This window comes from Ixodes scapularis, unplaced genomic scaffold (assembly GCF_016920785.2).
Source record: "Ixodes scapularis isolate PalLabHiFi unplaced genomic scaffold, ASM1692078v2 PGA_scaffold0__279_contigs__length_252992795, whole genome shotgun sequence".
NCBI classification, from domain to species: Eukaryota; Metazoa; Arthropoda; class Arachnida; order Ixodida; family Ixodidae; genus Ixodes; species Ixodes scapularis.
The window spans coordinates 53,816,937-53,888,798 of record NW_024609835.1 but is presented as its reverse complement, the minus strand read 5'-3'; the positions used below and the strand labels follow the sequence as shown (position 1 = coordinate 53,888,798).

Below are 71,862 nucleotides of genomic sequence, written 5' to 3'. Positions count from 1 at the left end.
GATAAACAAATTTAAAAATCGTGGTATCCACATTAAGTGGTGACTTCGTTATTCGGGGTACAATCAGCATTGTTTAATGCCCTAAGTAGAAAACGATTCCTCAGGCAAGTACGATCGTCGTGCCAAATCACGATAGTTGCAACAGACAAACTTACAATCATTCAGAAACAAAAAGCACGCGTAAGCTAAATATTACACTCTTCCATCCTTCATTCGTCTGGTTTCATCTCTTATTAATCATGCATATCGGCACCGATTCGAAGACACCAATTGAGACGAAGTGATAAATCCAGCGATGTCATGAGGTTAGTGAATTTGAACTGCTTGGAACATGGAGTGATGCGGGGCACGTCAAGAAACGTAGAGTCCCAAGGATATGAACGGGGGGCGCCTCGGACGGCTACTATATTCAAAGCGAATTGCGGTTATAAAAAGACAGTTTGGTTTAGTGCATGCCACCGAATTATTGCACGTGAACCCTGCGCCAGAGGTAAGCAGGAAACTTTGACGTTCGACTTTGAGATCGTGCTCAGTGACTGCGGTCATGGTCCTTTTAGAGTTGCGAGAATTCGCCTTGTCAAACCGAACTTAATTGCTCGATAGATTTTAAATAAATCTGATCCTTTAAAACAATCGTTTCAAATTTGACAAATCTCCTGACTTAACGGCGTTCAACGCCAAAAGGTCACTTAACCAGGTGTCCCACCTACTGCTGGTTCAAAAAGGGCCGCGTTCATCAGGACCTTGACCAGTTATCAGCAAATCAAAGTTTGAGATGTATTTTTTGTTCCTTTCAAACAGCCAAACTTAGGCCTTACCACGGAGGGTAAAGAAACTATACAAATATCTGATGCATAAACATGCAAATTCTGGATATAAAAAGCGCCCTGAACGTCACCATTAGTGCAAAAATAACTTTGCCGCATTGCTGCGTTTTGCTTAAACAAATAATTGAAGAAAAAAATTGTATCACCAAAGTTCTTGTCCGGGATGAGCACATTTCGTCCCAATAACAATACTGATATTAGTTCTGTCGCGCATTTAGCGTTCGATGCGCGACTCTAGATTTGTAATTTGCTGTGGTCCAGTCGAGCTGTTGTATAACTAGTAGTGATTATACAGTCGCGCTTAGTATATCACAGACTACTTCGGTTGACTGCTTTCTTTTTGATGAACAGTTGAAAAGGATGCTGTTCTGAATTTAATGATAAAGATTATATATGTAATTTATGAAATCGAGATTGTAATTTGGGATACCATGTTTGCCAGTTTTCTGGGCCGTTGAGGATTGCAACACTTCTAAGTGAGCAGGACATGAACGTTTCTTCAATGCTTCCTTCTGTGGGACCTGACTTGATTCAAGTTAAAAGGGAAAGTAAGGACCCTCAAGCTCTTTAGTCCCTTCAATAACATTGTTCTTGTATGTTACCAATCACAGATGAAACTCTCACTTGTGGATTTAGGAGTCCGTTACTAGATATTATTATTGCAGGAACATAGGAACGATATCGTAGAATTTTGCCTCATGATTAGCTGCGAAATCTTAACCGAGCGTACGCCTAGCCTAAACAGGCGTACGCTAGGAATGGCACTCAACTCAGGTCTATAACAGAGACCTGAGTTGAGTGCCATTCGGTGTTTCAAATGACAATTGCCATGTATCTAATTTACAATGAAGCATGCCCTGTGCTTAGAGCCACCTGCAAACATCAATTGCAATTGTAATGAAAACCTTTAACTGAGTGAAGCTAAACTAAGACGATGCCCTTGATGGGACCAACTTCAACATACACAGTTCTAAGTGAAATGACACAAAACAGAAATTATAGGCTTTGAACGAAATAGCGACCCTGTAAAATATTTTGGAGACAACACGTCATAAATGCGCGCACATACACAATATATCTTACGCACCGTTAAAATAGAAATCTAGTGAGTAGAGTCCAAGCACCTGCAAATACATTTCCAAAATTCAAGCCTGTAATTTTTTTTTATTTTTTCAAGAGGAATGGCCTGAAAAGTTCGCATCGTCTCTGTGTCCGGCCCTTCGTAAAATTGCCAGGTTGCATATTGATGAACTCCGGGTTCTTGTAGGTATACTTTGGCCAGGGGTCGTCGCTCAGAGGGACTTCCATTTTTCTGTAATATATTATCAACAAAAAACAAAGGAAGACTGTTTAGAATATTATTCATCCTAGCTCTCATCCATAGAACAAGAAATAGGTAAAACGAAACAAGTTTCTTTTAGTGGCAACAAGACAGGCGGTATCAACCACCCATCCCTCCTTTGCGCCCATTTAGTCATTTTATTTATTGAGTAATTTCTTCATTTTAGTTATTTATACGGAAGAAACAAACAAAAACCGTCCCTCCCCTTCTTAGCCTCCCCCCTCTTTTTTTCCCTCACCGACGTGTGACGCCACTGCGTTTGTAATCGCTTATAACCATGTGTAAAACAGAATGCTACTGCACCAACCATGGCAATTTCTCACGAGGAGCTCAGAACGAGATCCATCAGAGTCGCTGAGTTTAGAGTTCTCATTTTATTTTTTAGAGTTGACGAACACATAAATGGAGAACCTCGCTTGGGGGAAAGCGCAACAGGCAATAACTCCAGACCTAATTTTGTTACAAGATGCGCATGTTTTCTTTGGGAAAGTAAAAAGCCAATAGGTCCAAATTATATATATGGTTTGTGAGCTAAACACTCACTTTAGAGGTAAACAAAATAATTCACACAGGAAAAAACGCGGAATATACAATATTAGGTTGATATAAAACACACTCTTTAGACATCTAAAAGTCTGTGTGAAATAATCTCAATAATTTTGAAGTATATTCTGCGCCAGTAAGTAAATAACAAGCATGCGCTGCGTACCTACCCTGTTTTGATGAAGGACGACCAGACCCCTACAATCTGCTCCATGAAGGTTTGTTCGTCTTTCGTGTATCTTAACGCTGAGAGGATTTTGCTTCCAAAGGGTCCCAGAGGAGCCGTGTGTCGAGTTGTGTCCGCAATGAAAGGCAGTGATCCCAAAGCAAAGGGGATTTCGTCAGAGTGTGTCACCCCAAAAGACTCAGGCCACAAGCTGTACGACGGACGATGGTCAAAAACGTATCTGTACGTCGGAATTCCTTGTCGTGTCGTTACTTCTTCAAAAAGATCAACGGGGCAGTTTATTAACACGTCCCCCACAATTTCAGAAAATATCCGAACTATACTGGGAGGATCATGTTCAATCTCATCTGCTCCAAAGTACTCTCTTACTACGGTGTGTCCAGCCTTTAATGGCATTTTAAATATTAGTGAAAGTGCAAAGGCAACCCCAAGTCGATAATCGAATGTGAGTATAGTTTCTAACTGCGGCGCAGCGTAACGTATGTTGTCCACGAAGAGCGTACCTTCATTTGTCGTTGTCCCCGCGAAAATTTCTTTTACGTGAAATTGTTTCCAGGCAGATTCAGATAGAGGGTCTACGGGCAAAAATTCGTCTCCGAACACAGGAGAAAAGAGCTGATTGACAGGATCTTGCTCTTCTAGCTTTTGGAAAATTATTGAAGAGTTAAGTTTCTTCATGCACTCAATAATGTTTGTTACTTCTTTTGTCCAGTCATTTTCTGCGTTGAAGCAGTCCAGTTTTCCCGCAATGTCAAGAAACCTTCCTGCCCCTTTGTAAGTGAGGCCAAGTATTAAACTTAAAGGGGAGGCACTTTGCATAATTATGCGATGAAAGAGACCCTTACTGAAGGGCGAGGCAGCGTGGAGTCCAGCAGAGATGGCGCCTGCGCTGTGGCCGCCAAGGGTGACATCATTTGGATTTCCGCCGAAATTAGCAATGTTCTTCTGGACCCATTTTAGCGCAAGAAGCTGGTCCCAAAATCCGACGTTTCCGGGCAAGTCTGGCGTACCAACGGAAAGGAAGCCTAACAAGCTGAGTCGATGATTGAAGCTCACGAACACAACATCCGACAAAGCCACAAAATTTGCCGCGTCGTACACTAGGAGCGCAGAATCGCCCCACTGGAAGCCGCCTCCGTAGATGAAGACAACAACAGGAAGTTTCCTGTCACACTTGGCTTCCTTACGACAAATGTTCGCTGGCCTCCACACATTCAGGTAAAGACAGTCCTCGGTAGAGCCCGAGTTGTCGAGCGTGACACCTTTGAGAAAACGAAGGTCCAGTTGCTTACAGGCAGTGGGTTTGGTGGTAGCCTTGTAGGTCCCGTTCCACGGCTCGGCCGGTTGCGGCTTCATGAACCGAAGTTCTCCAACGGGTGGTTTTGCGTACGGAACCCCATAAAATGCGTCGACTTTCTTCCCGGAGATTAAAATACGTTGACCGGACACAACACCAGCGCTCGTTGAGACAACGGGTTCCTCAGACAAAACTAGGCTAAAAAACATCGGCGCAAGCACCGATGAGAGAAGAATGGCGGTTGGGACGGAATGCCTACAAGCCATGATATCCACACCCGAGCGAATAAAGTGCATGTTGCTCTTTCGAGACTGCGTGGTATGAACACTCTTCGAGCTCGGTTTTCATGGAGCAAGTCGGGCTCAGACGATGCAAAAGTAGCTTTTTATCGTTTAGAACGTGTATCCGGCAAATTCAAAGGAAAGAACGAAACCAATCTAACTATAGAGGAAAATATCCGACACGTGCCGTGTGCCGCACAAACAGCATACCGACGAGGAAGAGAAGGGTCTGCATCAGATGCGAACAGTCTTTCTTTCTTCCATCGTGTCAAGGACGAGGCTTTTTACTGTTTGTATTTCGTTTGAACGGATTACCTTGGTTCGCTCTTGGTTCGCGGCTTATTGCTTTGTGGTATGTTTTTCCTCGGCAAGCTCACTCACGACTGTGTTTCCTTGTAACTCTGCCGGAGGGAAAACGAATTGATTAAGATCTGGCTACCAAATAAATATCCGGGAAATCCAGATGTATGGAGGACATCACGAAAGAAAACACTGTGCCAATTACATATTAGAAATATTAGCAGAAAATAATAACATATGCGTGTATGATGGGCTTACTTATTAAACATTATATACATTTTTGCATTTCAAGAGAGAGAGAGAGAGAGGCAGAGAGAGAAAAGAATGAGAGAGAGAGAAAATAAAAATAAAAAAGAAAGCAAAAAAAAACAAAAACTTATCTTTATCATTTTGACAAATTCGAGGAACACAGAATATGCCGTGCCTGCATTATGCGCGCGTCATGATTTCTTATGTCTGGTTACGGGGAGCTTTGGGTAGTTTAAGATGCGTTGCACCCGCGACACACTGATGTGCTTTCCTAGTCTTTTTGTGTTTTTTTTCAAAATTATTAAGACAAGTTTAACTTTATTTAGATATAGTGTGTGCGAGGAGCATGATATATTGAGAAGTTTGCATGTGTTCTGCTGCTTCCGACGGTGCCTGTAGCACTTTGGGATCTTAGTGATCTTGAATTGCGAGGAGCCCTTGTGGTAACTGCAGTAATCGCGAATGAAAGGCGGTTTATTTCGCCCGTTAGCTGCTGGCGCCGACGGTCGCCCTCGGTATACCACGTTTCATCTTACGTCCGGCCGCAGCGTAGGCTACGAGCAATCGAAGCCAATCCCAAGGCCATGCGAGTTTCCCGTGACCTTCAAAAATAAGTCCTGCGACGCGCGGAAATTGGAGTCATATGCTACGTTCACAGAGCTGGATCGACGGGGATGAAACGTTTGGTGCTGACGGACGTAAGATGAAACAGAATATACACAAATTCTTGTTTACAAACAAACCGGAGCGCCCCTAGCGGCACACCACCGGCACCTCGCTTGCACGATATGGTGTAGGCAAGAAGCGCCGCGTCCCACAACTATTTATCCATTGGAATGTGATGTCGGCGTCGGTGTGAGTCCCCGTGCGATTCATTCCCCTATAACGCCGCAAAATGAACGCTAAAGCCTGACTCACGTGATGAGGTTCTGTTCGGTATTATTCAGTCGCGATGTCGCTCGGGCTACAAAAGCGTGGACGGTGGCTGCGATGCTCGAAGTCGATACTGAAAATCGCAAGCAGGATCGGACCGAGTGAATTAGGCAATGCAAGTGGGTGATGGCCTCTAGTAACAATGATAAAGCTCTCCTTATATATACTGTTTACGCCCAGCCTACCTACCCCAAACATAAAGCGCATATTTAGTTTTAGAACTTGTATGGCTACAGTTTCGCCAACGTCGAGTGCCTAAAGCAGGGGTCTCAAACATGCGGCCCGCGTGCCGCATGCGGCCCGCGACTCTCTTAGACGTGGCCCGCCAGCAACTGGCTACGAGTCCCGGTTCCCATGCCTCGAGCACTAGAATTGGCATGCGCCATAGTGATCTCATCTCGTCGATTCACTGTCGCTCAAAAAGTCGCTCTGTTCTTCTAACGCATTCGCATAGGTTATTCTTATTTGTGTTCATTTGCCCTTTGTTTCGCTTTAATTCTTGCCTTCCAGCTTTTTGTAATGTACAACAATTCCGCTGCTAGGCTGCTAGAGCGAGCTCTTCATTGAAGGATGCATCTCGGCTGCGCGAACTCTTGCTCAGCAGGAGCAACCGCCAGGGATAAATCCTCGACCTTGGGATTTTCGCCTTTAAAAAAAAAAAAATACTGGAATTCAAAGACAAGTCTGCGTTCAAAGTGTTGTAATAAAAATGTGGCCGATTTGAAGCAATTCGGTTCGCAGCAGAGGCTTATTCATGTACAATGGTAGTTTTTTTGTTTTGTATACTCCAATCCACATTTAAGAAAAGTACTTCAAAATTTGCCTTTTCATTGCAACTGGTACTAATTTGATAAATCTTTGTGAATTCACCTGTAATGAAGTAGTCATTGAATCTGTTCGAGAATGGCGTGTAGCCAAATTAAAAGTTCTACAGGGAATCATGAAGCGAACCGACCGATTGCGCCAAGGCGAGGCAAGAAAGGGGGACGGCATTGTAGACTTGATGTGATATAAACCCGTGAGTTTAAAAGCTCTTTATCCAACAATTTATTTTTAAATTGTGTTTTAAATGCCACCCAAGAACGCCCCACTTCAAAACTGATATTTATAAACTTACTTGAACTGAAAAAAATGTTCACCAGGGCGTTCATTTTTGTGTTTAGTTTTTCTTTCTTTCGGAGGATGGGCGTAATTATTATAAACGTATAAACGTGAGAGAGACAAGTGTTGTTTTTAGTACTCTCATAAATAACGCAGCCTAGCCTAATTTAGTAATTTTCTTTATAAAACAAAACAAATCATTTGATTTGGACTATGTGTGTTTTCACGTGCCAAATATCCTTCCTGCGCGTGAAAATGCACAATTTCTCAAGTAAAGACGAAATATATAAAAACAAAATAACTTGATTTCTTTTTTGGAGAGTCCAGGGCCTAGTATTGAGAAACAAAGGGCAAAGTTGGCTCGTGTGACAAACTCAGCCGCCACTGAAAGCTGACATCGTAATAACCATCCATAAAAGATTACTAGTGTGTGGGTGCTCATTACACAACGCCAAAAGTTGACATATATTTTACCCGTCGCAATGCATAAAAAAGATAAGCTAAAGTATAACAAAAGCAATATGCTTACGATGTAGTAATATAGTGCCTTAGAAGTAGCTGTTGGTCTTGTTACTGGTTAAGCGTGGTTTCTGTGTGCATTATAATGTATATGAAAATCACGAACAATTCAGAACAGAAACATTTTCACGTGTCTAACCCGTAGACGGATGGTATACTTTACAACACGGTTAGCGCGGACGCGAAACCGGCGTTTTGACACAATTTACTCTGACAGCCGATTAAGAAACATTTTTACGGCATAAGTTAATTCCCCAAACAAACCGCTAAAAAAAAGAATTAAAAAAAAAAGAGAGAAGAAATGGCGAAGAAATAACGAAGCAAGGAGACACGGTGCAAAAAAGAAGATTAGGTGTAGATACTTCTCTTAAGCTCCCCAGTGAGCTCGAGACCAGATTCTGTTCTCCTCTGCTCTCTCTCCCATTAGCTTTTTCTCTGGGCGGTGGCAGCGGTGCTGTTGCCGGGGGGCAACAGGAAGCAGACGACGCCCACGTCGCCTGCTTGAGAGAACGTTGTGCGATGCTTTTAAAACCTCGCTGACGTTATGAAAAAAAAAAAAAAAACGCAATCACACACCACCTTGCTGTCATACAACTTTCGGAGGTTGAACAAGCTTGTAGTTTGTCGAATTTAGGTGTAAGATAGACATTGCACGAATGCTTATCGAAGAGTATATTGCCTTCCCCATTGCACCCCGCAAAACTCGGTGTTGTGCAAGGTCTCTCCCCTAAGTACATTTGGGCAGACTTTGCGCATGTGACTGTTTCCTCGCCAATCAGATTTTGGTGGGAAATAGAGAAAGTTTCCGGGTAAACCCGTAAACCGGCAGTTTCGACTTTCTCGCCATTCGCATGCTGCCATGCCAGGATCTCTTGATCTGCATCTGTCGAGCGCCTCGAAATGGTCAAGAAAAGTTCATCATAACTTACAGCGCGACTGAGACAAGGACAGACAGAGGAGAAAACAAAGGACAAGCGCTAAACTAGCAACTGATTCTATTGAAAATAAAATACACATGATGCTGCTGCTGCTGCTCGTGCAGGCATGCCCCTCCGTGGCCCTGGCGCTTATTCTTTCACTCAACACGAAACCTACTGTAAAATAGTTTGTTGTTGGGGGAGTTGGTGAACGTTTGGATGCATGGTTTTGCGCAGAAAAAGACGGACACAAGAAAGAGAAACAAACACGAGCGCACGTGTTTGTTTCTCTCTCTTGTGTCCGTCTTTTTGCGCAAAACCATGTATCCAAACACGAAACCGGCCGAGTTATCCGAGATCCAAAAAGCGGATCTCACTGCTCATCAAAGTCACTGTTGGCTGGCTCACGCACAAGGATCCGTTTTGTGTTATCTGGTAAGTTCCCATACTTTCTCGGGGTAGTTTCTGGTTGTGTCGGAACATCACTGTCGTGTTTATTTTTTTTTTTTTTTTAAAGGGGTTGGTATTCGCGATCCCGCCAATGCATCACGAGACGTGTGGGAGCGGTTCCTTTTATAGAACTGTGGTGTTCTCGTAGTTGTATGTTGATGCAACGCCCAGTCTGTCCTATGTACGCACGCCCGCAGGAAAACGGAATCTTGCAGACCACGCCTTCTACGCAAGCGACAAACTGCATTCCGTGTTTGATGCTGCAGCCGCTGTGAGAGGTCGTCTTTTCTCGCGCGTTTGTTGACTGCGGAGCACAGTGAGCTGAGCTCGCGGCGGGCGGAAAAAACAACATTCCCATTGCATCTCGAGGGGACTTTTTTGTCGCCACGGACTCAAAAAAGTCGTCTCGGGATGCAAATGGGAATGTTGTTTTTTCCGTCCGTTACAAGTTCGGCTCAGTGTGCTCCGCAGTCAACAAACGCGCGAGAAAAGACGACCTCTCACAGCGGCTGCAGCATCAAACACGGAATGCAGTTTGTCGCCTGCGTAGAAGGCGTGGTCTGCAAGATTCTGTTTTTCTGCGGGTGTGCATACATTGGACAGAGTGGGCGTTGCCTCAACATACGACTACGAGAACACTACAAGTTTATGAAAGCAACCGCTCACACACATCTCGCGATACATTGCCGAGATTGCGGATTCCAACCCTTTTTTACCAACACGAAAGTGATGACGAAAATAATCCCTGGAGAAGGGGAACAAGAGGGACAAAGGACACACATAAATCTCCAAACACAGCTAGGTGACTGGTGAGCGACCGAAAAAATCCGCCTGGTCCGGGTATCGAACCCGGGACCTCTCCATTACAAGTGGAGCGCTCTACCAACTGAGCTAACCAGGGGTTAGACGTCAGTAGAGCAAACGGGTTTTATCAGCTGCCACCAGTCTAACACCAACAGGGGTGAAGCTTGCAAATTTTAAGGTTATAATTATAATGCAATTAAATGCAAAGGTGCAAGCGAGCTGGACAAGAATGACGAAAATAATCCCTGGAGAAGGGGAACAAGAGGGACAAAGGACACACATAAATCTCCAAACACAGCTAGGTGAGTGGTGAGCGACCGAAAAAATCCGCCTGGTCCGGGTATCGAACCCGGGACCTCTCCATTACAAGTGGAGCGCTCTACACTGTCCCTCTTGTTCCCCTTCTCCAGGGATTATTTTCGTCATTCTTGTCCAGCTCGCTTGCACCTTTGCATTTAATTGCATTATAATTATAACCTTAAAATTTGCAAGCTTCACCCCTGTTGGTGTTAGACTGGTGGCAGCTGATAAAACCCGTTTGCTCTACTGACGTCTAACCCCTGGTTAGCTCAGTTGGTAGAGCGCTCCACTTGTAATGGAGAGGTCCCGGGTTCGATACCCGGACCAGGCGGATTTTTTCGGTCGCTCACCAGTCACCTAGCTGTGTTTGGAGATTTATGTGTGTCCTTTTTCCCTCTTGTTCCCCTTCTCCAGGGATTATTTTCGTCATTCTTGTCCAGCTCGCTTCCACCTTTGCATTTAATTGCATTATAACGAAAGTGATGTTCCGTCACAACAACAAACCACCCTGAGAAATGATGGAGACGTACCACATAACACAAAACAGATCTTTGTGTGTGAGCCAGCCAACAGTGACTTCGATGAGCAATGAGATCGGCTTTTTGGATCTTGGATAACTCGGCCGGTTTCGTGTTGAGTGAAAGAGGAAGCGCCAGGGCCACGGAGGGGCATGCCTGCACGAGCAGCAGCAGCATCATATGTATTTTCTTTTCAATAGAATCAGTAGCTAGTCCAGCGCTTGTCCTGTGTTTTCTCCTCTGTCTGTCCTTGTCCCAGTCGCGCTGTAAGTTACGATGAACTCTTACCAATTCGCCCAATTGTTCATTTGCTAGGTCCGGAAAGCTTTGTACCGAATTGTAGAGGTGAGTACTGAACGTGTAAGGAGCTCGTCTCCTTATTTAAAGCCTCTGTGGACCCCAATTGCCTCCCATTATGGGATCGCGCAATTCACTGCCTCGACCGCAAGCCTCAGCATGACGATCGTGTCTGCGAAAAACATTTCAGACCACATCTGATTCTCAAAACTTATTACGTGGAGCACGAAGTACAGATACTGCTGAACGCACAAAAAACGTCAGTACTCTCGTCAGAAGCTGTGCCATCGATTTTCTTAAGTGTTCAAAGTACTTGTCCTCGGCGTCGTTCAGGCCACCAAGGTAAGCGCCGAAGAAGCGGCCGCTTGTTTTTTGTGAAACTTTTGCAAAGCGACGCTGCTAGCAAATCAAGTCTGGCGCAACGGCAGTAGTCGGCACCACCCAAGCAGCGGTGCCTCCGGCGACCTGAAACAAGCCGTGCGAAAGAAAGGGGGGGGGGGGAGGAGGAGGAGGAAGCCAAACCGCCAGTGACCCATGTCGCGGAGGAAGAAAACATCGTCGCAGGCACGGTGTTCACGTTAAGCGAGCGTTGCGAGACCCTCTAGAAAGCTGAAGACCTTCCCCTGTATTTTCCGGCGCTTTTTGTGACTGCTGGAGCAACCTCCAACCAACGGCTGGGGGACACACCTCATAGATGCTTTTGGGACACAGAGTGTTTTTGTTTTCCAATTCTTCCACCCAGCCGGGTAGATGGAGCAGAGCCGTTGCAAGCAAAGGCTATGACTGCGTCGTGTGGTGGTTCGGAGAAACTCGATCTGAAGGCGTTCATCTGAAGGAGTTCCTTGGACCCCGACGACAAACTTCATGCCTCGGAAATGGCAACTAGTTCAGATGTCTCCCATACACTTGAAGTATTCGACCAACTCCAAGCTTGGTAGGGCGGCCCAGCAGGGGATTTCTACCCAAATTTTCGTCCTGAATGTGCCTGTATTGATAGATGAGGTGTCTGGCGTCACATTCGGTGCTCCCTAAATGCAGCTGGGAGACGATGCGAGTGCGCTGAGCATCCACGGGACACCACTGCGAATGCACAATTCACGCAAAAAGAAGGGGAAGGAGACACATGCAAGACTCCTCCTCAGTCATAAAAGAGCGAAGGTTGATATCATACGTAAAGCGAGGATATCCTCACAGAGGCCAAATGTGCGACTGATAAAATGGAAGAAGAAGGTGAAAGTTGGAGCTCGCAGCATGTCGCAACCAACTATACCTCACTTGACGAGGAGTTTCATCAAAAGCCAACCTGCCAGATTTACAATATCTCGTTCTGAAGGCATGCATCGCTACAAGTCGACAATCCAAACTACAAAGGTGGTGCACCGATGACTGGATTCTTCTCTGTTTGCTCCTGCACATCCGGACACCATCAGGCTACACATTCCTGAGAGACAACGAAATCCTTCTACTGCAATGTATCAGAACAATAAGGCGGCACATCTCCATGGTGGGGTTCAAATCTGGTTTTGATGCCACGTTTCTTGCTACCCTCAAGAACAAGCTGATGAGGCAAAAAAATGCGAAATGCACGATATGATTCGGAGAACAATCAGCGGAGAGCATGTGACATCCAACACAATCGTGAAGTAGTTCGTCTCGGGACGAGCAAAGCTACGTCGAGGCTGACGTCGAGGGGATGGCCTAGTCGTTCCAGCCACCGAAGCGGCTGCTTTTGTACGAATTTTGAGTGACGGGTTAATCTTGTATAATCTTGTAGGGGGACAATAGCGACTTCTGGTACACACAAAAGGGATTCTCGGGAAGATTGGAGTTCCTCATCCCCTCTTCTCTCGTCGTGGCCGGAGGCGAGACACTCACCGTCACTAGCTGTCAAGGTTCCTAGACGGGCATTACAAACGAGGCGTTAGCGAGATCCACCAGGTGCTTTTTGCTAATAGTTTCATTCGTTTTAAAATTTCTTTTCGTCACTTTTTTAACAAGATATTGGTGTGTTTGATCTGATACTGTTCCTTTAAACACATTTAGACCAAAAAACGAGCGCCGAACTTTCGTTGTAGTATCCCTTTAAGACTATCATGACTTCAATGTGACAAGACTCTCGAAGCGTTTTTAAACAATATTTTGGCTGCATTATTCGGTTTAGGGGTTCACACACGAATGATATCACCTTTCCAAGGTTTATCAAATACCGCTGCTGGTATTATTTCATGTATCGTCGAACACATCACAAGATGCACCTACATTAATATTTTTTTAAAGGTAAAACCGTACATGTGACATAAAAATGGTGAAATCGAGTGAAACCTTGCTTTGTTAGAAATAAACACCATTGGCGCAAAATATACAACACATTTTATTTTTGAAGCAGACGCAATTAAAAAAATCCACTGAGATATTTCGGACCCGTGTAGAGTTGAACAAAATTTACAAAACACCTCCCTTCTGGTATAAATACAAGCAATATAAGAGATGCACACACCTGGCCATAATGGGATCGATGAGTTTCTTTGTAGATAAAAGTTGGGGGAAAACAAAATTAGAATATTATTAGTGCAACAAGTGCACGACAATGTTCATAAGCACGCAGGAGGGCACTGTAAGATAACACGAACGTGACGCTCCGCGTATAATGGACAAATATATTGGTGGGAACTGAGGCATTACCCCTTGCTGTCTTTCAAAAGGAAGGGCTTGAACGATTCGCAGTTTCTTGTGCTTCGAGCCCGGCTGAAGTTATTGGGTCTCATGTTGATGAACTCCGGGTTCGAGGAGCTGAACTTTGGCCATGGGTCGTTGGACGATGGAACTGTTACTTTTCTGCGAAAATGTACATGCAAATATTATACGGTCAATTACAACTGTCTTCATGTCTGAACATAATTTTTTTTGTTCACAGCAGCGGTAAGCGTCAAATCTTTGGAGAAAGTAACAAGACAAAGCCACCGTTCTGCATCTCGTAGTATTTTGGACAAGAGAGAGGATCAAAATACAAGGAGAAAATGTACGTCTTCCTGCTTGTTAAACAAGAAAAAAAAGTTCTGCCTTCCTTGCTTCGCTGTCAGTGAAAAAGGAAGACGGAATCGTCAGAGTCTGCGTAGAGCTGCATCTAGCAAGAAAAAGTGTCGCATTTTATGTACCTTTCTAGCACTTATCACCCGGCCGAAAAATGCTGAGTCACTAGGCTGGGGACGGAAGCGCAGCGTCTGATGTACCGCACAACAGAGCAAAGTCGCATGTTCAGAAGGTGTTGAACAGCCTAGTGTCGCCTAAAGGGACAATGAAGACGATTTTATTTAATTTTTTGAAATGGTGTTTTAATGCTTCTTGGGAACATAGCATGCCGCCCAATTTTTTCTAGACATTTATGACGCGTATTTATGTGCCGACGAAAGAAGTAAAGAAACCGAAACTGAACCATCTCCAGTCTCGTTTCTGGGCCTCCGAAAACGGAGGTGACGTAGGGAGCGACGTCACGTGTGAATAGTCGGTATCGGTAGTATTTAGGAGATCGAGACTCTGGTTACCGCGGTGGGTTATAGCAGCGCGGTGGCGCGGTCGTTGCGCAGACTCTGTCAATATGGTCAACATGGACGAATGCCGCTCTCGCGAGCGAGTTCGAGCTTCCGTTCAGTGACCGAACACCAACGGAACGGGAGTACGTGTGTGGCGGCCACTGCCATCACCCGACGGAGACCGCCCAGCCGGCAACGAGCGGCCCGCATGCCGAAGGACGGACGCGGGGGAGATGCCGAAGGGAAAGCGGCAGCGATCCCGCCGTTCCGGGATCCGGTTCCTCCGCGGACGTCTTCTTTTTGTCGTCAAAGAACACCAACAGCTACCCACACGTGAAAACTAGCGTCGCCCGAACGAATACTGGTCTTCAGTCGACCGTTAGAACAGCCATCTACAGCTACCATTGCAAAATCTTTCGAGTACCGTGTTCTTTTTTAATTTTATTTTGTTGGCCCATAGTTGCTCGTTGCCGGTTTCGCGTTCAGCGTAGCAAAGAAAAAAAACAAACAATGATGCTGCTTTAATTACGGTTTAGTAATCATTTCCGATCCGATTTATACTTTTGATGGTTATTCAAGCGGAAATTAGAACAGTATTTCTAAAAATCGCGAACTAAAACGTGACCGAGAGCACGTCTCTCGTTTCGACCAATCGCTGACGCGTCTCTTGTGACGTCGCGCTCCTTGGCCCCGCATCGGTCACGTGAGCTCCGCTTCTCCTGACCTCTCCCGCAACACTTGGGGCGTCGCCCCAGTCGATCCCGGTACGATTATTACCGCGACTGTTTAATTGATTTGCGCGGCACACAAGCGCCGGTTTCGGCTGAAATTTGGGCAGCGTGGCCTGAGACGTGCCTGGAACCCAGTTCAATCGCCAAAAATATTTCCGAAATTGCCTTCATTGTCCCTTTAACTCCTCAAACACAAAGTTGGAGCCGAAAGTTCGCGGAGCGCCTGACGTCGGCGAAAAAAGCGCGAAGTCATCGTCGTGATACGGAGGCCATGTCCGAGCGAACAAGTGTGTTTCTGGTCGTCGCCGCTGCAAAAGCTGTGCGCTGACTTCCAGATTCCCCGAGAAATGGCTCTTTGGTGCACAGTGCTACCAGATCCTCGCGCTCCAAATCTGCTACCGGGCACTATATGGTTCCGTCGTTAAACTGCCAGGATTTCTGAGTATAAAGGAGGCTATACTGGTACACAGACGCCAGCACGTACAGCGCGTGGAACTACACTCGTAGCATGCTCCTTGGTGCTTGAATAATTTAGCGAAAGTCTAGTGCGATGCAAATCCAAGCACTGTGCGTTTGCGTTAGCGTCGCCCAGAGCCATTGAGAGAGTTTGGCCAATGGGCGGAGCAAAGGCCGCCGCCAGCGCCGAATACTCCCCCCATGCACGGTTTGAGCGTAAACTTAATATGTGACACGGCGTCGACCAATCAACCGACCGCGACGTCACAAGATTGGAAACGACATTTAAAGCGTGAAATAGAAGCGCTTAATCTCCGTGTCTCGGTGACAGTTTGCTCTGGGCCGGCTTTCTAGAACAGTGTCTTAGCTGAGACTGACTGAAAGAAAACAGTGCAAAGACGATTATGACGATGACAGGAAGCTACACCGGGTGACCGCGTTGCTACGTTCTAGTCCTGGACGTCGGTGCATTGGGGGCAGCAGCCGTCTACTTCGACTGGGCCACCACCTAGAGCCGCTGCCTTCAACGAAGCGAACGATCGCGCCATCAACCTCCGGGGCTTTGCCATCCAGAACGAACAGCCTGCCGAACTTTGGCTCGCTGGCCTACTGGCCTGAACCGACGCCGAACCTCCAAACTCATGCGGCGGATCAAAAGAGTACGTCGTCCTCACCACGACCAAACCGCAAGGGCCTTTGCAGCCCTAACGAACGGTGAGGCCTCCGGACACCGCCCTTTGCCAAGACGCTTCTACCAGCTGACAGAAGTGTCTTGGCAAACCCCGAACTTTTGGGCAACGGTGCTTGCGATGCTGAAAAGACAGCGTCGTCCTCCCCTTGTACATATCATCTCGTCATCATCATCACCATCATCACTAGACGTGGCACCGCGGGTCTCCATGGTACGGACTGTCGCCTTTCCGCGGTGCCACGTCTCTCCTGAGCCAATAAATATTATCCTTGTTCTCATCCTAGAAGGGTGGGGTGCGCGAGCGTCTTGAGACGCGGCTTGAGTCCCGCTCGGCTCGTGCGCTGGCATAAGCAGTGCTTTCCTTTCCCCAGTCTCAACTGAGACGGTGTATCTAGCAAGTCGGCCCTGGTTTGGAGCACACGTTCATCTATTCTACATATGAATATGGACGTGACGAAAGCCTCACATCCGCCAAGTTTTCAGTCACCAAGAGTTACACCTTTTTACTCCAGCGACACTAAAACGGCTTAAATTAGTCGAGTCGCATTTTTAGAGCTCATGATCACCACTAGAGGCTGTTTTGCGGCCTGTGGTTGGCCTCGAGATGCTTGCCTATTCAAACCGATATATGACCAAACTTTCCTAATACACGGTTCTGGCGTCGCCTAGAGTTCCTGCATAGCTCCCCCGAAGGAGGTAGCATCTACAGGAACTCTAGCGTCGCCTGCTCCGCACTGCCCCTTGCGCCATACGTACTCAACGAAGCGAGCTATACTTACGTACGCAGCGGCCCTCTGCGTGCTTTTCTCGTTACTCTCGCCGCGAGCGGAACAGCGCGAGATTTACATTGACCTGACTGAATACCGCCCTTATATATATTACTTGGAGCAGTTTGCACAGACACATCTCGATGGCGCTGCAAGTGTTCGCGTACGCGTATTCGTTTGCGTTCCGATCTACTAAAAGCGCTGCTTTGTCGCACTCCGCAGCGTTGCGCTGAGAGCTTTCGTGCGTCGTACGCAGCGCCAGTGCACGGGACTTTGCGCTATTATAACACTGTCTAATATAGCTAGCAAAATGAACATTTCAACCTTAAAGTGAGCTCTACTTAAACTTTTGTAGTAAAATAGCTGGTATAAATAATCGTAAGCCAAACTTCAGAAAACCCTTGTATTAACAACGACGGTCTTTGTTATCGAGTGGAAAATGGGACTCTAAAATACCACGAACAATTATACAACCACTCACCCGGTTTTGATAAATGATGACCAGATGCCGACGATCTGCTTCATGAAGTTGTCCTCTTCTTCTGTGTACTTCAACTTTGAGAGGAGCTTGCTTTCAGAGGGGCCCAGAGGGGCGGTGTGACGACTCGTGTCCGCAATAAAAGGCAGCGATCCAAAGGTAAACAGAAGTTCGTCGGAGTGCGTTGGCCCAAACCATTTCGGCCACAAGCTGTACGATGGACGATGGTCAAAGACGTACCTGTAGGTTGGGATTCCCTGTTTTGCAGAAAGGTCCGCAAAAAGATCTGTCGGGCAGTTCATTAATATATTTCCCACAGCTTCAGAGAAAATCCTAATTACTGTGGCATGGTCATGTTCTGTCCCTTCGTCTCCGAAGTATTCGATCACTATAGCTTTTGCTTGTTTTAAGGGTATCTGAAATATGATAGAAAGTCCGAACGTAGCACCGAGTCTGTAGTCAAGCTTCAGTACTGACTCCAATTCAGGGGCCGCGTAACGTATGTTGTCAACGAATAGGGAGCCTTCGTCAGTGGTCGTTCCGGCCAATATCTCCTTCACGTGAAACTGCTTCCACGTAGATTCAGAAAGGGGGTCGGAGGGAATAAATTCGTCTCCGAAAACGGGGGAGAAGAGTTGATCCATTTTGTCCTGTTTTTCCAACGTTTTAAAAATGGCACCGGCGTCAATGTTTCTCAAACAATGTATAATGGTATCAACTTCCTTGGTCCATTGATTTTCTGGGTTGTAGCAGTTGAGTTTTGCTGCGATGTCAAGAAACCTTTCAGAACCACTGTAAGTGAGGCCCAGTATCAAACTCAGCGGCGACCCACTTTGCATAATTATTCTGTGGAAGAGGCCCTTGCTGTGCGGTGAAGTTGCATGCAATCCAGCAGAAATGGCTCCCGCGCTATGTCCACCGAGAGTGACGTCGTTCGGATCTCCTCCAAACCGGTGGATGTTTTTCTGGACCCAATTCAACGCCAGGTGCTGGTCCCAGAAACCCACGTTTCCCGGGAGCTCGGGCGTGCCCACAGAAAGAAACCCTAGCATGCTAAGCCTGTGGTTGAAGCTTACAAATATTACATCCGATAATGCTACAAAATTGGCCGCATCGTAGAGAAACAACCCAGAGTCACCCCACTGGAAGCCGCCGCCGTAGATGAACACGACCACCGGAAGCTTCTTGTCACAAGAACCGCCACAAACTCCGGATGGTCTCCACACGTTCAGATAAAGACAATCTTCGGTCGAGCTCGAGTAATTTAAGGTAACGTCTTTGAGAAACCGAATGTCAAGTTGTTTACACGCCGTCGGTTTTGTCGTCGCATTGTAGGTGCCGTTCCAATGATCTGGTGGAAGTGGCTTTCGGAATCGGAGTTCTCCTACCGGTGGCTTCGCGTAAGGGATCCCGTAGAAGGCGTCAACGTGTTTGCCGCTGATCTGGAATTGTCGCCCGGCCACAAGACCCGAGTTCGTCTCCACCACCGGTCCAGAACACAACACGAAGTTCAGTGTGCAGACCACGAGCACGATTGAAAATTCCGCTGCTAGGCAACCAGTTTGAATAAAAGACATGCTACTATAGAGAATCTCACGCGTGCAAAAATACACACTATGTACGAAAGACTCGGCCGTCCCCTGGATAACCGCTACTTGCTGAGAGATCTCGAGTCTGATCAGCCCCTTTCGCGCACTTTTAAGTTTTACCTTGGAGATGCGTTGTGGAGAGAGAAAAATAATTGAACGTGAGGGGAATGTGATTTGACATGTCATAATTGGTTTAAAATCCCGGAGGAGGTGGTACCTGGAATTCACGTAAACAACTCACTCGTCAAGTACCCCAAGGACGACTTTTATTTCGCATTAACGTTGTTTCGCCCGCCGTACGGATTTTCGCAAACATTAGATGAGAAAGAAAATAGCTCTGCAGCCTTTCTTTTTACTAATGCCTTTTCGCACGTGCCTAAACTGAAGGGCGTACCTCCGAGACGCTTACTCTAGCACATAACTTACGCTTAAAAAGCATAAGCTAATTTATAAATGTCTAAAACGCAGGAAAAGATATAAAAGACAGAGTTGCCACAAGGCATTGCCCATTTTTATCATTGCTACAACTTGTTTTTCTTTTCTGCAAAAAAAGATTTACGATGAATTTGATACATTTTTCCTTGTGTAATAAGGATATAACGTAACATATTGAATGTGTTATCCACTTGGAATTATCCGCGAATATTTGGTGTTTTTGTATGCATTGTAGCGTATAATTATTGAATTACGAACCGCATATTGCCGCATTTGTTGCTTACAGATTATGCATACGTGTTCGATTTTGCGACGCGAGATTCTTTTTATATTTATTTTCATACGCATCCCAATCCATCTTCTAATTGCTTGGCAATTGCTATGTTTAGCATTATTCTCTACCACGTTACCTTATCTTCTTGACGGCCTTTTTTTCCTTGTAGCAAACGCGGTGCTGTTGACGGAACGTTTTCTGACTTCTTTTTTTTAAATGAGGGCATTCGAAGTAAAGATATTATTCCTTCGGAATAATTAATTGCTCGCCGAAAGCGCCAGTGGAATGTTATGTTGACAGTGTTATGTCAATTGAACAAGTTAAGCGAGTATATTTTAAGCGTTTTGCGGTGTTCACACGAGAGAGAAACCCTTGGAAGGACCTGCGTGAGGTCAGCCGGCTACGCGTGTCTCCTCGCCTCCGACGCAGAGCCAGCGTTGGAGTCGAGGAGTGTTTGTACCGTCTGAGCATTTTCTCCGCGCTTCCGACGCGAAGCCTGACGTCGCCGCGCCGCCTCAGAAAGGCGTGACGTCAGCATCACGTGATGCGCATTCCGCGAGGCGGACTGTCTAATTTTTTTCTCGTGTGAACGGTGTATAAACTACACCCGATATAAAGACCTTAAGCGATACTTATACTTGTCATAAATTCCTGTACCGCGATGGATGTATGAAGCAACCTGTGGTTGTAGAAATTACGTGGTTAGAACAACAGGATCATGCTATGTAAAAAAAAGTCTTCCAATTAGCTCGAAGCGTTGATGAATTGGCTTACGAAAAAAAAAAATCATTTCATATGAGACATAGCCTGCGCATGATATTCTTAGTTTCTAAAATAAGGGGAATAAATATAACGAGAACCGCGGCTTGAGAAAGTTAACGATCATACAACTTGACAAAGTTTCTCGTATTGGGAGCCACTCTGTCAGCAACTTTGTGAACGAAACACAAAGTTAACCGGACACAAGGCATAAACCCATTATGCAAATATAAATTGACGCTGAAAAATGCTTTTGTCAGTGAACAGCCGCTGTTTTTGGTGCATTTGAGTCGGTTAATTGGCGGGCATTATCCCATATTATTAATTGAAATTGAGGCCCGTTCTGGTTCAATTCATTATTCCCGAGGCAATATGGGATCTATTATCATTTCATCATTCCTCTAAGATGTAGGATATTGCAGTGCACTCCATATTGGGCATGCCCCACTTTCCCCGTGTGCCTACCAAAAAATTATGACAATTTTGATACTTAAATAAGTAAGCACGCTTTGATAGATCAATAAAACTGCTGGAGCAAGACACTTAAAAAATTGGAGATTTCAGTTGTACGAAACGAAACACTTAAGTCATCGGGATTAACAGCCAGCTTGAGCCGGTTATTGACACTAATTTTAAGCACAGATACAAAGGAAATTTTATTTACATATTTACATGCTTGGTAGAAGAGCGTGTTGGGTTAAGTCATGGATGAAGAAAGAATAAACAATTAAAACAGGGACAACACAACCACATGAAAGATGTGGTTGTGTTGTCCCTGTTTTAATTGTTTATTCTTTCTTCATCCATGACATATTTACACATTGTATACTGTCGAACGGTGCAAGAGAAACACAGAGGCAACAGAAATGCTGAAGCAAAATGTCATACGCTCTTTGAACAGTTCCTAACCTTGCCCAGTTGTATTGGTTGGAAAGGAAGATGAGTCGGTTTGTTTCTGTGTGGATTAGAGCGAACTCAACGTCACTCAGAAAAAAAGAAAAAAAAGAAACACATTTTCAATGCTTCACACCGATGACGCCATCTTCGGGGAGCAAAATAATAATCTTCGTTGGAACTAAGATCAGGATACTGGGCAGATCCCAATCTCAGACTCAGGCGAACTAAAAACGACGTTCGTGACACCCGACGGCCTATTTAAAGCATAAAATGCTTTTAACGCCACCCCCTAATCATAAAATATTGTCCGTCCTTTCATCCGTCCGTCCAACCGTGCATTTTTTTTTTACTAAATTTAGCCAGAAAGGTGGCGTCACGTGACGTCACATGACGTCACCTGACCTATACACCTCAGGGGAATTGACGGCACGTCACCTACACGTCAACCCAGTTTGTCCGCTATATTTAACGGGCACATTCACATATTGTGGCCAAAAGATCAATTCAGTTTCCCCTCTAAACTTGGCGGGAAATTGACGTCACGTGACCTATACTTCAATTCAGTTACCCACTGAATATAGCGGGTAAATTCATCTCTTGTGACTTAGACACCAATCCAGTTTCCTCGCTAAATTTGACGAGGAAATATGGACGTCACGTTACCTGACTTTACGTGACCTATGCTACCATTCAGTTCCCCTGCTAAATTTAGCGGGAAAATATACGTTACGTGCGGCGTGCCACACCGATTCTCTATAATGCATTCATGCATTATAGGACTTAGAAAATGAAGGTTGCTCCTGGCAATATTAAAGTTTAACATCATACCATTTGGCCTCTGTAACACGCCGGCAACATTTGAAAGGTTGTTCGACTCGATAGAGAATTTTCGTAGATGGTTTTCGCCATCCTGCAACGCTCTCCGCAAACCGCTACTACAGTGGCTTAAAGTGTGTAGTGTATTTACCGCGTACCTTCCACCATGCATCGGGAACGGCCGCTCCTTGGAAGACGGTGTAGGTGGCGCTTCGATCTGCAGCTCCGTTGGGTGCCTCAATCGGCCGGCAGATAGAGGCACCCTAACACGCTTCATAACTAATATAAATACCTCAAAAACAATTATTTTTTTTTCCAGTGAACTCCCAACGACATGATTTTGTGTTTGAAGGTGAATAAAAATGTGAAACTAGCAGACGACAGTGTAGTCGACAGCTGCGAATTGGCCGGAGCTGGCCGGAGCCAAGCTGACCAAGCGGCCAGGTCGGATCCATAGCCGGAACGACGGTGCTGCAAGCGCCAGCGCCACCCGCGGCCGTCTTCCAACGCTGTGCCGCTTTCCGGTTTCGTTCGTTACACTACCCCCATAAGCCACTGTACCGCTACAATACCCGGAACCCTACAATCAAGGCCATCGGCGCGCAGGTGCATTAGCGGCTTCGTTGAGGAGGGCTTAGCAGAGGTGGAAAAACGGTCTACGAAAACTCCCTAATTTTTTGTGGCTTAAAATAGCGTAAATGACGTTGTTATCTTAACAAAAACATTATTAGTTTTTTTTTTTTTAAGAACGCTTTGTCCGTTTGTTAGAACTTTTGCATTGCATAACTGGTGCAAGCTTAGAACTGTATGCAAAATAATCCTCCGCAAGGTTGGGGGCCAATGTAAGGTGGAGGTCAAGATGTTTTCTAGAGGAATGACCTCGGTCCTGCTCCCTGCTTTTTCAGAACTCGCAGTTGTGCCAGTGACAGCTTAGCCCTGGTTTGTTTATAGTACTACTTTCTGCCCTCACTTGATATGGTCAAAAAATATTCAGATAATACCAACCCCACCAGTGTGCTGGTTTTTTTTTTTCTAGAACAAGAGAGCAAGCACAATGCCGTTCTTATTGCTCAGTTCACTCGATAACTAATCGGATTCAACGTGTCTCGAAACAAATAAGTAAGAACTCTTCACACGACTGTTTTTGCTTTCCTATCAATTTTTATATCAGAAGTTTGAAAAAAATATTTGTTTATTAATGATGATATTTTTTGAAGGTAAGAATCCAGAGCTCATATATTTACCTTAGGCAGTTACACCTGCTTAGGGAAAGTTCGTGCAGCCGAGGTGCATCCTTGAGCGAAGAGATCGTGCTTGCAGCCTGGCAGCAGAATTTTCGTACAGGTAATTGATATGTCAAGAAGCTGGGAAGTTAAACTTCAAATGAAGCACAAGGCGAATAAAAGAAATAATATAAACTACGTGAAAATGTTATAAAAACAGAGATACGGTTTTGAGTGGAAATATGCGAGTGACATGAGATCATTTCTAGTGCCATTTCTAGCATTCGCTAGAGAGATATAGGCACAGGCGCTCACTGCCGGTTGCCGGTGGACCGCGCCCTAGCGAGTCACGGACCGGATACTTGAGACCCCCGGCATTCATCACCCTCTCTCCAGAACTGCCCCATATAAATAGACCTCCGATCGTCAATTGTCCTTCGAAGCCTTTAGAATTGCTTTGATTTCTGATCAGACACTACGACACTTACACAAAAAGGCAGCAACTGAGCTTCACACGACGTCAGTGCCAACTTGTTGGGCGCTGTACTGCTGCAAAAACACCCTTCAAACTGTGAACCTCACGTGATCCCTTACGCGAATCCTATTCTGACCAGGCCTGAAGGAAATTGTACCGTAAGAGAACAAGAGTGCTCGGCGATAGTATGTGCTGTCGGCCGATTCAGACCTTATTCGTACGGCCGTCCTTTCGCGATTGTCACCGACCACCACGCCCTATGTTGGTCAGGCTCAGTGAAGAACGTGTCTGCTCGTCTCAACAGATGAATCCTTCACGTCCAAGATTATAATTTTACGGTCGTTAATAAACGTACAAAAAAGCACTTAAATGCTGACGGACTGTCTCCTTGCCCTATTCCACTAAGGTTTGGGACAGACGACATCGACGATGCTTTTGTCTAGCGTCAATTTCTTACCCCAACGACTCTAATTTCCGCTGAAAAATATCCTTCGAGTGCCAAGAGAATTCGTAACCTCACTGGCTCAGTTCAAGACACGATGTTTGTCGATAAATAAGCAACTGTGTAGTATTAAATTGTCTTCTTTACAAACGCAGTTACCTCCCTGAAGGCGAGCGGAATCTACTTGTTATCCCAAAACATTTACGAGGTCCTCGCGATTTTCCGTTAAGTTTGTGATTCAGTCTTAATTCTTTGTGCTGGAATGCATTCAGTGCTTTTCAATCCCCCCCCCTCCCCCCCCCCCCCCCCCACCCTCATGTAACACGCTCGAATTAACGTCTTTGAGGGTGGGTATTAAATTAATTTTGAACTTCAACTTCAACTTGACGCCACAGCGGGTCACCTGGGGACTTACAAGGCCGATGCTCGTCTCCGTTTTCCGCTAATTCTGGCCCGGCATGTATCGGACCTTTGAGACTTTTCGGTACGCATGGATGAATAGCTGATTCCCTTGTCCAGACAGCACGAGCGCATCCAAGAAATATTCCGGGGAAATCTCATTGTGATATCGTAATATCCGAGGGACGTGTACCAATATACGCCAGGACATCATCGACAACTGAACTAAAACAATCATGACGACAACTGAACTAAAACAATAATATTTTCAAAATGTCATGAGCGTTTTATGAAAAGTCTTTGCAGTCTACCGTTTATAGAAACACTGATCGGCAATCACAACGCTTGTTTTTATGACTAAGATTGTTTGCATTCAGCACGTCGATGTAGGCAAATAATCATGCAGAAAAGAGTGATCGAAATAGTTCACTGTCATCTAAACCCACCTTCGTACTGAGATCGAATCTGGCCTAATATAGCGCGAACTCAAATGAACATTTTCGGCATAGCTTTACTGTTTATGTTTGTTCTTGACAAGATGCCAGTAAATTCAATGAGCAAATAAGCATCACACGTTAGCTAATTGGTGATTTTTGGTTAAATGAAACAGACTAGTATTTCATACTCTATTTGACATCGCAGCTACTTAATTGGTAACTTTCTGAAGGTCTGCGTCCGCAATCGTCATAGTTTCACCACTCGACCCTGTGTACTTAGTTTTTGTCCGGCCCACAGACACATCAAAAGGTTGTTCATCACATTAAAAAGGAAAAAAAAAAATACTTCTATATGTTTGAGATAGTAAATAAGTGTCAGAAACAGAGAGGTATTAAAATCAACTTCAAAATCTAACATTCGTTTACGGCTTTCCAAACTTACTTTAGACTTGGCTATCGAGGTTAAAAATGCCGGAAAACATTTGCAGATCATAAGATAATTTAGAGGCGCATTCATTTATGACGTATATCGTTAAGGTGATCGGTCATTTATTTATGTTGTCAAATCTTCAGTAAGTAATAAAATCTATTTTTATTATTGTGGTAACTCGGGCAATGGAGGAAGGGAGTGTGCACCACCTGGTAGAGAGCTCGAGAGAATCAGGAACCGGCTGCCACTAGTGCCACAGCTGCCACCGGCAAAACATCGGCTAGCACAGCCTACCCTGTATAAATATGTAATTAAACCGCAATTTACTACATTTGGCGGCGAGATGTTCCAGTCAAGTCACCATCCGTGGGCATCAACTGCGTAGGGTAACGCCTCTTCAACTCGAACGCTCCATAGCCTCGCGGCCTGGTTGACCCTTCGACTAGACGGACGTTCGGAAGGGACTCCTTCTATGTCAACACAAACCGGGGTGAGGATGACTTACATCGGTTGCGTTTCTGATTTCGATAAGTCAAAACAGTTCGATCTTTACATCGAAAGGTTTGAACGCTGGCTCGCGGCTAAAGAGGTCCCTGAAGGCAAGAAGACAGATATCCTGCCTGCGACAGTGCCTGCATCAACCTATGAGCTGCTTCGAGACCTGGTTTCTCCACGAAAGACAACGGAATGTTCATATGAGGATCTTACAGAAGCGCTTGTCCAGCACTTCAAGCCCAATCCCATCACGATTGCGGAACGATTTCGATTCTACAGACGCATTCAAGAGGAGGGCGTTACTCTTAAATGATATCATAGCCGTGCTGAAGAAGCTCGCTTACACCTTTGATTTCAAAGACTTTTTGAAAGATGCCATGCGAGACCGGTACGTCTGCGGGTTGAAGGACGAATATTACATCAACCGCCTACTCATCAAAAGGACGCTGACCTTCAAGTCCGCGTGCGAGATCGCCTTAAGTATGGAACTCGCCAGGCAAGACACTCGTCAGCTTACCCAGAACACTGCTCCACAAGTTGGAAGCATTCAAAAACTTCAGGTCCAGGCCCGCTCAACGAAGACAAAACCCGCGGCTTCAGCAGCGTCCGGCGCCCCTTCGCCACGTACCTGCTACCGTTGTGGGGAGCAACACCTTCACACGAATTGCCCGTTCAAGAAAGGATTCTGCCACGAATGTGGAAAAAAGGGGCACATTGCTCGAGCTTGCAGAAGCAAGGCACGTGTGCAATACAACAAGCAAATATCGAGCGAAGCAGGTACTAATGATAATCGCGTGGCTCTATATCCTGTTGAGGGGGCATTTGCAGTGTCGGCGACGGCATCGAGGTCCTGCTGAAGCTGGCAGGAAACTCTGTGAAAATGCTGCTCGACACTAGTGCGACTCTGACCATCATCTCGGAGAGGAAATAAACGAGTCGCTGCGCAGTTTGCCACTCAAACCCACGAGTCTGCGCCTCCGCTCGTACAAGGGCGATAACATTCCTGTCATTGGAGAGGCACAAGTTCTGGTAACTTACGAAGACCAAGAGATGACACTACCACTGGTGGTTATCCAGGGAGATCGAGCAGCACTGCTAGGAAGGAATTGGCTGCGGCACATCTGCATCAACTGGTCAAACATTTTCTCAATCACCGAGACTGCAGCTCGGCACGGTCTAGCCAGTCTGCTAGACAAGCATGCTTTTCAGCGAAGAACTGGGAACGGCAAAGGGAATAAAGGTAGTGATTCGCGTTTAGCCGGAATCTGCTCATATCATTTTCAAGCCTCGCCCGCTTCCATTTGGGCTACGAGAGGTTGTGGAGAAAGAGTTTTAAGATGTCGAAAATAGGGGCACTATCACCAAGGTTGACAGAAGCGAGTGGGCGGCACCGATCGTGGTAGTTAACAAGAAGGACAAGTTTATTCGTCTTTGTGGAGAGCACAAGGTCTCCGTGAACCGTTGCATTCGGCCGGAAACCTATCCGCTACCGATTGCAGAAGACTTGTTTACGACCCTTGCTGGTGGTAAATACTTCATTAAGGTGGACTTGACCAGTGCCTACCAACACGTGGAGTTGGAGCACAGCTTGATGGTCTACACCACCATAACTACACACAAAGGTCTTTACCAGTATAATCGACTACCGTTTGGAATCTCCACAACTCCGCCAGTTTTCCAATGGACCATGGAACAAATCCTGAAAGGATTGGAGCACGTAGTATGCTATCTCGACGACATTTTGATTACTTCAGGTACTCCTGAAGACCAACTTCGGTTGTTGGACTAAGTTTTTTCTCGACTAAAAGAAAAGGGAATTCGGGCCAACCTTCAAACATGCGAGTTCCTCTGGAGCAGCTTGGAATAAACTTAAACTATTTGAGCGTGTTGGTGCTTTTTAAACATATAAAAAGTGGAGAGACAAAAGAGACGATACAGACAGGCTACAGAATTGACGCCCAAGGATTACATTCAACGGAGAGTAGGGTTCAAGCCATCCGAACCATTAGAGGGTGGCGCAGCTCCGCCACCCTCGAATGTGATGGAGCTGCGCTCGTGTTAAGGCCTATTGAACTACTATGAGCGATTTTTGTGAGGTCTTTCAACAACCTTAAAACCACTCCACGAGCTACTAGAAAACAAATAGACGCTGGAAGTGGACAGCAGAATGCAAAAACGCTTTCAAAGCGAAAGAAAGCCTGCTGCGGAGAAAATGGCTTACGTATACGACCCAAGCAAGCCGCTCTGCCTTGCCTGCGACGCATCTCCAAGCGGAGTGGGAGCAGTCATCTCAAACATCATGCCAAACGGGTAGGAAACGCCAATCGCCTGCGCCTCTAAAACGCTCTCACCAAGCGAGTGTAACTACGCACAGATTGAGCGGGAAGCTCTTGGTATTGTATTTGGAGTAAAAAACTTCCATAAGTACTTGTACGGCCGGAAATTCACTTATTAAAGACCACAAGCCTCTGACCGTAATCTTCAACGCGCACACAGCAATCCCAAGCTGAGCTGCTCTACGAATGCAGCGTTGGGCACTTACGATCCTCGCCTATAACTATGATATCGTCTATCGGAAGTCCAAGGACGACGGCAATGCTGATGCGCTTTCGCGGTTGCCTTGTAATTCTGGTTCGTATTACCCAGATGAAGAGACCTGCCCACTTCAGGTCTCCAACGTGGAGCTGCTTCCCGTCACAAGAGACCACATCGCAGTGGAAACTCGGAGGAACCCAACGTTATCCAGGGTGCTGGAATTTACCCTGAACGGGTGGCCCAACTCCGGCCAAGCCAAAGTGCTCCGGCATTACTTTGACAAGAGGGACCAGCTATCCACAGGCCAAGGTTGTCTTCAGTGGAGGTACAGAGTCATCATACCACCATGATTCAGAACGCTACTGCTGCATGAGCTCCACGAGGTTCACCCAGGCACATGTCGCATGAAGGCCAGGGCTCGAAACAATCTTTGGTGGTCAGCGTTGGATAAAGATATAGATTTCATCAAAAAGTGCTACTCTTGCGCGTCTATGCAAAACCATCCGGCGGCAGCACCGCTACACCCATGGTCGTGAGCAGGAACCCCGTAGGAGGGAATTCATGTCGAGTATGCTTTACTGAACAAGCAGCACTATCTTGCAGTCATGGACAGCTTCTCGAAGTGGACAGAAGTTATACCCACAAGGACGACAAAGGCAGCTTGTACCATTGAGATGCTGAGGAACCTCTTTGCGTCCTATGGAGTTCCCTCTGAGCTTGCGTCGGATAATGGACCACAGTTCGTTCCAGGGGATTTCAACAACTTCTTGCGAATGAACGGGATGAAGCACATTCGCACACCGCCATATCACCCGGCATCGAATGGAGCTGCTGAGCGAGCCGTTCAAACATTCAAGTGAGCTTGGATGAAGGACTCATCCACAGGAAACACACAAGGAGAAACAGAAAACCAAAGGTTGGCCAGATTTTTCCTGTGCTATTGCAGTACTCCTCATACTACACAGAGAGGACACCGGATGAGCTGTTCCTCAAGCGGCCGCTTTGAGCACATCTTGACTTGATAAATCCAAGTACGGAGCGAACCGTCGTCAAGCATCAACGCAAGCAGCAGTAGGCGCACGACAAATCGCGAAGACCACTTCGTAGCTTTGATGCGGGTGACCGGGTCTTCGTGCGACATGTGAGAGGAAACGCACTCGTGGTCACCAGGCGTTACTGTTTCCGAACGAAGACCACTGTGGTATCTGGTGGACGTTCGAGAACTCACAATCTCCGTTCACTTGGACCAAATTTTACGACTAGATGCACTACCAAGTCGCGAAGTATCAGGCCCACAGTCATGGATGCTCTTGGGTCCAACTGCTAGTCCTGGAGTGTCTACGTTAGCAGATGGAGATTTGCCACGTTCAGCACCAACCGCCCCTCCCCCCCCCCCCCCCCCCCTTAATGGTGCAGACTAGGTCGGCCGGCGACACCTCCTTAACGCCGGCTGAACGTTCAACTCGGTACCCGCAACGCGTTCGGCGTACCCCAGACAGACTTGGAGCGCTGCCTGACCTGCCCTAAAGCCCCTCTACCCTGGGAGAAGTGGCACCATTCATTGTTGTGGAAATGCTCAAGACACGTGCCGCGCGCCAGTTCTGGGAACAACATGGCTTCTGAAATCTAGCTCCGTGCTAGAGTGTACTAGAAGGTACGAGTGGGACGAGCTACAGGCTCCGCTCATGCTTTCAGTTGCACCTCAATATGTGGAAAGCGATCAGGTAGAACCAACCCACTTTGAGCCTTCGCTGCGATCAAGCAACGACGCAGGTCAAGGTCATATTGTATTTTTTTTTATTTTGACGTCAGAGGTAACGTCAAAGCACCACGACATGACGACACCATTGTCGACGACACCATTCTCGATGACGTTACGCGACGCCAAGATTCTGTCGTAAGGCCGTCGTGACATTCCGTCGCGTCGAGGACGACGCCGTTTGGCGACATCCAGTCGCCATTATAACGCGATCATGACGTCGTTCGCCAGATCGAGGACGACGTGGACGTGGTCGTCGAGGCCGACGTTGACGGCGACGCCCTACGCAACGTCAAACATCGCTATGACGTCACGTTAATGTCGTCCTGGCGTCATCGTGAACGTCAACTTAATGACGAAGCCTTGACGGCGTGTAACGTCGTCGCCTTCGCCAGCATCAACGTCGACGCGCAGTCACGACGAAGTCTTGACGTTGTGTAACGTCGTCAAAGATGACGTCGACGTCGTGAAGCTGTCGGGACGTCTTCGTGACGTCGAGTTGCATCATGTCGACAACGACGTCAACGAGCTGACACCAAGCGTCCTTATGACGTTGCATTGACAAGGACGCCGTCATCTTGACGTCCGCTGACGTTGTCGTCGTCGTCATCAACGTCTACGTTGACATCGTCGTCGTTGTCAACGCAGTGTCACGTTAGAACGCAGTCGTGATGTCGTGTAACACACGTTGTCAACGTCGATGACGACGTTGACGTCAAAGCACGTACCGTCCTGATGTCGCATGACGTTGTGACGACAAGTGAGGTCGCGGTGACTTTATGTACGTGACGCCTGACGTCTAGGTTGTATAAAAGATATAGTCCGGCGTTCTATCGTTTCTATGACCTTGACCAGTGTGCCGGTCGAGCTTGTCGTTGGAACGAAACGCGTTTTTCATAAAAAGCGGCTAATCCAACCCACTTCGATAGGAGCGACCCAGAGGGCGCTACTATCGGGGCGATAAACAGACCCGACAAATAAAAAAACGAACGCTCTCCCCCCCCCCCCCCCCCCCCCCCCCCCCCCCCCCCTCCACGGTTATTTCCACCTCCCAGAAATTCCTGGGGAGAACCCTGGTGTTAATGTATCATATTTTATATAGATTTAACAAATGAGAAGAGAGGTGTATTTATAGTGTTCGTTCAACGGCATGACATCAATGTATCTGAGATATTTATCAGAACTTTGAGCCTGAGTGTGGAAAGTCTTTGCTGAGGAATTGCGGTACAGAAAGAAATTAAGTAAAAAGTAAATGACGTGAAAAAGAAAAAAAAAGGCTCTTGCATATGTTTGTTTATGATTTTGACTGGCCTAGTCTATTACAATGAGTTTGACTGTTTTATTAACACCCATAGGGTTATTATAATGTACGCTAGAGGTTCGACTAACGCTAGTGTGCAGTTGCAAATTGACACAGACAGCAACCAGTTTGAAGTTGACTTCCGGTAATGCATTTTTATGTAAAAAAGCGAGTGCATTTCCTCTCTGCACTCGATTATAAGAGCACATATCACGAATAATTCGTACCTACTATACTTCGTTTCAGCTTTGGTCCGAGCGCGGCCGATGTTATGAGCCGAAGGGCCAATCAAACAGCGCAAAAAGTGCACCGTCATGACGTGCTCTCTGCGCTTGATAAGACTAGCCGGCGAAGGAGCGCGCACAGAGAGACGGCGAATACCGGCTAGTCCTATCAACTGCCGAGAGCGCGCCATGACGTTGTGCCTCCTTCGCTGTTTGATTGGCCCTTCGGCTGATAAAATCGGCCGCGCTGGGACCGAAGCTGAAACGAAGTATAGGCACATTGGAACATTTCCAGTAACGCAGATGAAATAATTGGTCCGTTGCGGCGTTTTTATTTTAAAATCGTGGCATGAAAAACGGTGCTAAATCCGCTTCGTACATGTATTTATGTACACTGTCGGACACTGTTAGCGCGAACATGGCGTCGGCGCTTTCTAGCATGGGGGATATACGTGCCAAACGAACGAAGGAAATGTGGAAAACCAAAAAAAGAAGGCAAGAACTACGCAGTAACACTGGTTAAGTAACTTCTTGTGCCTGCAGACGATCAAAGTAAATTAAAAGTTAAGTAATATAGTCCAATTTGCAATAAATAAGTCTTACTTTATTCTTTATGCTCATGAATCTGTGCGAAGACGCTTGTTCTGTGTTCAAATCATCACCCGCACGCTCCAGATCTCTGCAAAAAGGGGGAAATCAGAGAACAGGTGCACGATAAAAACTGCCCAACATAGGAAATAATAAGAAAACACACCTTTCGTAGCCCACGTACATTATTCTTTACGTTTCGAACGTTTTTTTAACCACTCGTAAAGATGTATGATGGGGTCATTTTCATATAGTGAGAGCACAGACATATTAGCAATATATAAGCACCAACGGAATGCTGGCAAACTTTGAGCACACTCTACATACCTTTCGATCGTTATTTTGCTTAGAATCGTCGTTCGTTTCTACATACCTGCCATGGAAAAGAGGTATGGGCCTGAAATATAGCGAAGTTTAACATCGTTAAGTGGTAAAGCAAAGATGCTGTAACTAAAACAATTACACTTTCACAATATTAATAAATGTACATACTATTCAGTACAACTGAAATAACAAAAGTTATTTATGTTATTTTCCGGCGACGAGACAAAATTCACGCGCGTTTTCCCATAGGAATACACAGGAAGACTGGAAAAGTAGACTGCATGCCGTCTGATTCAATTTGCAACCGGAAGTCCCGTAGACACTAGCGCCAGCTGAGCGTCTAGCGTTTATTGTAATAACTCTATGTTAACACCATATGGCTTTATTTGTATGACAATACAATAAACACTCACTAGTTATAAAACATGAAAATGTTTGTTAGATATACCTAACTGCACCATGAAGTTACCAAAAAAAGAAGACACTGAAATAATAAATTACAATCAAACAAGATGAATAATCAGTCATGCACAGGTCGATACATCGTAAATGCTGTCATAAAAATCAATACAAATATTTCACTTACAAAGCCTCAGACTTTAGTAACGACAGAACAATGCAATACTATCTCCTTATAGTTGCTACAAGAATACTAAAAACGTTTATCAGAACTTGAGTTGTCAATTATAATTGGGAGATGCGTTTCCAAAATATTTTTATGATTTACCAACGGTCTTTCCTTCACAGAAACATACACTTTAAAGAAAATGTCAATTTATTGATTTTACCTGTTAACGATGAAAAGTTTAAAACACTTCACTTTAAAGCTTCACAGTAAACCTCGACAGTTCCAAATATTACTAAGAGGGCCGTTACCTCAGTCTTTAATATCTGAGAACAGAAAACAATATAATTGCTCTTCGCCTCAGTGGTATAGAACCTTTACAATAACATTTAAATGTTAATTGATAGTATAATTAAAGTAGCGGCGATGAAAATGAACGATGATGACGTCGATGCAGAAGGTAGAACCCCTGAGCTTCCGCTTGATCCCTTGTTATGGATGGATTCCTCTTTGCGAGTTGGTTTACTTGTCCATTTTGGCGTTGTCGCTGTTGCTTCTGGGGCAACGGGCTTCCTACAAAGTACCAACAGACTCAATTGAATGATAAAAATTATTGGCAATTTGAATTCAAATAAAAAAATTAATGTTTTCGACCCGAGCCCAGAGGCAAACCATGAAACTGAATTAGGTAAAATTTTAAAATGGTGCACTTGTTACCGCGGGCCCCTGTGGTTCCACGTGAAAAGTTAATAACAAATATTAATGAATGAAATGCTTTTTAAGAAAAGCTCCAATCCCCAACTTTTTTTTTCGTCCATATGTCCGTCCATGGATTTCCCGTTAAATCTAGCAGTGAACTTTACGTCACGGGACCTGACGGCACGTTATCTATAATAGACTAATTCAGTCTCCAGACTAAAAAGAGCGGGAAACTGACACCGCGTGAATGCCGTCACGAGGCCCATACACCAATTCCGTTTCCTTTCAAATTGTACTAGAGAAATGGATGTCCACGTAACCTATATATAAATTAATTTTCTTCGCTAAATTTAGCAGGAAAATTCACGTCACGTGACCTTGTTTCTCCGGTAGATTTGACAGGAAAATCGATAAAAATTTCTTGATTTCTTCGCTCGCGGAAATGACTCTTTAAAGTCCTATCAACAAATTTAAACGATCGCTTCTTAAATTCTTCATCATATGCATTATAGGATTTTGACATAAAGACCATTGCCAAGAGACAATTTTCAAAACTTCACCAAAAAACATTGGCAACCGCCACTTTCTTTTTTTTTTTGGGGGAGGGGGGGGGGGGGCGCGAAGCCTGTGATTGGATCCGAGTCCTCACCGAACGCTGAAGGAGCCCTCGTGTCCAAAACATGCTCAGAGCACGCGAGCGAGCGATGGCGGACTCGGATAATTGGCAAGGCAGCTACTAGATGGCGCGCACTTTTGGAAAAGGGTTCCGTTTTAGTGCTTTTAGCACGCCTGGCTGTAAACTCAAGAAGCGCATGACACGAAACCGCGCATCCAGTCAAGAGCGAGCGTCACGGGAGCGCATGGGCGCACTCTTAAAGCTTTCGAGGATGGTATTTGTGACTATCGGCGCCTCCAGCGAAATCGTTGGCACCTAATGACTAGAGCGGACAGCTGGGGCTGCCGGTTCGCTCGCCAGCCTCCTGGAGTGAAAAATGTATTCGCAGCCTTTGGCTGTCTAAAGACGAAGTAATAAAAGTAGCTTCGAGAACACACGGTGAAGATCGTCAATACCTAAGCCGCTGTACCTTTAGCTGTACCTAAGCGGCCACTATTCGGTAAAAAAAGACAACATTCAAGAGGTAGTGTCCTACCGGCTCTACGAAATTGTTGGGATAGTTCTGAACGTGTTTTCTTTTTAGAAAATAAGTATAATGATCTCTTCCATATTAAAAAATCTCGCCTTATATATATATACTATTTAAAATTGATTTAAGGGGAATTTTTATGCCGAATCCGGGCAAGAAATAAAAGTGGCCCAAAAATAACCCCATTGGCCATGGTCATCACCAGAGTTTAATGCCGACTACAAACAAATAGCCCAATTTGACTGTTAAGAAAACGATCTACTAAACTTGTCAAGGGACAGGTAAGAGGAGCAAAAAAGATCCTGGCTGAAATGATACCATTCAAAATGGTCCCGGAGAGAAGTACACACCGAAATGAATCTTAAAGGATACGGTCGAACTAGCCCATCTTCCCAACGCGTCGTACGGATTCGTCGTATATGCCGCTGCTATCACCAGCAAAAAAAAAAAAAAAAAAAAAATATTTATCGCGATGCTATTACAGATTCATCGGCCTTTTAGCGCTGTACAAATAACGAAGTTGATTTGGCCTTCTCTGTAGCTGGATTAGTTTTCGTTGTTGCAATATAAAAAAAGAACTCTAAACCATTTCCAGATTCAAATTTGTACATTATGAGCAGTGGGGACTCAAAAATATTAGCAGAAGTGATGTAAGGTCAGACCCCTTAAATACCCAGACGCGGCACTGCGGACTCGCGAATTGTCCAAGAGCGAGAGTAGCAGAGTTGTTCCCACTTTTGAATTGAGCGGGTGCTTCGCTAGTACTTTAAGGCCTGTTCACACATACATCGCAGCGCTATAAGCACAGCGCTGACTTTTTGCTAAGCGTGTGCTGACAGCGGCCTTCACCAGATTTATATAGCGCCGTCAGAACTGTTGTTCATAGCAGACGATAAGTAGCTGGAAACACGTGAACAGGGCTGTATCAGCGCACTAATGCATGTGGGAACCGGCCTTTAACCAGACAGACAATCGCTCGCTTGAGGCAATGTTTTCTGGAAATGATTATACGTTTTGGAAGAAATAACTAAGATATCATACTTTTTCAACAGGATGGGCCTCCAGAGCTCACAAACATGACGTCGTGGAGCCAATCCTTGAGTATAATTGTGGGGCTGAAGGAAGATGCACTCAGGAGTTTTTGCATTGTACTTTGGCCATTCCACCATAGATGACGGTATTGATGGTTTTCTGTAAAATGAATCGATGGTTGCGTTAGAAATCATGTCGTGGCCAAAGCTGCGAGCCTATAGTCATAAATAACCTGTTCTTACACTCTCATGGGAAGGAATCAACTCACTGTTGAATCGGTCTAAGCGTTGCGCTTCAATATAAATAACAGTTATGAGAAACGTGGTTATTAGTATTTGAAACCGTTATACAAGCAAGAGTTAATCACTGCTAGAAGAAATTTAAACACAAAAAGAATGATCAAACCATATCTTTTTTTTGTTTATAAGCTTACCCAGTTTTCACAAACGTGGTCCAAGTTCCCGTGAGTTCCTTCATAAACAACACCTCTTCTGAAGTGAAGTTTATGGCCTTCAACACACTTCTGGCGCCCTTTCCAATGGGGGGAGTGTATGTGCTAGTGTCGTTCAGAAGTGTAAGGAAACCAAGGGTGAATGGCAAATCGTCCATGTGTGTGATTCCATAAGACTTGGGCCACAAACTGTACGAAGGTCTGTGCGAAAAAATATATCTGTAAACGCTTATTCCTTGTTCGGCGGCAACTTCTGCGAAAAGGTTTGTGGGGCAGTCAACAGTTACGTCACCAAATATTTTCCCCACAATCGCGTTAATCGAGGCCTCGTCATGTTCAACATGATAGTCTCCAAAATATGCCTGGACAATTTCTTTAGCCATGCCCATTGGTACCCCTAACAAAGTGGAAATAACTACAGAGGCCGACAATCGGATATCGAAAGTGACAACGTTCAGCAGCTGAGGCATCTGGAATTTCAATGAATCCAAAAACAATGAGCCTTCATCGGGATTTGAACCTAAAAATATCTCTTTCGTCCTTAGCGACTTCCACGTGTCCGCTAAAAAGATATCATCCGGAAGAAACTCATCGTTATAGAGGGGAGAAAACAATTGATCAATCGGATCTCCATTCTTTAGAGTGCGGTATACATCTTGTGCGTCAACATTTTGTAAACATCGAATGATCCCAGAAAGATTCTTAGACCAGTCCTGTGCACCCTCAAAGCAACTAAGGGACCCAGCGACCTTTAAAAACTTTCCTGTTCCCGTAAGGGTAATGCCTATTATCAATGACAGTGGAGTGGAGCTCTGGAGAATGAGCCTGTGGAACAAATCGCGACTTTGAGGAGAAATAGCGTGCAGGCCGGCGGAGATCGCTCCTGCACTGAACCCCCATAGAGTGACGTCGTCGCGATTTCCACCGAACGAACCGATGTTACTTCGAACCCACTTCAAGGCAAGATTCTGGTCCCACAACCCCATATTACCGGGCAAGTCCTTGGTTCCCGACGATAAGAATCCAAAAATGCCCAGGCGGTAGTTGAAAGTCACGTAGATGACATCGGACAGGGCGACAAAATTTTCTGGATTATTCAGCACCAGTGATGAGTCCCCCCACTGAAACGCGCCGCCGTAGAGGAACACAATCACAGGAAGGCGAGCGTCGCACCGACCACTCTCTGAGCACAAGGATGCTGGCCGCCATACATTCAGATAGAGGCAGTCTTCCGATGATATTGACCGATTGAGATAATCCATGGTGATCTTGCTAGTGTAACGCAAATCAAACTGCCAGCATGGTAGAGGTTTCTTTGTTGCGCTGAAAATGCCTTTCCATGGACTGACGGGCACAGGGTTTTTGAATCGTAGTTCTCGCACTGGGGGTACAGCATACGGAATACCATAGAATGCATCCACATATTTTCCGGAGACAGTCAGTTGTTTGCCGAGGATAGCTCCAAGGTTGGTGTGAACAACAGGGCCGTCGCTTGAGGAGTTCAAACTTGGTAACAGGCAGCACACGCCAATGGACAGAATAAACACGTAAGGTTTAGTTTCAGTGGCCATCTAGGTTGTAGTAAAAGATACGTAGCTGTTATCCAGATCTTTTTCTTTTAAACTAGTCGATCACATTTCAGTCATTCTGCTAGGGTTGCTGGATTAGTATAGAAAGCATCGTTAAAGGGCACTACTATATATACCCTCGGTGACCTTGCAAGTTAATTTCTTCTTTCTACCTCCTTTCCCTTCCTCGAACCGATAGAATATTAATTCCAAACATAAACAAAATTCGTAGTGTTTCTATGACGTAAACGGCGCGAAAAATTAAAAACAAAAACAGATTGGTAAGATAGAAGTGTCGGCCTTCGTAAATATAGCAAGCGAATACCTGAATACTTTTAGTTATCGTTGATAAAAGAAAAGCATGAAAATAAAAATGGTCTTTTAAGATGTCGGTGGATAAAAATACATTCCTGTTTTCGCAAAAGTTGCCACCTGTTTCACATCAAAATAGTGTCTAAAAAAAAGAAGCTTGTCTTGATCACTCTGGTAAGTCCTGAAAGCGCAGAATGTGTCGTGTAGGTAGTATTAGTGTGTAATGATTCGCTATGCTTGGTTACAGTAAGCTTTGGTGGTTTCGAAAGCGTTTTTACGTGGTATAAACTCATATGCTCTAAGGTTTTATCAGAGTGATCAAAACAAGCTTAATTTTATTCAGGATTAGAATGTGCGACGAGTATTCATTAATGAGAAGTTTCCGTGGATCCTGCTTCTTCCGAGGATATATGTGGTGTATTGAATTCTCACACTTGGTACAAGGTACCTAACCACATTTCATAGCTTATTATCTATATTAATTATACAGGGTATTTAATCATTAATGTCCGGAAGCTCCAACGCATCTGAGCAAACATTGGCACAAATATAATTTATGCTGATTTACAGGCGTACGTAGTGGTGTCGAGTTCAATTGGTAACGTGCTTTTAAATGACATACCTTCAACGCAGATAGAACACTTCTAATCTTGTTGTTTAGCGTGAAAATAGTAAGTAGAAAATCAGTTGAACTAAGTACCAACGTCAAAGTACTTTGCTTTCCTTGTTGGGCATGGCAAATAAAGTAAACACGGGAAAAATATTTATCGTAGTCCCAGATCGACACCTACTTAACACCAAGCAAGTTAAAGTTCAAAAGAAGGCAAAGAAAATACGGCAAAAAAGTAAACAAAAGCACTAACTACAATTCCTAACACGTTCATCGTAAAACATGTTTGGATGGAAAGTTATCTAGAAAGGCGAAAGCTGACAGGCGCCGTCCTGAATAAAGCTGGACGTAAGGATTTCCTCCAGCATTAGCTAGATACCGCCGCCATTCTTTGCTTGACAACGCCATTCCTTACTTTTATTTACTGTGGGGTGAGTACGGTATCATTTGTTTAATGCACGCACCACAAAAAAACAATCGGTTCACTGCAAAACACCGAGAGAAGTGAAATTGACTTTCGAAATATTATTATTTTTACGCAAGACCACTCGAAGAAAAATACACCCGTTTGCTGCCAGAGCCATAAGGCAAATGATAATGCCATTCAGGTTTTTGTTATTACATTTTGGCAATGTAAATCGTGTTTGGTTGCTTTTGCGGACGACGCGCCTTTATTTACGACATAAATAAGTTATACGACCTCCACGGCAATTACTGCTTTTCAAGGATTCCATGAAGAAACTTGCCATAAGAGGAAGATTAGTAAGCCGAAAGCCTTATATGTCTCATCGAGCAGTCGACCTTTAAAGTCCTTGAGCGAAAACACATCGACGACAGGAAACCGACAGAAAACCGGCGACACGAAGGTACCAAAACCCATGGTTTGACACTGGACCAAGTGATAGCGTTCCTTGTGCCAGAATCGACGGAGGTGCTATATTCCTCCGAAAATACTTTTTGCTCTTGTCTCTTGGGTGGCGTAGAACCAGGGACTTTTCGTTCAGTAAACCGACGCGGTACCCTTCCGCCACAGGCGGAGGGGTACAGCGTCGAACAGCTGAACGAAAGTTCTTTTTTTTGTTTGTTTTTTTTTCAACGCAGATAGACCACTTCTAATCTTGTTGTTTAGCGTGAAAATAGTAAGTAGAAAATCAGTTGAACTAAGTACCAACGTCAAAGTACTTTGCTTTCCTTGTTGGGCATGGCAAATAAAGTAAACACGGGAAAAATATTTATCGTAGTCCCAGATCGACACAGTTATGTGCTTGGATCTAGAAAAATGAAAGACGTTTACAATCCCCTGCAACGCCGAATTAGAGCGCAGCTCTTGAGGAGGAGGAGGGCAAAGTACGGAAAGGAGGCGATGCCCCTCATCCTCTCCTGTTCGCTTCCCAATTAGGGGAAATTTTCCGCTAAATTTAGCCGGAAACGTTTTCCGCTAAACTTAGCGGGCAATTTTTTTCCGTTCAATTCAGCGGGTGATTTTTCCCGCTAAATTTAGCGGAAAAATGTTTCCGCTAAATTTAGCGGGTAAATTTTTTCGCTAAACGTAGCGGGAAAATGTTCCACCAAATATAGCGGAAGATTTTTTCCGCTAAATTTAGCGGAGAATTTTTTCCGCTGTAGCGTGGAAATTTTCCCGCTATATTTAGCGGAGAATTTTTTCCGCTAAATTTAGCGGTAAAAATTTTTTGTTAAATTTAGCGGGGAAAATTTTCCGTTCAATTTAGCGGTTAATTTTTTCCGCTAAACTTAGCGGGAAAATTTTTCTCCTACGTTTAGCGGAGAATTTTTTCCGCCTAATTTAGCATGAAAAATTTTCCACTAAATATAGTGGGGAAAATGTTCCGCTATATTTAGCGGGGAAATTTACCCATAAAGCACCGCGCGGTTACGCCGACGCCGTCGGTGACGGCGACGCCGCTCATGCCGGAAACGGGCGCCTAAGAGCTGCACTCTAAAAAATGCGTCCATGGATGTTAACAATAAAACTCCCGTTTAAACGGCGCTCCTTCGTTCCGATTGGTCGTGGCAAGTATAAATAAAAAGAGGGGGCGACCCGTGTGAGTCAGCCTTCTTTGACATTATTATATAGTGAGGTCTTGCTCCCTTGTTATCATGTACGGTCACCGACTTAGCTAAGAGTTCGCAGTGACGAGGCTGAGGGAAGAACGCGCTGATCTAACCTTCATTACTTTCGCTTCCACGATGCTGATAAAAAGTCTTGGGCTCAATCGGAAAAAAAAAAAAAAAAAAATGTCCTCGGAGGTGTGCTTTGAAAAGTCGGGTTTAAAACTTGCCCATAATGAACATAAGGCAATGATCACTTTAGTCACTAAGAATTAAATAAAGACAATTAAACAACAAAGTCATGCACGTGTCTTGATTGCATCATATGTAAATCGTATAGATGTAGTATAGTTGTCGTAAAGTTCTAAAGATAACAGCTACGCTGGTCCTCCATCTTCACGTGAAGTGGATGTGTTCTACAATTCTTGTTTACGGATGTGGCGGTACCCCTTTGCCACGGTCGGTGGGGTACCGCCACATCCGTAAATTATGTGTCTGTATTTATTGTATCGGCGTTTGGGCTTTCGCCTTCAAGTCGTCTTAGAAATGACATAAAAGACCGTCTGTTTTTTTTTTTTTTTCTTCACTATCACTTTGATAGGTTCACCGCAGAGCGAGGCCGAGATTGCGAGGCGGCTCAATTCAGGTGTCCGTGAATTTTGTGATCTCCTTTGTGCAGAGGAAAGAGCGATGTCACAAAAAGAGTATACGCGCGATCTGACCGTGCGCATTTCTTCTACTCTGAGCAAAATGAAATTGATTAAAATACGCGCCGCGTTCTTTTAAAGTTTAAACTACCGTCTCGGGTATAAGCTCTGAGTTGAGTCAATGACACGTTTGCCACGGAGCATACCTAAAATTGTACCACTTCCTATTTCCCCCACATCGGAAAAAGGAGAGCTCTGAGGGAGTTATATATTTTTAGTAGAGCATACTGTAACGGGGAGAAGTGTTGAGACTTATTTGATACGAATACTAAGGGCTATAAGGTCGCGTGTTTAAAATTTGTAAGCAGCTTATGTCATGTAATTGATGTGATTGCACATTTTCGGGGGCAAGGGTTTCGAACAAGCAAATATTAAAAGGCAGCTTTGCTTGGTAAGCTGATGTTATCTCGATCAGTGTGGAGAATGCCAAATACAATAAACGGTATCAGGTGTCTTGAGCGAGGCTATGCGCCATTTTTCAGAATAACTGAGTGACCGAACGGCAAGATAAAAATTCATTTATCGGGGTTATAGGGTCTCGCGGGAGAAGCACTTAGCCCGAGCTCAGAGGTGCCGTGTTTTTGCTTCCTGCTTCTTTTATCTTGCTCTCTATTATACTTGGAGGCTCGCTGCATTAGCTTCCCTCCCTCAACAAAAGTTCCACAAGGGGTCGTGTTCATGATGGTCAGGTGTGTGGAAGCAGAAAACGGACTTTGCAACTTGGTTGTTGTGTTGGTGTTCCCTTTGAATGTCGCGGCACTTCTTGCCGGGCGAAGACAGATGCATTTTCGAAATCATAAATATGCTCAGGGCTGATGTGTTTCTTGATTATTGTATTGTTGATAGTCTGCTTTCAAGCGGTCAATAAACACGGTTTGATGCTGGCCTTCGACGCCTAGAGTGAAATCCTTGCTTTCACAATCTCGAGCTATGATTCACTATTGACCGTCGTAGGGCTGTTGAAGTTGATTTCGTACAACGTAACGACGAGGAAACACGTGTGTGCATGTGAGGGGGTGACTTGTGACATAGATGGGTGAGCTTTGCTGTCGGCGCGGATGGAAGGGACGAATGTCGCGCATAACCTGTTTCAATTTCTGTACGTAGATTGTTTGATCCGGTGCTGGCTGTTCTGATCTATCTGCGAAAAATTCACTCGATAGGCCTAGGGTCGTTCTGTAGAGCAGGTCAGTTGGGCTGCAACCAATGTCAGTCTTCAAAGCTGTGCGGATACCGAGAAGAACAATTGGAAGTGCGGAAGTCCAGCCAGCTTTTGTCTCTTGTGTTTGCAGAAAAGTTTTGAGAGAATGGAGGAATCTTGCCACAAGTCCGTCGGATATGGGTTGATGTGCTGCTGTGTGGATTCTTGAAGTCCCTAAACGGGCATACGTTTGCAGAAAAGAAAAGATTCAAACTGTCGACCACGATGTGGTCAGGTATGAAGGCACGGTAAATCTGGTTACCTTCGATGAAAGCTTGGGCGACTGTCTCAGCACGAATGTCGTGGATCGGGATGGCTTCAACCCAACGTTTAAATCGGTCAACGCAGGTGAGCAAATAGGTATAGCTATTTTATGATGGCCATGGTCTAACTATATCTATGTGCATGTGATCCAGTCGGAGGTCAGGGGTGGCAAAGAAGGAAAAGGGCGAAGAAGTGTGCCGAGTGGGGGACTTTGGAGCGTTGGCACTGGAGGCAAGCACGTGTCCCTGCTCTTTCGTCACGATTTATGCTCGGCCAGATAAGTATGCGAATTAAAAGTCGTTGTGTTGCGCGAATTTCTGGATGTGACAAGCCGGGGAAGGACCAAACGTTTGCTTTCACAAACTGGATGGAAGGAAAGGACAGAAGAGCCGCTCGACATCTTCTGCCTCGTCGCCAGTTGTTGGATGTACAGGGTGTCACAAAAGAAAATTTACACGTTCGTTTTACCGCAAAAATAAACTAGGCATCGCCGAACGCTCATTTTCCGCCTAAAGGTAGCGCTAGAGGTCACAACCAAAGTTTCAGCCCAAATAAGAGATTTTCTGAAAATTTCAATGGGAAAATGGAGCCCATTTTTGCCCGTTTTCGGTTTCTGGTGCCATAGAGCGCCATGTATTCGAAAACGCTGTCGGCCGCTATTTTCCAATTGAAATTTTCAGAAAATAACTTATAAATTTTGATTAAGTTGTCAAATCGGGCTGAAACTTGGCATCTGGTTTTGACCTCTAGCGTTATCTTCGGGCGGAGAATGAGCGTTCGGCGATGCCTAGTTTATTTTTCCGGTACAAAGACCGTGTAAATTTTCTTTTCTGACACCCTGTATATCTGCAAAAATAAGATGAGACGAATGTTCACGAAGGTTTCTGAGCTCTTCATCCCCTGCCTGTTCTAGTGCTAGCGCTTGATAGTCAACAGCTGGCGGCAGTAAAAATCGCGAAGCCATGACAACGCTGGAAAGGGCGTCTGCCACGCTGTTGTTTTACGTGACGAATGTCGGCGGTAAATTTTGCCATGAAATCTGTAAGGATGCCGAAAATTTCCTTCTCCTCTAACCGTGAAAGCTCGTCTAGTGTCAAGACTACCTGACTAGAGATTTCAGGAAAGGGCGCCCCGACGGCTCACCCCTTTCTCTTGGAGGCAGACCATGGCCGCGTGGGAAGTGAGCCGAGTAGTCGTACCCAGCAGGGTGTCGAACCGGTCATTATTTCGGTTCGGTTAGGGTTCGGGTTCAGTAGCATTCTATTTTGTTCCGGTTCGGTTCCGGTTTAGGGTAGCGCACATAATATCACTACGGTTACTTGTTTTAATAAGCGAGAACCGGTTCGAACCGGTTCCTAACTCGAACTTCGAATATTGACCGAGCAATTCCTGCAGCCTTTTCCGAGCACGAGATGCTTGCACTAGAACTATCCCAAAACTACACCCTCTTCAGGCAGATCTGAAAACCCTGCACAGTGACCTGCGCAAAAGACACCATTTACGTGGCAAGGCTATTACTTGTATAATACTCTTCTTAAGTGAACTATATATAAGCGATCGGCTTTCCATTTTCATTGTGTCTTTTGCACACGCAGCTGGGCAATATTTCAAAATATGCCAGAAGAGGGCGTCATTTTGGGAAAGAGAGCTTGTGGCCGGTGCCATCTTTAGTATTTGTGCGTATAGCGACTGCTTTGTTCGCTTTCCGAAGCGACGAACGCGCACGTGCTGGGCTGTGAAGATCACACGATGGGATGTGATTTTGTAAACAGTAGAAAGGTCTCTAGCTCGGTTGTTTGCCCTCTATATGTTCTAGTTTGTCTTGCTCTTCACACACTTGCCTCTTTAGACATGGTACCGGTTTTCGACGCCCAGTAAGATGTCGCAGCTATGCCCCAGAGTGGCTGACAGGGGAACGAGAGACGTCGTGTGCGCAGTTGGAGTAGCTTATCGAATCCGGTCGTGTATACATCGGCCAGTCTGACCGATGTGTCAATGACCGGGCACGTGAGCACGCACTGTCACTGCGGTTAACCACGAGAGGCCACCTTCCTTTACACTGCAACACTTGCTTGTGTATGCTGAAATTTGGGAGCATCACGATTTTGGGGAGGCGGGCAGACAAAACTGCACGCGATCTGCTGGAAGCCTACGAGATAGGAAAGGAACGAGAGCAATGCGTCAGCCAAACCTCGATATATTTACATAAAAAAATGAATACCTTTCTTGAGCACGTGTTGATGCAGTGACGGTCTGGTAATTTGGTTGTCTTTCTTGGTGTTTTCTTTATGTTAAACGTTCAGTTGAAGTCCCCAGCGCTAGTCCTGTCCATTTCTTTCCTGCGTCCATGTTTGTTTGCGCGCTGCTACCAGTTTTTTATCTGTTTTCATTGTAACCAATCTCTTATGAAATACGGCCCGGGGTGCTTAAAGTGTTTACACAAATAAAATAAATTAAAAAAGACACAAAAAGCGGGGCGTATTAAGATCATTATATTTATTTGCAATTATTTTTATCCCACAGCGAAAGTAGAATATATTTAATCAAACCCCACTAGAGCATTTACATGTTATGACGTTTCATAGCGTTATACATACTTATGGCACCTTTCTGTTCGCGCGGAGTAACATGATGTTGTCTATCATCGACACTTTCAAGTTGGCTCGAAGCGGTGAAAGCATAAACTTGACACCTGAGAAGGTTCGCTCTTCGCTTACTTGCGTAGCTGGCGATGCCAGAGCAACATTTGGCTAGCTGATGGAGTTCTCGTCGTTCAACCTTGTGGATCTCCCAGTAACGAAGAATGTCTTCGTGATTGTTGAGGCGCGGCTCTTCGAGAAAATATTCCAGCAGGGGACCGATGATCTTGCTCGCTGCAGTGCAATGACGCGGTTCGGCCTTAGTCAACCTTTCTTGGGCTCCTAAGAACATGTCGAGTTCGTCTTTTTCTTGAGCACCGCATTCAGTGACGTTAACGTTGCTTTTGCACGCTTCCTGAGGGCCGTATTTGCTGAACTTGAGGCTTGGGCGAGTTGGTACGACATACTTCGGAATTAATTGTTTCTGTGTTCTCTTTGTGCTGTTTTTTATACCGATGTATATTATGGCCGTGTTTTTTTTTTTTTTTCTTTAAATGACCTTGCGTGTTTTTGTTGTTTTTTTGGCGGGCAGCAGTATATTGTATTTCGGATCTGAGCAAATTCCAGCGCAGAAAACGTCGTTGCCAAGAAGCATTGTTTTTCTTCTCTTTAGGGCTTATACTAGGCTGCGGCGCCGAAAGCAGAGGTTGATTTCGTTGTCTATTTATGGCACCTAAGCCACGCTCCAAAAAAGTCCCCGAGAGTCAACCGCTCTAACTGAAGAAACTTCGTTGTATCTCTCGCGGGCTTCAGGGCTGCGGCCAAGCGGCCAAGCGGTGCTTTGAAATCGCCGCCGCCACTACCGCGCTGCCAGGGTCAATCCAAGAAACAAGGTAAAGTTGAAGCTGTCCAGATGCCAAAGTAGAGGCGGGAACTGAGCAAGCTCGCTGACCACGCGTTTCCTCTGCGTCTCTGCTTTTGATGATAATGCATTTTTTATTTTGTATGCAAAAAAAAACAAAACAAAAAAACGAAAGGTACAAATATCTGACAGTATGTAGGATTAGGCTCGGCAATTTAAGAAAGAAATACGCCCGCAACGTTTCCCAATAAGATGATTTATTGACAAAAGTGGCCCTGAACCGCTTTCGTCGGACCGGTAACCACCAAATCAGATTATGGTTTCGTTCCGGTTCGGGTTCAATATGAAGCGTTCGACTTCGGTTTGGGTCTTGTACCGGTTCGGTCAAAAATAACGGTTTTGATCTGGTTTTCGGTTCGGGTTCGGTTCGACACCCTGCTTCCCAGAGCAGGGTCGGAGGCTTCTTTGCGGAGCGACGGCAAAAAGGGTGATAGGAAGGCCTTTGCACCTTCCCTCATATACGTGGAGAGGGTGCTGGCACTGGAAGGCCAAAAGGACTGTTTAATGTCTCTGATTGGACAAAAAAAGTGTCCGCGCACTGGTTTTGAGGTAGTTTGAACAAGCGTTTGCGCGAAGAGAGCCGTCATTCTCCCGCGGTCCCGAGGACCCCGCGTAACTTTGTCTTGCGGGACAGAACTTGCCGTATACGGCAAGGGACTTGGCGCCTAGGCGCAATTGTGGGCGTTGGGCTGCCGGAAGCGGCAGCAGCAGCGTGCCAGGCCCAGTATTATATTCGCTCTCCAGTGTAAATATTTATCGAAACGTCCATCACATCTGCTCCGGTTTCTGATTGCAGAGAACGGCAAGCACTCGCAACACAACGTTCAACGGTCACCCAGCCCCGATCGAAACCCGAGGGAGACAACACAACCGGGAAAACAACCACCCTCAGGGAGATCAAAACTTTATTAAAGCCATATGACGAATCTCGCGAGGTGTATGATTGTCGTACGAAGATGTTGAAGAAATTATATGTTGTTTGTAATCAGTACGTGGAACTCGCGACCTTCGATGAAAATGACGAAAATGTTTTATGGCGAGGGAGATCGCTAGCAATTCTCTCCCAAATTAATTTTATTTCTTCTAGCATGGTAGGAGATTTTTTGAGAAAAATGACGAGTGTTGCCAGCTTTTATTTACATATTGTTGCAACGCAGCTCGTGTGGCCTTGTTTGATGCATCAACCATGATGTTTACGATGCATCAACCATGGCGTGGATGCAAAAAGGATTACGGCCGAAGAAAGGTATTCTTCGATTTGTCTGAAAGCCTTAGACGTGTGGTCTGTACAAGCCAAAGGTGTAGAGTTTTTCGTGTGGCCAGCAATAAATCAGTCAGTGAACGAAGGGTGTGGGCGCATTTTGGAATAAACCGCCGTTGAAAGTCAACTAGTCCTAAGAATTCTCGAAGTTTCCGAATGCATGCCGGCAGTTGAAAGTTGGCGATAGCTTCTACCTTAGCGGGACTAGGGTGAAATTCTTTGACATGATGTCGCGAAAGTCTGGATCGCGGACGCCGAAGGCACACCTGCTTTTGCTGATGATGTAATGCCGTTGTTGACCATGCAATCAAAACGCGTGCTGTTCATGGTCTTGTTCTTTTGCGCTAAAAAATAAATGTCGTCAAGGTACGCGAAGCAGAAAGGAAGGCTGCAGACGATGGTGTCAATGAAACGCTGGAACGTTTGTGCAGCCTTTCTCAGGCCAAACGGCATACGTTGCTATTCGAGAAGGCCAATGGTGACACTACAGCTGTTTTTGAGATGTCTTCTTGTGCCACTTTAGTATGATGATATACCTTCATTAAATCCACCTTCAAAAAGATCGTTGATGCTTGCAATGAGGCCGTAAAATCCTCAATGCGTAACAGTGGGTACCTGTCAGGCACAGTTCCGTTGTTAAGCGCGCTGTAATCTCCACATAGTCGCCGGTCACCGGGGTCTTTATTACGCACCATATGTAGTGGAGATGCCCGTGGACTGCTAGAGGGTTGAATAATTCCGAATTCTAATATATGGGCGACTTCGTTTTTAGCAATCATAAGCCGTGCTGTAGGCAGGCGTCTAGAACAAGCATACACTGGTGGTCCTACGGTTGCGATATGATGTTCTACATTGTATTTAACAGGCGTGTCGAAGTTGATGAGTGATGTCAGTTGCGTGTATCCATTGAGTAGCGCTTCATATCTGGAGGGTGGAAAGCTATGAATAGCGGTTTCGGTGGGAGGTTGTTGGCAGATGATGACACTCACAGTTAGGTTGGTGGTGGAGTCGAGAAGACGTTGGTGTGCGTATCTACCAGTGTTGGAACTAACGCGTTATAAGTAACGACATTACTGGTAATGCGTTAGTTTTTTACTAACGCACTAACGTACTCGTTAGAGTCTCAAAAAAACTAGCGAGTAAAGTAACGTTATTATTTTACGGTATCCCCTATTAAATTACGATGCCGTTACTCGTTACTTTTAGTTAAAAATGGCCGCACAATTGTTGAAAAAAATATTTATTTTTTATTCTCTACACTACGTAAAAGTGGCAAAGAAACCCCAACAAAGCTATGTATAAGCGGCGTCATTTCAAACTCCTTCGGAAGACACTTTTAACGTTCCCACGACCGGGCCCAAAAGGCGCGAAATTATCGCTGCGCGGAACCTTTAAGCCTCCTTGGTGCAGTCTTTGTATAGAAACTGCTAAGATCACCTTCGCCGCACCCTGAGCAAACGTCTCGCTGGAAAGAGACATCCGTTTAGAACGCAACAGTCTGCCGCCTCTCGAAACATTTCGCCTCAGCGTGCATAGCTTCAGCTGGTCACACCCATCTCCTCAAAACAAATAAATTCTCGTTCTGTCAACAACAGGAAGGATAAACGCTAAGTTTAGAAGCGTCGATATTCCCGCGCTTTGAACCAAAACAAGTGGCAAGGTTATCACAGCTTTGAACGGCCACCGTCACTAGAGAGACGTCATCATCTTTTAGAATCCCTGCCCCCGTGCTACAAAGCTGCGGGCTCTAGGTGGAGAACGGCTCCCGTTCACAAGGTCACCTCCCACTAAATCTTCTGCCCATTTTTTCTTCCATAGCGCCTCAAAGATAAGACGAAAGCCTGCGTCACCACCACGGACAGCACCTTCTTTGTATCGCAGTTCGTCAGACATAAATACCATAGTCTTCTACAAGAAAGCACTCCGCATACTCCCTGGCGTTCAAAGACTGAATTCTCTACTGCTGGACGCTGCGTCCGCGCCTTCTCCTGCTCGCAGTTCCAGGTTGTGTGGGAAGGCTAGCGTACCGTTTTTCTTGCAGACATATTCATAGCAGTGATAGTGATGGCTTTCGTTTACTTCGCACTTACTTTGCTGCTGCCGGCGTGAAAAAAAAAAGGTTTTTGGCCGTGAAAGAAAAACTTAGGCTAAAGAGCTTATAAAAGCTCGCCACCCTTTTTAGTCATATATGCACGTAAAGATACTGCGAGTACGCATGTGATTATAACCAAAGTATCGCCGGCGCTATACTTCGTTTATAATCCCTCATAATCATCTATAGGAATAATTATTGGTTATAATAAGCGATCGGTGTACTCTTTTTGTTGCTTGTGTATCCTAAACCAGACCGTGACCAAAACCGGCCACTAAACACTAAAATTGATTGATTGATGCGTTTACTTTTTTAAAAGGTTGTACAGATCGACACTCAAATATATGTTTTAGTTGCCATCATTCTTTAGAGCATAAGGCAAATATCTATAAACTTTCAAAACACAACACCAGAATTTAAAGCAACACGACGATCCCTCAAATACCAATTGGCATTTATTTGCTGCCTAGTTTACTCGCCTGAACTCTCAGTGCCTCATATTCTTGTAACAAAACACACACAAAAAAACACTCTTTTAATGGCAGACTGTTTTTAATACTACCAATTTCGTGTTCTCTCAGCACAATACAAAACATTAAAAAAAAATCACTCGGAACATGGAAATGCAAAGAAAATGTCAAATACAACAGGTCGTAATGATTGCCAAAAGCACTGGATATATGCAGGACACCTTTGGCATTGCCGACACGTTAATTTGTGTGAAGTGTTTGCTTCTGCAGGGATCTCCAACGCAGTCTGGCATTTTTGTTGGCTGGGATTCTTTCGCAGTTCCAGTGGTTACTTGCTCCATCAAATTCCTGAAATGTAAATAGAAATAAAGGCGAAACAGTATTACGCCCCTAGTTTATCGAAGTTTCAATAAAATTCAAACACACGTACACACGAAAAACCTACATACACATAATACGTACAAACGTATAAGCCGCGACCCGACTCCGTGTGCCATGAATGCCGGTAGGCTGTATACCTTTATCCTGGTACGTTTCTATGCAATTTCCTCATTGCGTATGAATGCAACGCAAGGAGAGAAAATTCGATAAAATTCAATCTGGAGGAAAATGCAATCGCGTGGAACGCGGTGTCACGACTTGTTTTCTCGAGATTCCACGTGGTTTCCTGGCTTGGTGCCCTAGATGATCTTTAAAAAACCATTAACAACTCAAGCATGCGCGCTGAAAGAAAAAGCAGCAAGAGAAAATGAAAGTCGTTTACAATTCTCTGTAATGCCGAATTAGAGCGCAGCTCTCACTGATCTCTATGTCTATTTGCTGGATCGCGTTTGACTAGCTCCGCCTATGGACGGGAATGCGGCCACAGTCGGCCATCTTTTTGGTAGAGTTATATCATATCTAGCCATCATAGGTAATATGGCGGACAGTGCTATTGCGGCAGACTGCCATGAAATAGCCGTAGATCTAGTAGACTGTACCGTGGGTGATATTTCGTGCTTCATTGAAGTTGTTCGGCGAAGCAGATTCTTGAAACCCGGCGTGAACGATAGACTCATCTTTGAAGACCCGGCGAAAGTTCTGCGAAAGCGCAGCACCGGGGGAAAGCAGCGCAGCTCGCATCGAAAACACACTCCGTACCGTCGTCCGCTTTCGATGCTTCTTTGATGCGACTTTCGATGCGTGCTGTGCTGCTTTTCCCCGGTGCTGCGATTTCGTGAACCTTTCACCGGGTCCTAATAGATCGGGCTACCGTTCGCGCCGGGTTTCAAAAATACGTTTCGTCAAACAATTTCAATCAAGCACGAAATATCACCCACGCTATTTCGATGGCAGCCTGCCACCACAACTACCACAACGCTGTCTGCCATGGATGGATGATAGTGGCTGCAGCACCTTACACATAATGACAAATACACAGCGCAAGAGGGCAAAAAGGGAAGAGACACACCGGATAGAACAGAGCGCTGACTCGCAACTAGACATTTTAATAGAAGAAAAAGAGAAAGAAGAACATTTTGGTCACCATAAATATTCTTCTTTCTCTTTTTCTTCTATTAAAATGTCTGTTGCTGTTACGATTGATATAAGTGTGGCCAGGATACCAAATGGTACAAGCCTATTAAAGTATTACGTGCATTAGAATATTGTATGCATGTGTTTTTAAGTGCGCTGGAACTTGAAATTGTTCTTGAAGAGATCGAATGAGCGGTTTAACGGAGATAAGAATAATATTTTTATTATAGTCTCACATTGAGTGAGTCTAAAATATAGACGCTTTGCAGCAGCTGTGCATGGGCACCGCCATAGCTGACCTTCAGTTTTTGTTTCCTCTTATTGCGTTCAATTCACGTCATCATTACCCTAGCAGGGCAGGTCACTGCCATTTTAGATTCTATCGTAACCTTCTCCCCAGCATCGGCCTTTGTGAAGGCTCGTCAAAATTCGCTTCAATGACTCGGCATCTGGATAAGACAAGAGAAGGTCAGCAATGGCTGCCGTAATCTGGCGCGTGTGCAAAGCGTCTATATGTCCAAGGTAAATGCCTTGAAGGTATTTTGATATAATATCACTACAAATGAGATCTTATTAATAATATTTATAGTGAGGTCAACTAAATTGTTTTGAATGTGGCAAAATAACATCCATATGGCGAAGCTGTTTTTTATGCGATGTTAAATGCGAAAGGCCTGCCGCACCGCGTCCTATGACAATTCGATAACATTTGAAAACTCAAGATTTGGTCCGGTGAACTTATATCGAATCAAATTGGGTTCGGTGAGCTTGCCACGAGAATGCGATTTTTATGTATTGTTTTCGACTTCTTTATAGTAATAATTGTCTTTGTTTCTTCGCAAAATATTGTCAGAATTCAATACTATCGGTCTCCGTAACCCGATAATTAGAAAATACACAATTATCCGGCGTTCTTAAATTTCTCTTTAAATATTACTGATTCATAGTCCTTAAAGACCCTTAAATTGACATCTTGGGGCTAACACATTTTCTGTTTATTGTGTAGTTTATTGTTTAGAAGATTGCTCCAATACTATTTTTGCTTTTATGGACGCGTGAATTGGTGCTATGAGCTGGAAGTTTTATTGAGCACGGCTGGTTCTCAACCCAATAATTTAAACAGAGTGAGCAGCAAGGACCAAGAAACTTTTAGCCTTTCAAGGTTGTTACGCTGTCTATGGATTCCTTTCGAAACAAAGAGTTCAGCACGTGAATGCTCGTTCTGTCCTGAATAAACTTTTAAGGCATTAATAACTGACTCAATGCCTTGCGCAATATAGCTGCGCGACACATTTTGCGGTGCAGTTTAGAATTGACAGATGTGTTTTATTACAGAAAATTATAATAACAAAAGTACAACTTACCCTTTTAGCAAGATGGGCCTCCAAAGTTCGCACTCCTGAAGCCTTGGTAGTCGCCCTCTTGTGTAATTCTGTGGCTGAAGGTAGATGCCCTCACGTTTGCTTGTGCTGTACTCTGGCCATTCTTCGTTCGATAATGGGATTGATGGCTTTCTGTCAATTAAAACAGATACGTTCTAATAATAGCGGGTGGGTCAATGTTTAAGTGCGTAAGATATTCGACCTATTTTTATCCTTAACATCGAACAAAAAGATTAAGAACCTGGCAAGAGTTCATCCAAAATTTCGTGCGTTTCCAGAGCCCACTGCTATAAGGAAATTCAGCGACAGATTATGTTCACCCCAAAAATCAAGACATGACTTTTACTCATTCTCATCAAACTTACCCATTCCTGATGAACGAAGTCCAAGTTGCCACGACCTCCTTCATAAACGACAGCTCGGCTGAAGTGTACATAGCAGCCTTTAATCTCTTCTGGGCATTACTATCAAAAGGTGATGTAAATCGAGTGCTATCATTTATAAATGGCAGGGAACCAAGTGTGAATGCTAAATCATCCATGTGAGTGACTCCATAATTCTCAGGCCAACCACTGAACGATGGGCGGTGCGCGAAAACGTATCTATACAGTTTAATACCCTGATTGGACGCGACTTCAGTGAAAACGTTCGTAGGACAGTCAATAGTCATATCACCAAACATGTGCATAGCTCTATTGAAAAGAGATGTCTTGTTATGTTCAACTGAGCTGTCACCAAAATAAGTTGTAGCAATAGTCTTGGCAGTCGTGAGCGGAATCTCCAAGAGTGTTGACAGGAAGAAAGATACTGCAAGCCTGATATCTATCTTTGTAAGTTGCGTCAGTTGCGGTGCGAAATATTTAATAAAATATATAAAATACGATCCTTCATTTGAAGTTGTACCTAAAAGGATGCGCTTGCTCGTCAATGAGTGCCATGCGTCAGCTAAAAACAAACTGTGAGGAAGAAACTCGTCGCCGTAGACTGGAGAAAATACCTTATTCACTCCGCCTGCTTTTCTGAGAGTATTGTAAATATAATCCACGTTTGACTTTTCTAAACACTTCATAATTTTCTGAATGTTTTCAGACCAGTCTGGATCACCATCGAAACATCCCAAGTTTCCTGCGACGCCCAAAAACTTTCCAACGCCGGCGAGACTGATTCCTAATATCATTGAGAGGGGTGTAGAGCTTTGAAGAATAAGCTTGTGAAAAAGGCCGCGACTATGGGGCGATATAGCTTGAAGTCCCGCGGAGATCGCTCCAGCGCTGAACCCATTGAGAGTGACGTCGTTGGGGTTTCCACCAAAGCGGCCGACGTTCCTCTTCACCCACTTCAAGGCAAGGTTCTGATCCCATAAACCGTAATTTCCGGGAAGCGTTTCTGTTCCAGACGACAAGAATCCAAGGATGCCAAGACGATAATTTAAGGTCACATAGACGACGTTCGAAAGAGCCACAAAGTTGGCTGGGTCGTAAAGGAACAACGCTGAGTCTCCCCACTGGAACGCGCCACCGTAAAAAAACACAACCACTGGGAGGTTCGCAATGCATGTACCAGTTGACGGGCACGCGGATGACGGCCTCCAGATGTTCAGATAAAGGCAGTCTTCGGAGGCTATAGAGGTGTTCTCATAATGCAAAGTAATATTTACGCCGAAGGGAAAGTCAAATTGCCAGCAGGGTTTGGGTTTCTTGGTTGCGCTGAGGACCTCTTTCCAGGGCTTTGCAGGCAACGATTTTTGAAACCGCAAATTTCCCACCGGCGGTTCTGCATAAGGAATGCCATAGAAGGCGTCAACTTGTTCTCCAGAGACGGTTAACTTCCGGCCAGCGACGGCCCCGAGGTCGGTGTGAACAACAGGGACGTCGGTCAAGGTACTCCCACTGGGAAACGTCAAGTACGCACAAATGTGAAGAAGAACTGAACTGAGGGTAATCTCTGTAGCCATTTGGATGGCGACAGAAGGGCAGAATTGCGAAGGTGTTCGAGCTGTCGTGTCCCAAGATGCCACAGCCGAGTCTCTATCCTGTACTCACGAATAACAATCCAATTCTGAAACCCCAGCATTCGGTTTCGTCTTGCAACATCCTTGTGTAAGCTCATCTATGCATAATTTGGCTTGACCTTGGCATATTATCCTCATCGATGTGACCGCGTGGGTGTAGCCAACAAACACACCCCTTGTTTTTTCTGGGTATGTTCAAGGTCTATGTGCACGCGCGTTTATACCAGGCTATAACAGTTATGCACTCAGACTTTCTCACCATCATTTCTTCTTCTCGTTTGCACAAACACATTCAGTTTTGACGTTTTATGCACTTAGGTGCCTTACCTTCGATGTTAAACGTGAGAAATTAGGAAAACGAGGGCAAGGAGTTTAGCTTCGATCCACACTACAAATACCGGTGCCCCAATATTAGTTCTAAATTAAGTCAGCAAAGAGAAATACGATGCATAAACCACTATTACAGATAGAGTACTATTCGTCACGCGCAACTGTAAAACAGGGACCAACCCAAAAGTCATCACGAAAAACAATGGCTGATAGGCGCCGTCTTGTGTAAGTAAGGTAAGGATTCAGTATGTCACCCACTATAAACCAGGTGGCGCCGCCTTTCTTTAGCCGATTGTAGCAACTCTCACTTTAAGGGGTATTCACACGAGGGAGAAATCCCGGGGATTTTTCCCCGGCACGCGCGCATCACGAGACGAAACCGCGAGGCTTTTGCACATCGCAAAGCCTGAAGTCTTCGTCGCGGGATTCGCGTGCCGGGGAGAAATCCCCGGGATTTCTCCCTCGTGTGAATACCCCTTTAAGGGGGATCCACACGAAGGAGAAATCCGCCACGTTCCTTAAAGGGATGACATACGTCATCCCTTTTTGACGTCTCGCGGCGCGTTTCCTCCGTGGCGGAGGCGCGGAGGTTTTGTGCTGACAGCACGAAAGCTCCGCAAGTGCACGCGGCGGAGCCGGGGACGGAGTTTGCCGGGATGTTGACGTCACGACATCCGTCCGCGGAGTTGGGCTAGCCATGTCCGTATGTCCGTTCGCCGTCGGGTGCACGTGCTCCTGCTCGTGAGCTCACGCGCTCATGTGTTCACGAGCACGTGAGCACGTGCTCCCGTGCTCGTGTAGGGCAAAAAAAAAAAAAACCGCATCTCCACGTGGTGAATGATGTTGATTGGGGCGAAGCTCTGGTGGTGCTTGTCTGCGTAGACGGTGAGCCGCACCATGCTGAGCCTTTCGTTCGTTTTCATCCATGTCAGAAAGAGAATGTGTGGTATGGAACGTGGTTATATAGACGATTGCAAGCTGGGCGACTGACCGCCGCCATGTCTCTGCTCGAGCAGGCACGGCCGTGCGATTACGAGCTTGCCAAAGCTACGTTCACCCGCGCGTTGCATGCGCTTGCACGCATAGGGCACCACTTGTGGCGCCATGCTTGCAATTGTCTATACGCATTTGAGCATTTGACCGCAGCGTGACATGGATGAAAACGAACGAAAGCGTCTACGCAGACAAGCACCACCAGAGCTTCGCCCCAATCAACGTCATTCACCACGTGGAGATACGTTTTGTTTTTTTCTACGTTGGGGTAGTTACGTTATTATTGCTCTCGTGCTCGGAATATGATAGGCAACTCCTGAAGTACAGCACACTGCCTAAACTAGTGTACGCCTTAGAGAAAATTAGCCTTGATACACAATAAGACTTCGAGAAAAAGTCACGTTTCCTGTACGATTCGGAAGGTACATTGTAGTGACATTCCGGTTTTCGTTGCAAAAATAATTTTTATATTATAAACAGGGATTCTTGATCATGTCGATGGCGCGCCTCCATTAGCCACATAGAGTTGTGAAGACGTACGACAGGCAGAAGGTGAACAGGAATATGCACACAAAATGAAACCGATGATCTCATGTAAGCGGGAGTAGAGCACTGCACGGGCCCGGGCCAACCCGAAAGCCCGAGCCCGGCCCGGCCCGCGATCCGAGCTCGGGCCGGGTATCACGTATTTTCTCTTGCCCGGGCCAGGCTCGGGCTAAAACAGAAACGTTTTCGGGCCACGCCGCCCGGGCCGGCCCGGGCCGTGCCTGGGCAGCTGTGTGCCGTAAATTCTAAATTGTTGAGAACAAAAAGTTTGCTCATTCGTCTTTTAGGTTCATTGAAAACAAAAAAAAGAAAAGGCGAAGTGCAAAGTCAGTACAGCGCCGTTCACAATAACAAAAATGCGTCTTGCAGTTAGAAAGCCTTCAAGCTGATAAAAGAAAACGCATGGACTCCATTAGCATAGTGGGACAGTGCGGCCAAGAAAACGAGGGTGTTCCGATCGCAGGGTACTACATGATTGTATTCTCCCTCTGCTTTTCAAACTAAAAAAAGAAGAAAAAAACGTGACTTCGACTTTGTACTATCTGGGGGGCCTTACTATGCCACCAAAAACAAGCTAGTGTACCCTAGACAATTTTTGTTTGTTTATGCAGCCGTTTGAAGATGCACTAGCGAGCTAGTTCTTGTTACTTCTTTTCGTCTAGAATATTTCCGGGTTTGAAATGACCAATATAATCGACCTATGTCCTGCCCATGCTCCCAATCGTCCAATAAGAATAGACTCTTGACGAGTCCATCTTTCGTGAGAAACTTTTCTTGTATTATCATTTATTTTGTATACTGCCACCTTCTGTCTCGGTGGCAGCAATGGAAGGTGGTGCGCCAATATCAACAATCAGCGAGCTTAGCATCATCTACGCACTACAGACTTGTTGAGAGGACAAACTTGAAGGCTCTGTATGGGAAACATTTCTCACAGCCGTGGACTCCAGAATGTTGGTGCCCAAAGGACATGTTCAGTGTCGTTTGTTCAAAGACCAGGACGTCTCATCTCAGTCGTCACAAGTGCAAAAATTCATCGAACAGCGCAAGTATTTATTTTTTATGACCTCATTGCCCTAAAACTCTAGTGCCCGCGGACGTAAAGGAGAAAGTGACAACCGCGTGCGGGAAAGTATAATCCATGCTATACTTCGTCTCATCTTAGCCTGAACTATTGTTAGTTGCGCATGCTAAAAGCGCGAGCTGTTCACCTTGAATGAAGCCTCGGTGGTCTCAGAGCGTCCGTGCAGCGGTTGCTGCGGTCAAGGCAGCCAAGGTTACCCGCTCGCGCTAGCACATCCTTCGCAGTTAGTCCATGCTAAGGTGAGACGAAGTATAAAGGCTGTCTGCTCTCTGTTCGAGGAGATAGAAGCTCAACTGGAGTCAAGGAACAATCCAGTGATGGAAAGCGTGAACAAGACAACACTCAACGAGTTAATCGAGTTCCTGCAACCCTTCAAAAATGCCAGTGACGCGCTCAAGGGAAAAAACGTCCAACACTTAATCTGATTGTGTTCTACGCTTTTGCGTTGAAGAACCATCTTGAACATGCTCCGGTGTCTGCAGTAGAGGCAGTAGAAATCAAGCAGATCAAGGTCCGTGCTCGGTCATTTCCTGGACGTGAAGCTAAAAATTTCACTCCTTCACAAGACCGCCACATTATTCTGGCTTCAGTTCCGCCAACTCAGCATGTTGCCCGAGGACGAGCTCCTTGAAGTCTACACTGTTAGCAAGTCCCGTGTATTTGGCGAATATTTGGGGTGAAAAACACGCTATTTACACAAATTACCATAAATTTACACGATGAGTAACGGATAATTCGTTCAGAAATCATGCGAGGTTGTAAAAAACGTGTTTTGGTTCGGTCATACACGCATAACCGTGTAGCCGACCTAGATAACACGCATCGGCCCCGGCGACGACCGCGGCATTGCCGGCTATCGAAGCACCGGAATGCTTGGGGACACACTTAGAAAGGACCGTCGAGACAAATGCCGCAGAAAGAAACATGTCTAGGAGACAGATATGCACCAAAAGCAATTGCGCCATGTCGCAGGACGTTGGCGAAACCCGCACTTACCGTGCTCGCCGTCATTTTCTGGTCGATGGCAATGCGGCTTCCCTCATGTCGCCCATGTTTGTATTAAGTTTAGGGGTCTTGATAATAGTTTCTTACACACCACAAATAAAGTCATGGGTCAAATTATTTGTTCCAAACAGTTAAAATGGATCAAAAATGTGAACACGTGACATTGCAGTTGGTTTAGTTTTTGCTTCAATCTTCAACTGCAAACGATCTGGCCACGGCGCAAGCGCCGATGTACGCTGGAAGCCAGAGCCTGTTGGCTTTCGTCGCTTTCGCTGTTTTTGTTTGACCGGAGAAAATCTGTCAAGTACGCATGGCGCCGCTACTGTTTCGGTTTGACGGGACGCGAGAAGCTTCGCATAGAGCTTCGGAGTTTGCGAGCGCTTAGTGAAGACGTGACCGGAGAAGTGCCCCTGTGATGTTCCTGGAAGACGGAAAGTACCATTCGTAATCGTCGTGTGTGCTTTGAAAGCGAAGGGAGTAACAGGGTCCACGATTTCGCAACCACAAGCCAAGGTTCACGACAGCGCGGCGTTGACTTCGGCGATCTCGTTCTGTTTGGTGCAACCCGGCGATGCGAAAAAGAGCTGAAACGTTCGTCGTGTGTGGTGCGGTGCTTTGTATTCCGGGTCTGTTTCAACCACGCTTTTAACACGGAGCGCAAATTGTTTGTTGCGGGGTGGAGGTTCAACGGGTACAGTCCCGTCGTCGTCAGCTGATCCGGTCCAGCTGGTCCGGGAGGACGCAGCGAACGTTTTTAAAAGTAAATCTTCCTTCGTTCCGTTTCAAACTGTGGAAGTATCCCGACACATACCGTCAGTAAGAAGCAGCGGGCGTTTTCTACAAAATTACGTTGTTTTAATTGAATAATGGACTCCGGAATGTTGTCTTAAATCTGCCGTTTCTTATGCTTCGTGTTGGACTGCGTTTGCACAGCGACGCACACCGCTCGAGTAAATGATTCGGTCCTGCAATGAGTTAGTTGCGCCAATCATGCGGCGTGAATAAATTAGGGCAAGGTTTCCTACCTGCCCACAGATGCATGTACGGAGACCATTTTTTACGTTGTGAAAGTGGTGCTCTTTCTTTATTTTGGAAGAGGCGTTGGTGCATTTATTATGGTACATTCACGTGAGAGTTAAGAAATTGGAGAGCGAGCAAGCTTTCCCAACTTAGTCTCTTTCTCTCTGGCAGTGCCCTGTTTCAGTTTCAGTAGGCATATCTACTAGCAGGTACAAACTGCTCTAAAGCAGGTAAAAAACGGGAAGCTTAGGACGGTGCGAACTCCGTGTTTCGCGCTTTTCGCAAGGTGACAGGGTAAATGCTTTTGTGAGATATGCGGAATATGCAAGCGATTTTCTTATGCCCGTCGTTTGCGTCTCTCCAGCAAAACGAATAAGATGATCTACTACAAAGGCGCAATCACAAGCCAAGATTTAAGATAGCAGTGCGTTTGCTTCGGTGGTCCGTGTATTTGTATTTTACCCTGTTCTCTGCAACACCGTGTCATGACGAAGAGCTGGAACGGTCACGGTTTGTGCTAGCCTCCCGGTTGACAGAAACCTGCGTCGCCCGCATCGGCACCGAGTGCGCTTGGGCTGTTGATGCTCAAGCCTTTCATCCGCGGCTTGTCGCCAGCTCATCCTGCTGCTCAACGGTGAGGAAGCGGCGAGAGTAACCTCGGAAGTGAATGTAAATCCTCGTTCATTCAGTTGTCCGGTGTCAAAATGTGGAAGATGTCCAACGTCTACTGAGGGCGGGAACTGCGAGCGTTTTGCCTTGCTTTGATAACCGAAACCAGACCAACGAGATAACTGCCTTGCGTACTCTAAAATGACGGAAGCAATAAGTTTCAACAGGTCGAGTACGTCACCGGGGATGTAGGCGAGACGATGCACACTGTTTAAACGCTTGCAGTATCCACGAGTGGTACCAGGAAAGCGACGTCAACAGAGAAGGAGCTCGCGATTCAGCATAATGCACTGCTACGGGCCCGTGTATCTTCAAAGTTCGGGGCGGTGGCAGTATTAAAAAAAAGACTCATCAGCGCCCCAAACCAGTGTTCACGAATAACATCGGTCACAAATTCCCAAGCCCCACCGCTCCACTCGACACCGACACGACATACGACAACAAACTGCATCAAAACGCCCCAAAAGTGAAGGCGTCTGCTCCCGTACTGCAACTAGCGGAAGTGAAGTGTTGGGCGGATGTGCGGATGTCCTTCACAGAAATATATGAAAAATGCTTTGCGCAAGGATCATTTTCAATTATTATTGTATACGTAATGACAAAATCCCAATAATTTGTTTTCTTACCTGATTCAAGCTAGTCGAACTGCTCATAACACTGGTCAGGCAAGATAATAACAAAAATTTGAACTTTTTCATGACCGGTTTAAGATTTATTGTTAACATATCGTTATTTATTGCAACGGACTAACATTATAGATTTTGCCTCCATACTTTTTAAATGCAAACAGTTCTAACACACGGCTGTCCATTGCGCTGTGTTTTGTGTATTCTTCTATAAATCTGTAATGGTCAGCGACCAAAGAGCTCACCCGCACATGTCAAGCTTATATGCGCGCGGGGAGAAACGGATATCGATTAGGAAGTGTCGGGCGTAGTGTCGTTGTTGTGTTTGTGTACATGTCGGTGTATGTGTAGTACGTGGTACTGGTGTTGCCTGCGTTGTATGTAGGGTTGCTGTGTAGTCGTGGTCGTTCGCAGATTTAACAGACTCGTCTTTTTCTTTAATACAGGCTGCTAAAAATCTCGATAGGTGGCGCAAGTTACCGCCCGATTCTAAATAGTTTGCTTAAGTTATTTATCCATGTAAGTTCGGCTTTCGTTTTTTTTTCTTTTTTTTGTTTAGCGGCTTGTTGCAGCTACCGACGCCACCAACCGCCGACAACGCACGTACGTACCTTTGCAAGTAGCTATGTCCGCCGCTTGGAGACTTTACTGTGTATAAAAGACATCGAACGAGAACTAACGCGCCCTGTGTGCTTTCAATTCGGCTGAAACGCGCGCGGCTCGCTGGGCTCGTCTCTCGCCTGTTCTCGGCCGCTGGCTGCCATGTTTCATAAGGAACACGCTCGAAACGTTATTGCGGAAGGCAGACACGGTGTAGCGTGATAAGTTTACACAGCACCTCATGTGTAGACGAAAAACACAGATGGCCTTGTGTAAAACGAACACGTTTCGACGTGTCCGTTATGGGACAACGGTTTACACGTCTGGGCGTGTTATTTTTGCTAACAGTGTACGAGCACGTCAGAGAGCTACTTGCCCGTGTCACTGAAACAATGACCCAAGATGAAGATGAGACGGACGATGACGCTCGACATCCCGCTTCGAAAAGAAAGTGCCTGGGTTTGTTCCAAGACTGGCGTTAGGCGGAGGATGACATTAGCCACCGACGAATTGGAGGAGTATCAGCATGGCAAGAAGGACTACTCGTGCTCAGGAGTGTTTGAGCTTTGGGACTTCTGGAGAGCGCACGAGAAGGAATTCCCGAAACTATCCCTTCTATCCAAACGCATCCTGTTCATGAATAAAAAAATTCCCTTCTTTTGTCTCAAGAATTCTCGGTGTATCATGAGTTCAAAGACTGTCGCAAATGATGTGCATGTTTCGCTCACATTTTCAAAAATACATTTCTAAGTTACCATATTTATATTCTAAAAAAAATCTCGTTCCCAGCTTTCCGGCTCGCGCCGGAGTTGGGCTCGTAGTTAAAAATTTTATCGGGCTGGGGCCGGGCACGGGCTGTCTCTCTATCGGGCCGTGTCGGGCCGGGCCTAGAAATTAAAAATTCTGTCGGGCTCGGGCCGTGCTTGGGTCGTGTCTCTATCGGGCCGGGTCGGGCCGGGCCTAGAAATTCCGGCCCGTGCAGTGCACTTAGCCGGACCACCTTCATGCGCGCGAGGCCAGGCGCAATTGTCACGCGCGCCAATACCCCACCGTCGTCGTCTTCGTCACAATAAATTACACAATCCCCCCGTTATATATTGTGCTTCAAGGATGTTGCGCAGAAGTCACAAGCGCATGTTTACGCTCACCAACAAATTGAAAAGTTCACTGGAGAGCGGGGCTGGGATCGACGCATGAGGTGACTCTATGTACGTGTCAAAAACTTTCGCGCTCTTTTTTTTTTTTTTTTTGTGGAGAGGAAGCTCATTACTAACCGGTAAAATGAAGCACGCGGCAATCCTGGCTGCTTACAATCCATCTTTTAACGAAACAAAAATGTCTCATAATGCGAGAGTACTCTCTTTCTCAAGCTGCCATCTCGGTTCAGAGCAAGCCTTCAATGTTTTAGTAAGAAATATCATAACTGGGTGAAAACAAAAAGTGTGCAAGGCTGCGCGTGTAAGCTTTTTATGTGGGTTAGCATAACCTGAAATATGTAAATAACGAATGCCCTTTTCAAGTAAGAATAAGATGCTGTTGTTTTTTTTCGTGCGCTGTTCTGCACCATTTCTACGATGTCAACAAATTAATTCCTATCTGCAAAAAAAAAAAAAAAGACACGGAAGAGGGCGTCATGTTCGTTTTATTTGTTACGCATCCACAGCACGCGTCTTCTCAAACAGTGTTGTTTATAGGTTCTAAGGTTCCCACATTTTGATAAACTATTGCTTAAGAGTTTACCTTTTCTCTACAAACAAAATTATTAACTCTATTTCAAGAAGCGGTATTCACCTTTACGGGTAAGATGTTATTTACGTGCGTATGGCTAGCATCGTGTGGTTTTACGGAGGCCTCAGCCAGTACCTCCGGACTCCTCGATTTATTAAGGCATAACAGAAGTTAGCATTACCCAGCGGAATAAAATGGCAAAAAAGTTATTAATAATATAAATAACATGACAACGACTGTGTGAGCTGGTAAGTACTGGTCTCTATTTGTCCAAGTAGACATTGAGTTTAAAATAAGTAATCTTACACATCTTGTTATTAACGTGCAAGTAAACGTGCCGTTCAGAGCCCCATGAGTCAGAAGTAGAGGAAGGTACCTGAAGAAGTAATGTGTATTAACAATTCCCACCGAGACATTGCCAGTATGCCCTGAAATGCAAAAATGAATGAAAGAATGCTCGAACCAAAGAAATTTGAGAGTCACGCGCTTTTCTTTGTTGACAATTGAGACAAGCATCTTTAGAACCAGTTTACGCTTTAATTCTGGTGTAGTAAATCGTTACGGTTCATATTTTTATATTTCAAATTTGGTAATATTCATATATTTTCATATTTTAGGTGCGTGGACGGCTACAAGTTGCTTCTTTCACAAAGATCCCTAAATAATGAAAAAGAAATAATCGACAACATACCATCCACCTACTTGGAAGGACAGGGGCTTAACTTCACCTATGAGTCACCAGTAAATTCCTTCCTTCAATTTTTAGATCAACTGGTGTTTTATGTCAACCACACTTGGTAGAAGTTCTCCCCAAGATTAAACAAAAGCCTGCTTCATCATGACTCGGCACATTCTAAGATCGTTAAAAGAGGAATAGTGAAAAATACCACGAGTGCGGCTTTCAAGAAGGCTTGTGGATATACAGCGGGAGTGAATTTTTATGCCCAAGTTCAACGTCTCAAAGCATCTGGATACCCGAGTTCAATTTTGTTTGACGTCGCCGAATCCATGATCACTTCCAGCGAACGATGAGACAGAACAAGAACAAGAACCAAAGGCCAGCTGTGATACCATACATCTATCGAATATCTCACAATCCAAAAAAATCGCATCAAGGTGTCAAGTCAATGTTGTACTTTCTGCCCCGAACGAAAGCGGTTATGTCCAAGGATTAAGAAACACCAGACACCGTAAGCCGAGTGTAATGCGAAATATCGAAAGAAATACGTGGAGTGCCAGTCTGGAGTGGTGTACCAGATTCCGTTTACCTGCGGGACAGTGTATGCGGGCCGATCAGGACGATGTGTCATCGACCGCCTAAGAGAATACGCCCTATCTCTGAAGCCGTTGCCAGCGGGACACTTAGCCATACATGTAAGAGACTGCAAATGCTCCGCGATGTTTAGCAACACGAAAATCTTAAAATTTTTTATTACTAAGAGGGCTCGCGAATAGTACCAGGCACATATTTTGTCCAGTGGGGGTGCCTGTGTCAGTGCGCCATCAATAGCCATGACCAGCAAAGAACTCAATAGCCTCAGTCTCATGCCATGAAGAACTGCGACTTTCTATGTCCTTTAAGTTCATACTCTTCCCAAACTTCTTCACCGTTGACTATTTTATCAGCGTATCTCTTCGCGTTTTCGGAATTTTTTTTTTCTTGTTATTCAAACTCATTAGCTTGTCTATTTCTTTATTTCATTTGGGGATGCATTACGAAAAACTAAGTACCCTCAGTAATTTCCCCTTTAATTGTGCAAATTGGGTTCACTTCACGCATAGCGTATGTTTTTGTAGAATTATTCTCTCCTTTTTTTTGCATTTTGATAACGCCCTGATCATCGTTCTTCTCCTTGTCTTTAACGAGTATTAAATGTAAGCTGTCAGTTAGCGCTCATTCCTGTCTCCCTGGTTTTTCCTTCCTCGTCGTTTTGCGCTAAAATATCCTAATATGTTCAACCAACTAGCTCGCCAGATGATCTTAATGCATGGGGAAGATACTGGCCACCATAGACAGGGAAAATACCTTATTAAAAAGTTCTCCTTCGTTGAGCGTCTTGTAAATATATTCGCACTGGGTTTTTGTAAACACTTCAAGATGTGCTGAATGTTTTCCGACCATTCTGTTTTCCGACGAAGATATCAATATCAAAGGCCTTAAAAAGATCTGCTTCCTGTCAGGGTTTGGTTTCGCCCACTCGGCGACAACCAATCCTCGTGCTTGGCGAGGCTGTAGTCGTCTTCCCCTATGGGAGCTAAGTCTTCCGTCTGCATTGGGATTTAAATTGTGACATTTCTTGTAATTTAATTAAAACGACCACTCATATCCAATACTGATATCTCTAGCACTAACCAGTGTTGACCCAACTCTGCCTCGCTGTAGCTCACATTTTGCTGTGTAGTTTACAGCCACTGATATGGCAGCGTAGCTGCCAGCAACGTTAACTGCCAGAGTAGCGACACAACGCAAATTTATCTAGATGCACGACGTGAGAAGCGCCAATAGTGATCTCCATTTTGGGCCTGGGAGGTTGCCGTGGTAACCGTACCGCTTGCGACGCCGGGTGGCAACTTTTGGAGTCTAGTTAATACCTCCATTCGTTCATTGAAAAGTGGTAAAAGATGCTTGGCATGTCGGTACGGCACGGGTTTCTAGAGGAACTGTGCCTGTTTTTCTGGGAAGTGAGACGACTTGCCGCCCGGGGACTGTTGGGTGACGAGATCTGCTAGGTATTGTATGTGCACAGACAAGGCGAGTAGTTTTCCGCGCCGCCGGGATGGCGGCCGCTTCGTGGGACGTACGCACCGCCCTTGTACTTTCGGACTTCGCTCCGATGGAACAATATTCGACTACGCCAGCCACGACAGGACGATTGCCTCCGGACATGACTGCTGCTCGAGTGCCCCATAGTAAGCGAATGTAGGCTTAGCATCCTACTGTTTGAAGGCGTAATCATCCGTTCAAGATGAGATTTTCTCACCGACTGGCGAGGAGGGACGTTGGTGACGGTCTCACTTTCGTTTGGGCGATGAACAGCCGACGGGGTTCAACCAGGAAGGACAGCATGGTGGTCTCCAGAGGAGGGTTGATGCCATCAAAAGAGACGGACGCCGGATTTGAGGTGCTCTTGCCGACAGGCCAAGTGGTCGTCCGGAAGTTTACCGGCATTCAGAAAGTAAATATTTTTGTCTGGTGTAGTAAATATCCGTGTTAAAGGGGCCATGAAATGATTTTTTAACTTCTTCCTTAGCTGTAATCCTCAACTCAAAAGCCAACTGTGAATTAACGTGGTTGTGACATGCTACGGCACCGGTGCGATGACCCCAAGCTTCAACCGTGCTTTTTAACCACACCATAGAACTTCGCATTCGCAAGTGATGAAAAGTTCCGTCGGGTCACTCATTGGCCAGGAACGCGAATTCAAATATTCGTCGACGGATTGATTGTTGACGAGCCCATACATCCGAGTGTTGCAGTTCTCGTGTCCAGTGCGTGAGTTGGCGTCGGCTGACATTATTTTGGCCTTTGTAGGCATAGCAAAGAGGATATTGAGAACTGATAAGATCATAGCACACTGACATCAAGGAGCACAAAACGGGTCCAGCTACAGAAAGTAAATATTACACTCGTAAGAAATAATTACGTCTTTAACTTGTTAATTACAAAGACGAATGCACCTCTGAGCATTTAAGGTTAATAGTACATGTTGATGCTTGACGGTTACCCACCCAGGATCCATCTCTTCACTTGCTGAAGTTTCTTGTCGTCTTTGGTTAGGGTTGCCATCTGCTGTGCCGACAAAGACCGGTCATCCAAACCGCGTGTATAAAACACGTACCTCATGGGCTCTCTATCTCTAGCGTTGTCAACATTAGACCCCGGCAACGGCAAGCGACTTAGAGCGTCGGCATTCCCATTGTTCTGTCCTTTTCGATACTCAATGTCGCACTGGTGTGCCGCAAGGAGCAGCGCCCACCTCTGGACTCGGGCTGCCGCCATTTGCGGGATAGCTTTCACCGGGTGAAACAACGCCGTAAGAGTTTGTGGTCTGTCACCACTGTGAAGCGACTGCCGAAGAGATAATCTCTAAACTTCGTCACTCCAAACACCAACGCCAGCCTCTCTTTTTCTACTTGGGAGTAATTGCGTTTAGCCGGTGACAGTGACCTTGAACGAAACGCAATCGGGTAGTCCTTTCTGTTGCAGCGATGCGACAAGACAGCACCCAAATCGTCGGGTGAAGCGTCGCATTCTAGTCGCAACGGTTTCCGAAGGTCGTAATGAATAAAAAAATCGGCCTTTTTCATGGCACATTTCGTCTGTTGGACTGTTCCACCCCCGACTTCCATTGCGGTTCCTTGGCCGGCAGTCGATACAAGGAAGCCAGCGTGGTGGAAAGGTTAGGCAAAAACTTCGCGTAATAGGTCACTAGCCCCAGGAAGGATTTTAGCTGGCTCACAGATGTTGGCCTTGGCACACCTGTCACCGCCTCGAGATTGTCCCGTTGAGGATGAAGGCCTTTCGCATCAACCTTATGTCCCAGAAACGACACTTGTTTCTCCCGGAACCGACACTTGCCTTAGTTGAGCTTGAGTCCATTGTCCCGAAGTCGCTGAAACACCTGTCCGAGCGTCGAGGTGTCATCCTCCTTCTCGGCGACAATGATATCGTCCAAGTATACCTTAACACGAGGCAGTCCCTGCAGGAGCGATTCGATGCGTCGTTGAAAGAGCGCTGGGGCAGACGCGATGCCGAAGGCCAGTCGGTTGTAGCAGTACAGGCACTGGAGTGTGTTCAGCACTGCCATTTTCTGAGCCTCCTCGTCGAGAGGAAGCTGATTCTACGAGCTGCGTAAATCCAATGTGCTGAAGACCTCTCCTCCGTAGAGCGAAGGAAAGATATCATCAATCTTCGGCAAAGGATAGCGCTCCAAGTGTGTCGCCGGATTTACAGTCACCTTAAAGTCCCACAGCCTTATGTCACCGTTTTTCTTCGCCACCGGTACGACGGGTGTGGCCCACTCCGCAGTGCGAATCGGGGAGAGCACTCCCTCCTTGACTAGGTGGCACTTTATCTCGAAGTGCGTAAGGCACCGGTCGTGCCTTACAGATGCGGGGCATTGCGTCTTCTTTTTTGTACAGCTTAACAGGTGGTCCATTGCAGCAACCCAGCTTCTCTTCGAAGATGCTGCCAATTCTTCAAGGCGTTTCGGAACGGAAGCTTCGGCGTGGACCATGTTAACGCTGTGACCCAATCCAACGTCTATTAGAGACACACCAGCATTGTGAAATGCCTGAATTGTGTTCCGGCCACACAGTAGAGGTCCTTGACAGTTCACAATGACCAACGCGCTGTTCACCAGTGCTTGACCGTGTTGTACCTTCATGGCAATTCTGCCAACAACCGGCAGTGGCCCAAGGAAGCAGGAAAGGCGAAGGGGAGTCTTCTCCAGCGTGGGCCACCACTTGCGGTGCTTTTCGAAGACGCTCAGGGGTATCACGCTCACTGGTGAACCAGTATCAACAAGCATTCGTAGCTTACGGCCTTCCCAAAGCAAATCCTCTTCCCTCGGTTGAACCACGTCTCTGTTGGCTGAACTGTGTGCAACCAGGGCTGAAAGCATTTCCTCCCCGCTCGCTTCCTTGTCAGAGTCATCCAGCGCGGATGCTCCTTCCTGGTTTGTGCGACCAGACTTGCATGTCCTCGCCAAGTGGCCCTTCCCTCCCACACTTGTGGCACACCGTTCTGCGGTGCCGACATTCGTCCGCTGAGTGATAGGCGTCACACCTCCAGCAAGGGGCACGTGTATTTGGTGCGCTGGCTTCTTGCAGGCCCCTGATAACTCCGACGAGTTCGGACGAAATGTATACCGCCCACCCCGTCTTGCGAAGCTGTCTTCCTCATCACCTGGACGCTTTCGCCGGCCGTCTCGGACGAAATTGCAAACTCTTCCGCCTCTTCTAGGCTCAATGTCTTACGCGTAAGCAAGAACCGCCTTGCGTCATCATCTCGGAGTCCACAGACGATTCGGTCTCGAACCATCCGGTTAAGGGTCTCACCAAAATTGCAATCCTTGGCGAGACTCCGCAGGTCTGCGATGAAGTCCCGAATGTTCTCTCTCCCCTTCCTCTTGAGTACGTGTAAAAAGGAGTAGCTCGCTGAAATCTCGCTGGCTTGGGGATTGTAGTATTCCTCGAGGTGACTCACGTCGACCTCGTGTAAGTTAGGCTGTTGATGGCCTCCGGCTGACAGCGCCCTTGCAAGACTCGCACGAAATTGTCGCTCAGTGATGACACCAGGAGCGCCCGACGCTTCGCAGGGTCCGTGACGCCGTGTCCCTCGAAGTAGGCTTCCGGGCGGACACGGTAAGTTCTCCAGCTGCTCGTCGTTTCTTCAAACGGAGGTGGCCGGGAACCCATCGTGACTCCCTCGTCGTTCAGCGCGCCCGCATGTCGCCAATCTCATCCTCGTCGCCACTGAAGTAATCGTGAAAAGGACGACTGACAACCTCGGAGTGGCTGCTAACGTGGAACGTTTTTAATCAGCTGCCCTAGCCCTTTTTGCCCCCGGCTGTCGTCTCGTGGACACGTGCGAGCACGCGCGCGCTAGGCGATGTTGCAGTGACGTAGCAGTCTGTGTTTGCTCGCAACCCGGGCCGGCACGAGTGCACGCGCCAGTTACGATGACGTAGCAGCACCCACCAGCTTTGGGCGCTGCCATCTTACCGGTGACATCACGGCTCTTGCGAGGTCACGTGACGAGTAGTCATTCGGTTGTTATGGAAACCGATCTCAACTCGTTTCTATGGTACCGCGTGTGACCACGGTGGTGCGTGTGACCAATCACGGTGAGAGGTGGCGCAGGGAAAGCGTGGCGCTACTCTGGCAGCTTCGCTGCCATATTCAGTGGCTCCAGTTGACACCTCTCCTCATTTTTTTTTTTGACGCACGTGGAGCGAAAGCTTGCGCTGCAGAACCCAGGGATCCTGGGTTCGAGCCCCATCCCTGCCCGTTTCGATCTGGATGAGCATCGTACCGGCGTGCGGTCGTGTATCACTACTGCGTGATGCACGTTAAAGACCCCAGGCTAGCGGTTGTACCACACTGGCTAAATTTCTCATCTACAGCTGGGAGACTCGTCGCCCCTGTGAGGCAGACCAAGTTCTAGGCTGTATAAACACACACACAACCCCCCCCCCCCCCCCCCCCCCCTCTGCCGAACCTCAGTGTACTGACAAACACACGGTAAGTTACCGGCCTCCGTTGTTCATTTTTAAATTTCTTCCGGATAAGTAGGACCCAAGAATCTTTGAGGAGAAGATTTATTTATTTATTCAAAAAAATAGCTCAAAAGTTGACTTTGTATTTAGCTGTTCATTACATCTTGACCGCTTCCAGTATATAATGGAAGACGTCAGGAGCATCATTACATGCTTCTTATCCCTTCAACCAGGGAATGAAAATTCATGATGACTTTTGTTTTCAT

The 71,862-nt window shown here is 45.8% G+C and overlaps 4 protein-coding genes and 1 pseudogene across 4 annotated transcripts; 1 reads left to right on the top strand and 4 right to left on the bottom strand.

Moving 5' to 3' along the window:
• Positions 1-2,878: 2,878 nt before the first annotated feature.
• On the bottom strand, positions 2,879-4,405 carry LOC8033142 (acetylcholinesterase-1). The gene has a single exon (XM_002402699.5). The coding sequence runs from the start codon at positions 4,403-4,405 to the stop codon at positions 2,879-2,881; it is 1,527 nt and encodes a 508-aa protein (XP_002402743.4).
• Positions 4,406-11,399: 6,994 nt separating this feature from the next.
• Positions 11,400-12,251, top strand: LOC121836767 (annotated as a pseudogene).
• Positions 12,252-17,517: 5,266 nt separating this feature from the next.
• Positions 17,518-19,095, bottom strand: LOC8033143 (acetylcholinesterase-1). The gene has a single exon (XM_042291951.1). The coding sequence runs from the start codon at positions 19,093-19,095 to the stop codon at positions 17,518-17,520; it is 1,578 nt and encodes a 525-aa protein (XP_042147885.1).
• Positions 19,096-36,789: 17,694 nt separating this feature from the next.
• LOC120849195 (acetylcholinesterase-like) lies at positions 36,790-38,382 on the bottom strand. Its single transcript, XM_040221362.3, has one exon. It carries the CDS (start codon positions 38,380-38,382, stop codon positions 36,790-36,792), a length of 1,593 nt encoding a protein of 530 aa, XP_040077296.3.
• A 7,723-nt stretch (positions 38,383-46,105) lies between these two features.
• Positions 46,106-55,718, bottom strand: LOC8033145 (cholinesterase). The gene is made up of 2 exons (XM_042291946.1): positions 54,762-55,718; positions 46,106-46,537 (listed from the first exon to the last, which is right to left on the bottom strand). The coding sequence occupies exons 1-2, from the start codon at positions 55,716-55,718 to the stop codon at positions 46,106-46,108; spliced, it is 1,389 nt and encodes a 462-aa protein (XP_042147880.1).
• Positions 55,719-71,862: the final 16,144 nt, after the last annotated feature.

What these genes read in the sequence shown, in the direction of transcription:
- LOC120849195 (XM_040221362.3), bottom strand. Translation starts at nt 38,382, where the DNA reads ATGGCCACTGAAACTAAACCTTACGTGTTTATTCTGTCCATTGGCGTG.
- LOC8033142 (XM_002402699.5), bottom strand. Translation starts at nt 4,405, where the DNA reads ATGTTTTTTAGCCTAGTTTTGTCTGAGGAACCCGTTGTCTCAACGAGC.
- LOC8033145 (XM_042291946.1), bottom strand. Translation starts at nt 55,718, where the DNA reads ATGGCTACAGAGATTACCCTCAGTTCAGTTCTTCTTCACATTTGTGCG. An exon ending in AAGCAGGCGGAGTGAATAAG is followed by an intron (nt 46,538 to 54,761) that starts GTATTTTCTCCA and finishes TACGGCCCTCAG; the next exon opens with GAAGCGTGCAAAAGCAACGT.
- LOC8033143 (XM_042291951.1), bottom strand. Translation starts at nt 19,095, where the DNA reads ATGTCTTTTATTCAAACTGGTTGCCTAGCAGCGGAATTTTCAATCGTG.